This window comes from Cryptomeria japonica, chromosome 5 (genome assembly GCF_030272615.1).
Source record: "Cryptomeria japonica chromosome 5, Sugi_1.0, whole genome shotgun sequence".
Taxonomy (NCBI): Eukaryota; Viridiplantae; Streptophyta; class Pinopsida; order Cupressales; family Cupressaceae; genus Cryptomeria; species Cryptomeria japonica.
The window spans coordinates 557,550,988-557,623,076 of NC_081409.1; the positions used below are offsets into that span (position 1 = coordinate 557,550,988).

General features: G+C 35.4%; 1 protein-coding gene across 2 annotated transcripts; it reads right to left on the minus strand.

The window, feature by feature from the left end:
- Window positions 1-34,853: 34,853 nt before the first annotated feature.
- On the minus strand, window positions 34,854-38,961 carry LOC131063649 (indole-3-acetate O-methyltransferase 1). 2 transcript variants are annotated; one of them, XM_057997551.2, is made up of 5 exons: window positions 38,878-38,961; window positions 38,515-38,715; window positions 37,940-38,323; window positions 37,377-37,652; window positions 34,854-35,746 (listed from the first exon to the last, which is right to left on the minus strand). In XM_057997551.2, the coding sequence occupies exons 2-5, from the start codon at window positions 38,710-38,712 to the stop codon at window positions 35,393-35,395; spliced, it is 1,212 nt and encodes a 403-aa protein (XP_057853534.2). In that variant the 5' UTR covers window positions 38,713-38,715; window positions 38,878-38,961; the 3' UTR covers window positions 34,854-35,392. The 2 variants fall into 2 exon arrangements, with proteins under 2 accessions (XP_057853534.2, XP_057853536.2); XM_057997553.2 differs by having other exon boundaries at window positions 34,855-35,746; window positions 38,515-38,648.
- Between the last annotated feature and the right edge of the window lie 33,128 nt (window positions 38,962-72,089).

Below are 72,089 nucleotides of genomic sequence, written 5' to 3' on the forward strand. Positions count from 1 at the left end.
CCACGCAATGCAAGATTGGATTCTAAATGAGTTTCAAGGGTTAAGACATCAAGGATACCCTCTTTTGTAAAGAAATGTAGATAGAAAGATTGAACTAGGAATGCATGTGAAGTAGGAAAGATTCGCTTATAAACAGAGATAGGGATATGGGATGAAGTTGCAGACCTGGAATTAGTAGTAAAATGTCGAGACGGTGCTGTTCTGCAAATTTGAGCGAAAGTTGACTGGACGATGGCGCCCGGCGTGCACACGGTCCTCCGAAAAATCCGTGAAATGAAGGTGGATCTGTTCGTCTCTGCACAAGGATTCCAGATCTTCAATTACAGCCACGTACCTGCAACCTACACACAGAAAAGAGAGGACGATTGGGGGGTTAGGGATGAGGGGTTTGCCTTTAGGTCAAACCCCAGTTTTGGAATTAACCAAGAAATGAGAATGCTGTAAATGTAAATGTTTGTAATGTAAACAAGTACTGATACCTTGTTGTAAGAATGTTTGTATTCTTACATGCGAAGGTGTAATGTATGTAGTATGTAATGTGTTGTAAGTGATCTCCTCTTCAATGGTTGAATCCTTGTCTTGAATGCAACACTTAGCCTTGAATGGAGACTTAGAATGCTCAATTGCTTGAAGGAATGCTTGAATGCTTGAATGCTTGAATGTTTGAATATCGCTTTCGCCTTTTCCATCTTACCAAAATGGGAGAGGAAATGTAGTTTATATACTTGTCAATTAGGGCTGATAGACTGATTTTCCCGACCTTAGGCCGACCAGGAAACATTATTTTCCAATTTGCAAACTTAAAGACCCGAAGCCCCATAAGAGACCGGGCCCAAAATAGGGCTAGGGACAAGGGCGCTGGGCGCCATGGTCCCACCTCCAGGGGTAGCAGGGTGCAAGGAGGATCAGGCCAGGGTGCTGAGAAATGCAGTTTTTGATGTCATGAACAATATTCGGGGTCTCCATTCAGGTTCCGTGTTGCATCGCCATCGTGAAGACCCAAATGCAGTCGAAATTGCAAGTGTCACAATTTTAGGACGCTACATTTAGCCCCCACTTTAGCGGGAGTATAAGCGTACGCTCATACTTCCGGTAAAGTACAAGGAAACAACATTGAAAAACTTTCACCACGTCAAGGAGGCAAGATACACCAAGCCCCCAGTGGACTAAGGATCTTACAACTTCGATTGACAAGGTAAAAGGGAAGATCACGAGGGAGAACCATGACTGTCAGTAGTAAGGTTCCCTCACTATGAGTCATGCAAGAAAGATATCAAAAATTTTCAAGGCAAAGCTAAATTTGTCAAGAAATTTTCAAGTATCTTGAAAAGATATGAACGGGATGTATGCCCCCCTACGTTAAAGCGATCGCACATGCCTCACTGGGGGTGATTGCTTTAAGGTAGTGATACGTATAAGAAATGAGAAGGGAAAGGAGCACGTTATCACAAGGATTTAGCCCCCAAGTGTGAGATAAGCCCAAGGATAATAGACACAAAACACAAAGCACAAGGTGACTTCGCTTTCCTTGGGGTCAGTATGCTGTATGATAATTCATGTATATCATATGTATGTATGCATAATTGTTCTTCATTCCCCAATCAAGGAAGGTCACCTAGAAGAAGGGAACATATGTGTCTTTTGAGTCAACATGAGAGAGACCAAGAGATCTCAATGCTTTGCATCGTCCTCAAGTAGACAACACTAAGGACAACAAATAGAAGAATGAGAATAACACATAGAAGAAGTAACGAAAGAGAGGAGGGGAGAATCTGCTATGCTAATGAAACTAGTCTAGCACGTCATCTACCCCCCGATCTTGCTGATCAATATTTTGGGAAGGTAGGAAACACGCTAGAGGAGGAACATCCAACATAGCAGATGGAGCTATCACAAGATCCAAACAAGGGCTATGTTCATATCCCAAGCCGCGGTGTTCTTGTCTAGGAGCTAGGATAAGTGCTTTAGAAAATGCGTTAGATAAATGGTTATCAACATCAACATATTCATATTCACTATCAGAATGAACAGGAGTAACATTTTCATCATGAATAACATTTTCATCTATATCATCATCAAGATTTATAAAAATAGGATCTTTAACTCACACAGGATCAAGACCATCATGCATCTTATGTTTAGGAGATTTCGGCTCAATTTTCGGCTGAGGAGAAAATGGAATAATACTGGCTGAAGGTGTTTTTGGGGATTGCAAAGTTTGAGAAGCAGCTGCCTGAGCTCTAAGACAACACTTTCGTCGGCATTCACGTGCAGAACGATTTTGTCTAGTCTTAGTAGGAAGTTGAGAAGAGTGAGGAGGAGGAATGTTCTCATCCTTATCACTTGGGTGTTTAGGTTGTGGTCTCTTAAGTTAAATAATAGGAGAAGAGGAAGGTCTCTTCTCTCCATAAGAGGAAGGAGGAGGAACTGCTCCATATAAGGGAGGAATATTTGGTTTAGGAAGGAGACCAAGCCCATGATGACGAGGAGGTATAGGTCTACCTTTAGAAAGTTTATTAGACATAGGCATAGTTACATCCATAGAGATGGGTTGGGAATCTTCTTGAGGAAAGACATTGGTTTTATCTTTCAAAGGAAGAACTTCCTTCTCAAGAATGATAGGAATATCAAGTTTGGGTGTTCTAGGTTCACTTAGAGATAGGATCATATCTTTTTTCCACTTTTGATAAGATTTGAAAAGATGATCACTTCGCGGAGGAAGAGATTGGAATTGTTTAGGCCAAAAGTAATCAATAGGAACGCTAGAAATTCTTTCAGCTGGTTTAAAGAGACTATGATTGACAATAACAACTTCACCATTATGGGGAAATTTCAAACACTTGTGAATAGGAGAAGCAATAGCTTTCATGGAAGATAGCCAAGGATAGCCTAGCTTCACACGAAATTGTTCAGATGATGGAATAATAGCAAAGTCCACATCAAGGGGTTTGTTATGGACCTCAATAGGTAATGTAATAGAACCAATTGTAGGAGAAGCAAATGCATCAAATAGTTTCACAACCACATTTGTTTCGTCATAGATCACTTGATTCAATTGCAAAGTAAAAAGAAATTCTTCAGTAATGACATTAACCATGCAAGAAGGATCAATAAGCACTCCACGGCAAGGTGTATTCTTGACTTTTACAACTATATATAAAGGACCATCAGGTGCCCTAATAGTTTCACTAGAATCAAATGTGATGGAAGGTTCTTTAGGGATTTTCTGCTGCTCTACAAAGTTAATCACATTCGGAGTCATGGACACAAGATCATCAGGTGAGACAGAGGAATCAGTAGTATCAATCGCATTAGAGGTATGAGAAGGTAATGGATCAGTAAAAATCTGAAGATTTTGGTTAGGAGGAGCTACAGATGTGTTGCCTTTATCATTCACACCAGAAACATAGATAGTATTATTATCAATCAAATCTTGAATTTTTCCCTTTAAAGCAAAACATTTTTCAGTATCATGCCTAGGATGATGATGAAATTGGCAAAAGGATTTGTTATCAAAATAGGGTGAATTAATCTTTGTAGGATCTATTTTCCTTATAGGAGGAAGAGTAAGCACATTTTGTTCCAATAACTTATTCATAATACTATGCAATGATTCATTCAAAGGAGTAAACTTTCTTTTCTTTCTTGAAAAACTTAGAAATAGGAGGCACACCCGATGCTGCATTCACATTGTTGTTGATGATGTTTTCATTGAATTTAATGGACTCTCTGTTCGGTTTAAACTTCCCAAATGGTTGTTGACTACTATCACCCTTATCACTCGGAGCCATAGGATTTGCTTGTTCCATTTGACTCACAGTCAGTTGATAATTGTGAAGAGTTGCGCACAACTGTTGGAAAGAAGTAAACTCAGAAAATAAGAGTTTTTCTCTAATATCTTTTTGTAAATTAGAAATAAAGATTCTTTGAATATCATTGTCAGGCACTGGAAAGGAAATTTGAGCATACAAATGCTTATATCTACCAATGAAATCAGTCACTTTTTCTTTAACACCTTGTTTACAATGCATTAAATCAATCAAAGTAACTTTAGGACTTATATTGTTTTGAAATTGTTGAATGAAAGCATTTGCAAGTTGTTCGAAAGAAGAAATAGAATAAGAAGGCAACGAGCAATACCATTGTAGGGCTTTATGTCTTAATGTTCTAGTAAACAGTTTTGCAAGCAATCTTTGGTCATAAGCAAAATCGGTACATATTGTTTGAAAGGTCTTAACATGTGTTAGAGGATCACCCTTACCATTATAAAGCTCCAAATGTGGAATTTCAACATGTTTAGGGGGGATAGCTCGAACAATGTCAAGAGAAAGTGGGCTCGCAACATCAAATGTGGGCACACTAAACTTAGATTGATTCATAGAGGCAATTTGTTGCTGTAAAGAAGAGACAGTTTGTGCAAGATTGTTAATGGTCGCTTCAGTCGAAGAGTTCATATTAGACGTGTTAGATTGTGATGGAGGTGTTATGTTATTGAAAGAAGGTAGAGAGTAAGGTGGCGGGACACTATGATAGTTAGTCATAGGAGATGATTGGAAAGGAGGAACACTACAAGGAGGAATGGAATGATTAAACGAATTGCCCCCTTGCGTCATGTTCATTTGTGGTGATATAATAGGAACACTTATTGAAGGAATGAATGAAGAATTTGGATTGAATGAAGGTAGAGGGTTGATTGAAGAAGAGGGATTGCCCCCATGACTGGTGATCATAGGAGGAATGTCTTGTGTTGAAGTAGTCATTATGTTTGATGTAAAAGTAGGTATACTAGCAATAGAAGTCGTCAAAGGAATAGAATGATTAACTTGAGTAGGAGGTTGTGTATAACCCAAAGTTTTAGCACAACTCTTCATAGGCATCACATTCGAATCCACAATGTGTGCAATACCACGCAAAATATCAATTCCATTCTTATCACTTTGAACCATAGTGTAACTAGGGCTTATTGTTGTAAAACTCATGCACTAAAGAGAGAGAGAAGATTTTGAATTTTAGAGGTAGCAAATTTCAATAAAATCAGCCAATCTCCTAGATTTAAGCTGTTAAATGCAATCAGGACAATCTCCCAAAATTTCAGAAAAAATGTCCGGGACCGTGGCGAACGGAGTGCACACGGTCCTCGCAAATTTTTTCAAAATTTTCAGGGATGAAAGTTATGATGATTTTAAAGCTAATCTGAGAAAATTGAGTGATTTTACGATCTGTAGATAGGCCAAATTAAAGTTGCAATCTCAAAATTGAACCCTACCAAGATTGTTGAAAAATGCAAATTTTGAATTTTGAAAAAGAGAGGGAAACTAAAATTTTGAATTTTATGATTTTAGAGGGAATACCAAAAGCAATGCAAGTTTTAAAATTTAAAAGTTGACTCGATTTCATGCAAAATTCAAATTTGAAAGTGGAAATCAAAGTTGTTGCAATTAAACACTTAATTTCAAAAGTCACAAACTGCAAAAATTTGAATAAAACATTGAAATTTTGAATGAATGCTAACACACTTTTCAGATTTAGGACTGTAAGAAACACAATTTTGATAAAAATTTCAATTTCAACAATTTTTGAATGATTAGAAGCCTCAATCCAAGCGATCACTAGACCAACTTTGACTGTAATTTTGAAAGTGTTAGAATTGATAAAATCAACCAAAATTCTGGATTTTAGCAGAAAAATACAGTAAGATCTAGCTCCCGAAATTTCAGAAAAAATGTCGGGGTCGATGGCGCTCGGGGTGCACACGGTCCTCGCAAATTTTTTCCAAATTTTCAGAGATGAAAGCTATTGTGATTTTGTTGCGGAATCCAAAGTTACAGCCGATTTGGAAGTGTTTTGATCAGTGAAATTATCAGTCAAAGGTTGAATCAAGAAGGTTTTTAAAAAAATAGGGTTTTGACATTTAACCACTTAATTTTCAGAATTAAAGCACAAATATGAATTGATAATTTGCAATAGAAGGGTAGATCTGAAACAAGCATTAACAATTAAACATTTCACAAGTTTAATTACTAAAAAGAAAATTTTAGGGTTTTTATGCAATCAACCTCTAAAATTTGCATAAGATCAAACATGGAAATGTAATTAAGGAAGCAAATTTTTCAGATCTAACCATGAATAATCAGAATGAGGATGTTCACGTCAGGTTCACCAAAATGTAAAGCGGAAAAATCGAACCCTAGTTGTTCTCCACTCCCCAACTCCGAGGAGAGAGAAGGGAGGGTCACTAGGGTTGATGGTTTTCACTTGGGAAAGACTTTACATTCAAAAGAGGGGTTGAAACCCACAAGATCCAATCCCACGCAATGCAAGATTGGATTCTAAATGAGTTTCAAGGGTTAAGACATCAAGGATACCCTCTTTTGTAAAGAAATGTAGATAGAAAGATTGAACTAGGAATGCATGTGAAGTAGGAAAGATTCGCTTATAAACAGAGATAGGGATATGGGATGAAGCTGCGGACCTGGAATTAGCAGTAAAATGTTGAGATGGTACTATTCTACAAATTTGAGCGAAAGTTGACGGGACGATGGCGCCCGGCGTGCACACGGTCCTCCGAACAATCTGCGAAACGAAGGTGGATCTGTTCGTCTCTGCACAAGGATTCCAGATCTTCAATTACAGCCGCATACCTGCAACCTACACACAGAAAAGAGAGGATGATTGGGGGGTTAGGGATGAGGGGTTTGCCTTTAGGTCAAACCCCGGTTTTGGAATTAACCAAGAAATGAGAATGTTGTAAATGTAAATGTTTGTAATGTAAACAAGTACTGATACCTTGTTGTAAGAATGTTTGTATTCTTACATGCGAAGGTGTAATGTGTTGTAAGTGATCTCCTCTTCAATGGTTGAGTCCTTGTCTTGAATGCAACACTTAGCCTTGAATGGAGACTTAGAATGCTCAATTGCTTGAAGGAATGCTTGAATGCTTGAATGCTTGAATGTTTGAATATCGCTTTCGCCTTTTCCATCTTACCAAAATGGGAGAGGAAATGTAGTTTATATACTTGTCAATTAGGGCTGATAGACTGATTTTCCCGACCTTAGGCTGACCAGGAAACATTATTTTCCAATTTGCAAACTTAAAGACCCAAAGCCCCATAAGAGACCGGGCCCAAAATAGGGCCAGGGACCAGGGCGCTGGGTGCCCTATTCTTGAAGGACCAGGGCGCTGGGCGCCATGGTCCCACCTCCAGGGGCAGCAGGGTGCAAGGAGGATCAGGCCAGGGTGCTGAGAAATGCAGTTTTTGATGTCATGAACAAGTTTCAGGGTCTCCATTCAGGTTCCGTGTTGCATCACCATCGTGAAGACCCAAATGCAGTCAAAATTGGAAGTGTCACAATTTTAGGATGCTACAGATACAAAAGAAAAAAAATTCAACCTCTAATAGGTTAAAAAACCCTAAAAGGGAAAACCCTAGGCTTGCACATAATAATTAATAAAAGAATTAATTATTATGCACCTAATGTTAGCGTAAGTGTAAAAGAGATAAAGGAGAGCTTAATTAATTAAACAAATGTCATTTAATTAATCAAGTAAAGACTCGATTACTCTAACACCTGCAACTTGCCTCAATCGGTGATCGGTTCAAGTCTGCACCCACTAATTGCCTCAAACTCAAGTTCTAGGTTCAACGGTCTACCTGCAAACCTTGCTCTGCCTCACGTTCAATGATCTGAACAAGTCTACAAGTTGCCTCAACTTCTTTTCCAACTAACTGGTATATAACCAACACTCTCTCCAACAACAGGTTCACCAACCAGCTCTGATACACTTTGATGCAGTCAAGGTAGGGAGATCCAATCAAGGACATCCTCGCCTTGCATCCTAGACAAAAACACCATGCAAGATATACTGGTAACCGGTAACCCAACTTAGATAAAGCAGAAAGAACAACCGATAACATCACAAAATACATAATCGGTAAATAGTAGCAACAATTCTTATAACAATTTGATGAATTGCATATGCCACATGATAGACTGCAGTCCATGATACAAACAATGCTAACAACACAAATATAAGATCCGCAGATCATCTACACATCAAATCGGCCTCCGGTAACAGTCTGTCGGTTCAAACCTAATCTGGAACTCAGCCCTTTCGGCTTCACTTCTATCGGACCAGTATCTTGCCGGTTCTACATCTTTGCTTTGATCTAGAACTTTTGTGTTCTATATTCTATCTCCTGTCCTCTCAAATGATTTGCAAAGATTCTATTTATATTGTCCACAAATAATAACAACTTGATCAAGTCATCCCAAAGACCAACCAGTTCATAATGAAACATGCCAATGGCAACATGCCGACTCAAATCACTAAAACATCATAAAAAGCATAAAATGATGCGCGGACCTCCGGAAATACCGACCAAGACCCAAAGAAACATCGATCAATGATCCATAAGTCATGCAAATTAACCACAACCCGAAATTATCTTTGCTCAACACTCTACAAGACTAACTGGTAAGAACACATCAACCGGGCCAATATCGGAATCCATATCTCACCAGAATTAAATTTAAATGCCTTGAATCCCAGACATGATAAAGACAATGAACTCAAGGTGATAAATCCAAATCCACAACATGAAACTCTCAAACATGAAGAAATGCCACGATCTCCAAGCAATTTCACAGCTAACTGCTCCAACCGGTTTGAACTACTCTAGTGCTCCTATATCAAACTCTCGGGGTTAATTGAAAAGTGAGTCCCATCACTTGATCTAGTTCGACATTCGGTCAGTACATACTTGCAACTACCATAGGGAATCGGCAATCTGACTAAAACTTTTGGTTTCTTCTCCATGAGGATCTATCAGTCCAACCTACAACCTACCTCAATTGGTGATCAGTTCAAGTCTCCACCCACTAACTTCCTTAAACTCAAATTCTAGGTTCAGCGGTCTACCTGCAAACCTTGCTCTACCTCATGTTTGGTGATCTAAACAAGTCTACAAGTTGCCTCAACTTATTTTCCAACCAACCGGTATATAACCAACACTCTCTCCAACAACAGGTTCACTAACCAGCTCTGATACACTTTGATATAGTCAAGGTAGGGAGATCCAATGAAGGACATCCCCGCCTTGTAGCCTAAACACAAACACCATGCAAGATATACTGGTAGCTGGTAACACAACATAGAGAAAGAGAAAGAAGAACCGATAACACCACAAAATACATAACCGGTAAACAAATATCAACAAATCTTATAATAGTTTGATGAGTTACATATGCCACATGTTGGACCATAGTCCATGATACAAACAATGCTTACAACACAAATATAAGATTCATAGATCATCTACACATCAAATCGGCCTCCGGTAACAGTTTGTCAGTTCAACCCTAATCCGGACCTCAGGCCTTCCGACTTCAGTCCTACCGAACCAGAATCTTGTCTGTTCTACATCTTTGCTTGATCTCAAACATTTGTCTTCTATCTTCTATCTCCTATCCTCTCAAATGATTCTCAAAACTTCTATTTATACTGTCCATAAATAATAACTACTTGATCAAGTCAGCCCAAAGACCAACTGGTTCATAATGAAATGTGCTAAAGGTAACATGTCAACTCAAATCACTAAAACATTACAAAAGGCATAAAACGATGCACGAACCTCCGAAAATACCGGCCAAGACCCAAAGAAACATCAATCAATAATCTGCAAGTCACGAAAAATCAACCGCAACCCAAAATTATCTTTGCTCAACACTCTACAAGACTAACCGGTAAGAACACATCAACCGGGCCAATACCGTAATCCATATCTCACCAGAATTAAATCCAAATGCCATGAATCTCGAACATGATAAAGACAATGAACTAAAGGTGATAAATCCAAATCCACAACGTGAAACTCTCAAACATGAAGAAATTCCACGATTTCCAAGCAATTTCACAGCTAACTACTCCAACTTGTTTGAACTGCTTCGGTGCTCCTGCATCAAACTCTCAAGGTTAATTGAAAAGTGAGTCCCATCACTTGATCTGGTTTTCACAATCGGTCTGTAGGTACTTGCAACTACCTTAGGGATTTAGCAATCTGACTACAACTTGTAGTTGCCTCTACACGACGATCTACCGATCCAACCTGCCTCAATCAACGATCAGTTCAAGTCTCCACCCACTAACTGCCTCAAACTCAAGTTCTAGGTTTGCTGGTCTACCTGCAAACCTTTCTCTACCTCACGTTCGGTGATCTAAACAAGTCTACAAGTTTCCTCAACTTCTTTTCCAACCAACCGGTATATAACCAACACACTCTCCAACAACAGGTTCGCCAACTATCTCTGATACACTTTGATGCAATCAAGATAGGGAGACCCAATGAAGAACATCCCCGCCTTGCAGCCTAAACACAAACACCATCTAAGATATACCAGTAACCGGTAACACAACTTAAATAAAGAAGAAAGAACAACCGGTAACACCACAAAATGAATAACCGGTAAACAGTATCAACAATTCTTATAACAGTTTGATGAATTACATATGCCACATGTCGGACCACAGTCCATGATACAAACAATGCTTACAATAGAAATATAAGATCCGCATATCATCTACACATCAAATCGGCCTCCGGTAATAGTCTGTCGATTCAACTCTAATCCGGACCTCAACCCTTCCTGCTTCAGTCCTACCGGACCAGAATCTTTCCAGTTCTACATCTTTTCTCAATCTTGAACTTCTGTACTACAACCCGAAATCATCTTCGCTCAACAATCTGCAAGACTAACAGGTAAGAACACATCAACTAGGCCAATACCAGAATCCATATCTCACCAGAATTAAATCCATATGTCATGAATCTCAAACATCATAAAAAAAATGAACTCAAGATGATAAATCCAAATCCACAACACGAAACTCTCAAACATGAAGAAATGCCACGATATCCAAGCAATTTCACAGCTAACTACTCCAACCAGTTTGAATTGCTCCGGTGCACCTGCATCAGACTCTCACGGTTAATTGAAAAGTGAGTTCCATCACTTGATCTAGTTCGACGATCGGTCAGTAGGTACTTGCAACTACCTCAAGGATTCAATGATTTGACTATAACTTTTGGTTGCCTCTCCATGATGACCTGTCGGTCCAACCTACAACCTGCCTCAATTGGTGATCGGCTCAAGTCTCCACCCACTAACTACCTCAAACTAAAGTTCTAGGTTCTGCGGTCTTCCTGCAAACCTTGCTTTACCTCACGTTCGATGATCTGAACAAGTCTACAAGTTGCCTCAACTTCTTTTCCAACCAACTGGTATATAACCAACACTCTCTCCAACAACATGTTCACCAACCAACTCTGATACACTTTGATGCAGTCAAGATAGGGAGATCAAATGAAGGACATCCCCCCATGCAGCCTAAAAACAAACACCATGTAAGATATACCAGTAACCCGTAACACCACAAAATACATAACCAGTAAACAATATCAACAATTCTTATAACAGTTTGATGAATTAAATATGCCACATGTTGGAGTGCAGTCCATGATACAAACAATGCTTACAACACAAATATAAGATCTACAGATCATCTAGACATCAAATCGGCCTCTCGTAACAGTCTGCCAATTCAACCCTAATCCGGACCTCAACCCTTTTGACTTCAGTCCTACCGGACCAAAATCTTGCTAGTTCTACATCTTTGCTCGATCTCAAAACTTTTGTCTTCTATCTTTTGTCTCCTATCCTCTCAAATGATTCACAAAACTTCTATTTATGCTATCCGCAAATAATAACAACTTGATCAAGTTGGCCCAAAGACCAACCGGTTCATAATGAAACGTGCTAATGGTAACATGTCGGCTCAAATCAGTAAAACATGACAAAAAGCATAAAACGATGTGAGAACCTCTAGAAATATCGGCCAACACCCAAAGCAACATTGATCAATGATCCGCAAGTCACGAAAATCAACCGCAACCCGAAATCATCTTCGCTCAACACTCTGCAAGACTAACTGGTAAGAACACATCAACCGGGCCAATACCAAAATCCATATCTCACTGGAATTAAATCTAAATGCCATGAATCTCAAACATGATAAAGACAATAAACTCAAGGTGATAAATCCAAATCCACAACGTGAAACTCACAAACATGAAGAAATGCCATGATCTCCAAGCAATTTCATAGCTAACTGCTCCAACCGGTTTGAACTCCTCCAGTGCTCCTGCATCAGACTCTCGGGGTTAATTGTAAAGTGATTCCCATCACTTGATCTGGTTCAATGATCGGTTAGTAGTTACTTGCAACTACCTCAGGAATTCAATGATCTAACTACAACTTCCAGTTGCCTCTCCACGATGATCTACCGGTCCAACCTGCAACCTACCTCAATGGGTGATCGGTTCAAGTCTCCACCCACTAACTGCCTCAAACTTAAGTTCTAGGTTCCACGGTCTACTTGAAAAACCTTGTTTTGCCTCACGTTCAATGATTTTAATAAGTATACAAGTTGCCTCAACTTCTTTTCCAACCAACCAATATATAACCAACACTCTCTCCAACAACAGGCTCGCCAACCAACTCTGATACACTTTGATGCAGTCAAGGTAGGGAGATCCAATGAAGGACATCCCCACCTTGCAGCCTAAACACAAACACCATGCAAGATATACCGATGACCGGTAACACCACAAAATACATAACCGGTAAACAGTATCAAGAATTCTTATAACAGTTTGATGAATTACATATGCCACATACTGGACCACAGTCCATGATACAAACAATGCTTACAACACAAATATAAGATCTGCATATCATCTACACATCAAATCGGCCTCCGGTAATAGTCTATCAGTTCAACCCTAATCCAGAGCTCAACCCTTTCGGCTTCAGTCCTACTGGACCAGAATCTTGCTGGTTCTACATCTTTGCTCGATTTCAAACTTCTATCTTCTATCTTCTATCTCCTGTCCTCTCAAATGATTCACAAAACTTCTATTTATAGTGTCCACAAATAATAACAACTTGATCAAGTCGGCCCAAAGACCAACCGGTTCATAATGAAACGTGCTAACGGTAGCATGTCGGTTCAAATCATTAAAACATCACAAAAATCATAAAACGATGCGCAAACCTCCGAAAATATCGGCCAAGACCCAAAGCAACATCAATCAATGATCCGCAAGTCATGGAAATCAACCGCAACCCGAAATCATCTTCGCTCAACACTCTACAAGACTAACCGGTAAGAACACATCAACTGGGCCAATACCGAAATCCATATCTCACCAGAATTAAATCCAAATGCCAGGAATCTTGAACATGATAAAGACAACAAACTCAAAGTGATAAATCCAAATCCACAATGCTAAACTCTCAAACATGAATAAATGCCACTATCTCCAAGCAATTTCACAGCTAACTGCTCCAACTGGTTTGGACTGCTCTGGTGCTCCTGCATTAGACTCTTGGGGTTAATTGAAAATTAACTCCCAACACTTGATCTTGTTCGATGTGTTGGGTGAATATTTTGTTAATAGCGTACCAATGACAAAATATATGATTCACACATAGCTATGTTGAGAAATTAATCTCTCCTCTCATCAAGGGGAGGTTCCCTTTGAAATTTCTTCTCTAATTAATAAGAAATTAAAATCTGTGGGTTAGTTTTGAGCATATAAATCTCTTTTTTCAGATTTAATGTATTCTCCCTCCAATTTGTTACAATTTCCCTATCACTTTGATACTTAAGGAAATGAACGAATTAATCCAACAAACAATACTAGGATTTTATAAGCAAGAAGCACAAAGTATTTCTTGAATATAACACCAACTTAACTAATTATCACAATGGTAAGGAATTCAACTTGCAGCTCAAAGTCTTCAAGTATAATTCCTTAATCCTTAAAACTACAAGCAATAGTAGAAATACAAAGCCTACTACTAATCATTTAACAATAGAAAATTTCCCAAATATTCAAGGAGCACAAAGTCTACTTTCACAATTCAAGAGATCTTCTACCCACTTAACAATACCTCCTATATCAAGAAATTCAAGAACATATATAAGTCATGAACATAAGAACATAAACACAACACAAAGTTTGGGATCAAATAAAATTGCTTTCTTTATTTGCTTGATCAAATCTTCACAACAAAAGCTCAAAGTCTTAGTTGAGGCAAAAATTCGGTAGAGTTTTGCTTAGCATAATCAAAGATAAAATATACAAATGAGGGTCCTCCTTATATATAAGAAGAGTGGAGAAAAATGTGGGCATAGTTGACTAATTCAACTACACAGTCCCACTTGACTACAACTACAACAAAAAGAAATTATACATCTGCAAGAAAAGTTACAGTATCTAACAATGCAACTAAATAAAAAGAAAATGTCAAAAAGGGACACTTTATTCATCTTTCTCCTCCTCATTTGATTTGTGGAATACTTCGAACTTAGTTAGAATGGCCTCCATATCTACTTGGTTTGGCATTGGGGTAGAATATGTGATTACACGAACACGAGAAATCGTATCCTCAACCTTTACATATTTCTTTTTCCCCATCCTTCAGCATGGATGTGAGGACCTCAAAACTAACTTGGATCTCTAGTAACTTATCGAATGCACCAAATGAGAAATCCTGTCCCGTGCAATGATCCATTAAGGAAAGAAATTCATGTGTGATGGCATCACTAGTAACGAGATTTTGATTGTCATCATATAGATAACAAGGAAGGTCGACAATTCTGGCAAAAATGAGATCAATCTCATCATCACCTTCCTTCCTCTCTCGATGCAGCTCTAATGTCATCAACCTTATTATCTCTTTCTTGTGAGACAATGGCGACAAGATTTGGATATATTTTTCCCTTGAAGGAACGACTTTATTTTCAACGAGGACGTCTATTCTGAAGTCCTCCATTTTGCTCCAAAGGGTTGTACTCTTCTCAATATCTTCAATCTCCCGAGATAATGAAGTTTTGACACTTTTCATCTGACTTTGGATCACTTCAAAATCGGCCAATAACCCAACTGTTGAACTTAGAAGATGAGACCCTTCTAACTTCAGCCATGCAATCCACTCATCCACCAGTCAGCCCTTCGCTCCTACATGTTCAATTTTATTAAGAGCTTCAGTGTCCATTGAGGATCCTATGGGCTCAACTTCCTAAGAGGATTGTGTAACTTTCAGAAGAACATTAGTCAATTGTTCACATTTCTATTTTAATTCATTCTTCTCATCCCTCTCTTGATCAAATCTCCATAACAAAGAGTGAAAAGGTGTCTAAGAATCCAGCTTAATACTCTCATGCGTCTCCGCCCCAAGCTCTATGGTTTGTATGGTGTAATCCTCAAGTTGTATATCATCTTTATTCTTATCCGATGATGGTACCATGACCTCAACATACTTCCTTTTAGAAGTCGGGTCTACGAACACCCGAGAGATAGTCTTCGACTTCTTTGTTCCTTTGGGTTTTGGAGGAACCAACTGCTCAAAATCAAACTCATCAAGCGAAATTACTTGTTTCTTCATCTTAGGTGCTACTACCTCCATCCAAGGTGGTAATTCTAGATTGGCAGGTGGAGTAGTAGCTTCTTGTTGAGTCTCACTTGGTATTTTAGGAGCAAACTGGCTTGAACTTAAAGCGGTTGTAGATGTTGTTATTGATATCAATGCTGAAGTATCCAGTGATATGCCTGTTGATAGAGTAATATTTGCTGATGCTGACCCTTCTTCAGTTACAACCACAGAGGAGAGAGTGGAAGGTGTAGTGGAAACAATTTGAGTACTAACCAGAGGTGGAATTTCTGTTATGGGTGTCGTAGTAGAAATAACTTCAGTGCTTACCAGAGATGGAATTTTTATTATGACCATCGTAGAAGGTAAAGTCATCATATACTATTCCACAAATGCTTGCTCCATAGATTCAGGAAACTCCAACATTGAAGATTCAATGGTGGTTGAAGGAATATCATCCAAACTGGAAAAGTTGGATAATGCAAAAAATTGTTGAGCAGTCTCTGACTGCTTCATGTCCATGCCCAGGTCCCCATCATCGAATTCCTCTTCCTCTTGATCAGAATCAGAATCAATGGAATCAATAATCACCTCTAAATGAGTTGGCACCTGTGAAGTGGCCGGGACATTAACTTCACCAAGATGTGATGTTTCTTCAACATGTGCTTCCTCTTGTTGAGGAATTTCACCTTCTTCCGTCTCCTTCTCTTTTTCAGTATCTCTAGCAATCTATTGTTCTGGTTCCTTTGTGGCTGTCTCCTGTGCTGCTGAAGATGATTCACCTTTTTTGGACCCTTTAATTGTGAACTTGATTTTGGGTCCTTTCCCCTTAGATTGTGTTGCAGGGGCCAAGGATAGTGCTTGTGGATCTGCTTTGCCCTTGGTTCTTGTTTCAGCCATAGTTGTCTTACCAATCGGGCCATCACTATTATACTCATCTCTAGAACTAGCAGGAAGCTATTTCATTCTAAGATTCTTTTTTAAAAACCATGCATTGGTGTTTGCCAAAATGGGAGAGATTCTTTCAGTGATAGACTTACTCTCATTTTTCGGCCATTGCACCGATGGAAGTGGAGAGTCGACAATCTTCTTTTCATAATAGACTAGGTCTATTATGTCATCAGTGTCTTCCATGGTCATTGGGATCTTTTCCAAATCTAAATTTCAATCTTCTCTAGGGCAAGATGACTGAAATCCATCCTTCTTATGTCTTCTTCATCTTGGCAATCTGCCCATACATCCTCAAATCTAAAAACATGGGTGTAACTTCTCTGGAGCTTGTTCTTCATGCCATGAAAATCAAAATTATTTTGTGCCTTGAATCTTCTCATAGTATTTCATTGCATTTCTTCCTCCATATTCTTGACCTTGGGATTTATCAAAACCAAGGACGTGCCAATGGATTCAGGGAACTTCAACCCGATCTTATGTTCTTGTGATTTCTTTTCGTGCACATAGATCAGTTGTTGACACAACTCCATGAGAATGATTTTGTCATAAGGATACCTTGGTAAAATGAAAGGTTCACCTGAGAAACATCATATCCAGATGTAAGTGAATGTTGGAAACTGAAGAAAAACGCATCCAAAATGAGACACCCTATTATATGCAGCCTTTGATAATCTTTTCTTTTGCAGGCTTTTATCAAACATACATTTCCACACAATGAAGAAAGCATCGTTAACTCTTCTGAAATGGCTACTTTGATTCTTGATCGTGAGTTGATCATAGTATTCCCAGACTGGTACTAATCTCTTGTCACCTTTGGTAGATAAACCCGGATATTGCCTCATAGAAGCAGCTGCATAAACCAGGTAAGAGGTCATATAAAATTTCAATGTCACTTTGACTTCTTTCAACTGCATGTAGAGTGCATCACTGATCTGCTCACCCCAATCAATCATAGCAGCCCCTTTCCTAATTATATTTATGTAATAACACATCCAGCTTTGAAAGTAATGAGAATCCTTTAAACCCTTCACTCTTGCCAACATGGTGACCATATCATTGTACTCCTCATTGAAGTCACTTCTGTGGAAATACTTAGGCCATTGTGAGGTGGTAGAATTTCTAGCAGCAGAGAGGTACACTGTATTGATCACTTTCTTGCATTTGACATCATTTTTCTCATAGTACTCCTAAGCACTATCTTGAGAAATGTTGGCTACTTCCTCAATTGAAGAACCTTTGAAAACACTGTTGAAGAAAACACTATCCAAAGTCGTGATCACATTTTGATCAACATCCCTAACCTATCTTGTATTTGGATCAAAGTGGTCTGCTACTACAAGTACAAAATTTGGATCATGAGCTGCAACTAGAAAGGAAGCATATTTATGCAACTCAAATTTGATCAAGTTTGTTAGGCGGGAAGGAGCTTTCTCAACTCGATCAATAAACTCCTGCATACTGACATGACCTATTTATGTATTTTTGATCTCCTTGATGTTTGAATCTACTAAGCTCTCTAGGTACAAATTCAAGTATTTATCATACTTGCACTTCATCTTCTTTGCTAATGATTTACTCGGTGAAGATTCCAACTGACTTGAAGTAGGCTCTGATTTGTCGTGACGGGGTCTTGACATTTGCAAATGACTGCATTCAACACTGAGGATTAGCTTCTTCGACAGTTATCATCATCAATAAAACCAAATTTCATCAATCGGATCGAAAAATCGAACTCAGAATAGGATTGGGAGCAAAACTGTCAAAAATGGTAGGTCGGGGAAGAAAGTTCGATCTGCACCTTAGGAGTCAAAATTTGCACATCAGACTTTAAATTCTGATGTGCAAGGATAAAACATCTTTACTTGCATATTGGACTTTAAAGTCGGATGTGCAAATTAGGGAAAGTCATCAGCACATCATTCTTTAAAGTCCGATGTGCAAGTTAGGAAAAATCATTAGCACATCGGACTTTAAAGTCCGATATGTGGAAAGTTATCTCTATATATTAGCGTGCATGTTAGGTTTTAAAGCCCGACGTGCAGGCGATGGGAGAGGAGGAAAGTAAAAAGGATCAAAGGGCAATTGGACAATAAAGTCCGATGTGCCCTCAACCCGAAGAGAAGGTTTAAGAGCAATCGGATTTTAATGTCTGATTGCCCTCCGACAACAGAAAAAATGAGAAAGGAAATGAAGAAGAAAAATAAGGGCAAAGTGAAAAGAAAAACTATAAAACAAACAAAAACCCTACCTAAATCCACACGACCGAAGAAAATCAAGTGACTGGCTATGAATCAAACTCAAATTCGTGAGGAGAGGAGCAGGAGGGCATGCACAGAGGAGAAAACTCAAAACAAAATGAAGAAATAACCTCAAAAGATTAATAAATAACCCCAAAAATTAGCAATAAATGCGCTCATTAATGATAATTGCGCAGTGCATGTCGGACTTTAAAGTCCGACATGCAGGACTAAAACCCTTGCAAGTCAGAATTTAAAGTCCGACAAAGTCCGACATGCAGGACTAAAACCCTTGCAAGTCAGAATTTAAAGTCCGACATGCAAGAATTTGCCAAATCAACCTGCACATCGGACTTTAAAGTTCGATGTGTAGATGCAAAGACCCTACAGGTCGAACTTTAAAGTCTGATCTGCAGGAGAAGGACTACTTGCAAGTCGGACTTTAAAGTCTGATATGCAAGGGTAGAACCAAAAATTTTCACATTGGACTTTAAAGTCCGATGTGCAAATTTCCTCAAAAAGGAAGGATCCTGCAAGGCAGACTTTAAAGTCCGACTTGCAGGTAAAACTGCAAATCTAAAAGAACCTAAAACTAATAAAAATGAAAAGTGAAAAGCTAAATGAGCTAATCGACGAAGTCGATCAAGCTCTCCTAGAGGTCATAAGGTATGAAACAGACCAGTTTCGTAGGGTTGCCTCATGATTTTGTTCATGCTGAAATTGAGGACAACACCATGATAGATCAGTAGATACTTGCAACTACCTCAGGGATTCAACAATCTGACTACAACTTCTGGTTGCCTCTCCACGACGATCTACCAATCCAGCTTGCAACTTGCCTCAATCAGCGATCGGTTCAAGTCTCCACCCACTAACTACCTCAAAATCAAGTTCTGGGTTTGGTGGTCTACCTGCAAACCTTGCTCTGCCTCACGTTTGGTGATCTAAACAAGTCTACAAGTTGCATCAACTTCTTTTTCAACCAATTGGTATATAACCAACACTCTCTCCAACAATAGGTTCACCAACCAAGTCTAATACACTTTGATGCAGTCAAGGTAGGAAGATCCAATGAAGGATTTCCCTGCATTATAGCCTAAACACAAACACCATGCAAGATATACTGGTAACCGGTAACACAACATAGATAAAGCAGAAAGAACAATAGGTAACACCACAAAATACATAACCGGTAAACAGTATCAACAATTCTTATAACAGTTTGATGAATTACATATGCCACTTGTTGGAGTGCAGTCCATGATACAAATAATGCTTACAACAAAAATATAAGATCCACAGATCATCTACACATCAAATCGGCCTCCGATAATAGTCTGTCGGTTCAACCCTAATCCGGACCTCAACCCTTCCGGCTTCAGTCCTACCAGACCAGAATCTTGTCGGTTCTACATCTTTGCTCGATCTTGAACTTCTGTCTTCTATCTTCTTTCTCTTGTCCTCTCAAATGATTCACAAAATACTGTCCGCAAATAATAACAACTTGATCAAGTTGTCCCAAAGACCAACTGGTTCATAATGAAACGTGCTAACAGTAACATGTTAGCTCAAATCACTAAAACATCTCAAAAAGCAGAAAACAATGCACGAACCTCTGGAAATACCAGCCAAGACCCAAAGCAACATCAATCAATGATCCACAAGTCACAGAAATCAACCGCAACCCAAAATCATCTTCGCTCAACACTCTACAAGACTAATTGGTAAGAACACATCAGCCAGGCCAATACCAGAATCCATATCTCACCGGAAGTAAATCCAAATGCCATGAACCTCAGACATGATAAAGAAAACAAAATCAAGGTGATAAATCCAAATCCACAATGCTAAAATCTCAAACATGAAGAAATGCCACGATCTCCAAGCAATTTCACAACTAACTGCTCCAACCGATTTGAGCTGCTCTGGTGCTCCTGCATCTATATGGTAGCTAGATATCAAGATGAATCAAAAGAGAGTAATGTCACTACTGCTAAAGAATATTCAGATATCTAAAAGGAATTGAAGATTATGGTTTATGGTATCCAAAGAATGATGATTTGATGTTATTTGCTTATACTAATGCAGATTGGGTAGGTGATGTTGATGACCGAAAGAGCACTACTGTTGGAGCATTCTTTTGATGTAAGAATTTGGTTTCATGGGCCATCAAGAAACAAGATTCAATATCTTTATCTATTGTTGAAGCTGAGTACATTGCTGCTGCTAGTAATTGCACTCAGATAGTATGGATGAAGCAAATGTTGAAAGATATCAGAGTTATTTATGATGAGCCTATTGTTATATACTGTGACAATTCCAGTGCTATAAACATGTCTAAAAATTCAGTGCAACATTCAAAGACTAAGCATATATTAATCAAATACAATTACTTGAGAGAGCAAGTCAGTGAACAGAAGGTGAAGCTAGAATATGTATCTACAAAGGAACAAATTGTTGATATTTTTACTAAGACTTTGCCTATAGATACATTTATCTATCTAAGAGACAAGTTATGGGTCTCCACCCATCCTGATGAGAACTAGATGCATTGAGGTGCATCGATTCGGTGGAATTCAGAGCCTTACTCTTTTATCCAGATTGATGAGTTGGTGTTGCTCCTCTGTTGGAGTAGTCTGTTGATTTGGTTGTGTATCCCAGTAGGAGAGAGATTCATGTTTCTGTGTTTTAGGGGGAGAGAGTTTGATTTTCCATTTTTGTGATCTTTGGCATTGTTGTCAAACGGGAGAGAGATAATGTGAAAAATTGCTTTATCTATCTTGGTTTTAGGGTGAGTTTGTTGGTGATATCTTCTTTCTTTGCATTGACTGTTTTTCACATTCATATGTTGCCACCATTGCCAAAGGGGGAGATTCTTGGATTTGGTTATTCATTTCTACTACTAGGATATGTTGTTTTCATTGATGTCAACATATTCCTGTGAGTTATTCTGGTGAGTTTCTGATCTAGTTTGTTGTTCTTTGTTTTACAGGATTATGTCGATATTCCCTCCGATATATTCTGGTGTGATCAGATCTTGTGCTGAGATTTTGGATTATTGTTTGGGATGATCTTGTGTATCTTCATTTCAGATGGTTCATGATTTGGTTCTTTGCAAATTATCTTTTGTCGTAACAGTTGCTGATTAGTTGTGTTCTTGAGCTTTGAGACGTTGACCGATGAATATTTGAAAAGAGATGTTGGTGCAATTGTTCCAGATGATTCTAACATGCTTGGTGGTGTTTCCTAATCATGTCCTATTTGTTTTGGCGATCCACATTTATCGTTGAGCGAGTTTTTGGTGATTTCTTTGAACTGGTGATATTTTGTGTTATGTAGTATTTCTAGTGGTGTAATGTATTACGGTTGATCTTGGCAGGATTTCCAGTGGATGTAATTATTTGGGAATTTGAATTAGGTCCATGCTATGTAATTTAAATCATAATATTGGTCTGGTGGTCGATCTTTGTATTGTATAATGTAATTTTTGTAATTATGAGTTAAGGGTTGAGGGTTTAGGCGACCTTATTATCAAGGTTGATGATTTGTATATATATATATAGGTGAGATGCTTATGTAATTTAGGTGTCATCATTGTGTCTGCATTATCAAAGAGAGGTAAATGTGTGAACAAGGATACACCATTCAATGAAGTGTTGTGATGAGTTTGGTGTTGCAGGGCAGACAATCGTGCTTAACCGAAACTATCATCAGACATTTGTAGATGCTATTATTGCAATTCATTCCTTTCGGATTGTAGTCCAAATCATATTGTAAGTCAATGAGACTTCCCTGAGGGTTGTAGCCTTCTGAGCATATATCTTTTGAGCAGTGAACTCTAGGCAGTGTGTCTGAATGTATGTGCATTCCCCATTGTAATAATTTCACATACTACTGCAGAGTATCATCTTATTGTGGGTAGGTTCCCACCATGGTTTTTACCTTAATCGGGTTTTCCACGTCAAAATCTTGGTGTTGTGTGTTGTGCTGATTATTTTGCTTATCTATTATTGTTGTGATTTATCAATTAATGTTTTGGAAGTTTAGTTTGTTGTGTATCCGGTGAAGATTGATTCACCCTCCCCCTCTCAGTCTTCCTTCTTGATTGCTTTTAGCAATTGGTACTAGAGCTAGATCCTTCAATAAAAAGCTTAATCGCTTGAGGAAATCTAAGATGGCAGCTCAAGGAATTCTTTTGAACAAGGACAGTTCGAGGTTTGTTGGAAGCAACTACACTGAATGGAAGAAACAAATGGAGGTGAATTTAAATTTGTTTGGAGATGATTATTGGAATATTACTAAGAATGCCTATGTTGTTCCTCAGAATGGACCATCCACTCCTGATGAGATTAAGGAAGTTGAATATAACATCAGAGTGAAGGAAGCATTACTTAGTGCCCTGATTGATTTTGAAATGACAAATTTTATGGAACTTCAGACCGCACATGAGATCTGGGTGAAGCTTGAGATCTTGTATGAAGGTGATAGTCAAGTGAAAGTTACCAAGTTGCAGAGTTTGAAGGGGAGGTATGAGACATTGAAGATGGGAGATGATGAGAACATACATTCATACATGGCTAAGGTAAATGAGATTGTCCTTGGTATCAGATTTGTCGATGGAGAGGTTGAAGAAGATGAGATTGTTGCTAAGGCTCTAAGATCTTTGCCTCCTTCTTATAAACATAAGGTTGCCGCTATTGATGAGATCCAGAGTGTAACCACAGTGACAAGAGATGTATTAGTTGGAAAACTTGTAGCATTTGAGTTGAGCAAATTTGTTGTCACATGGAAAGTCCAAGACAACATTCAAAGCATTAGGCGCATCTGTGTCCAGTAAGCAAAAATATGATCTTGATGAGTGCAGGATATATAGATATGAAAGAGAAATGAGAGAGATAGCAGAGCAAGAGAGAGAGAGAGAGCTTGACGAGATTGAAGCATTGATTGCCTGGAGATTGGCTAAAGGTGTCGGTAAGTATGATGGAAAGTTTCCCTTAACATATTTTTCTTGTAATAAGATAAGACATTTTGCTTCTAGATGTTTGGAGAGAATGGCTAAGTATGACAAACATGATAAGTTTGATAAGTTTGATAGAAATGATAGATATGAGAAGCATGAGAAGTATGATAAGCCTTATAAATCTAACCAAAAGTTTAGGAGCTAGAAGAACTATTATTATGCTACAGATGAAGGTGTTACAAATGAGGAATCAAAAGAAATGAAGTTGTGGTCATTACCATTAAAGAAGATAGTCCTGTGCCTATTTATTCAACTAGGTGTTCTGTTGAGGAGAAATCTTTGGCTGCTAAGGTAGAAGAAAAAGGTGAATGGGTGATTGATAACGTTTTTTCACACCATATGACCAGTGAAAAAAGCAAATTTGTAAGCATGGAAAGGTATGATGGTGGAATAGTCAGATTTGGTGATACCAAAACCTGTGTAATCCATGGGAGAGATTCTATTTCTTTTGATGGTAGGCATAACATTGATGATGTCTTTGTTGGCAATTGACACTCAATTGGTTGGTTTCAATATGTTGTCATTGATGGCAACATGGCAACATGTTCCAACTTCATTTCTTGGGTTAGTTATGTACTGACAGGCACTTCACAAACACTTCACCGATACCGGCAGGTTGGAAGGAATTCTCATCTTATCGGCAATGTTGGCTGACATGGTTTAGAATCAAGTTATTGGTATTGGAGGCCAACATCTTTTGGATCTGGTATGGACAATTGTTTTTGATATTCATGTATTTATGTTATCTAGCCAACATGTATATTCATATTGCAAATTATTGTTGTAACCTGACATAAGGCATGATGAATTGCAAAGGGGTATATAGGTTAGTTGGTTAGATCATTTTGATATATAAAATGTATGAAATAATAAATGAGAGTATGTAAGGTTATGGAATATAAAGGAGACACGAAACATATGAGAGAGATCATGTATGTGAGGATATTTATGTAAGGGTTATTTCGATAAGGGTTTAGGGTTTTAGACCGGAACAGACAGAGCTTAACCCGAACTGTATTCAGGCATAGAATATGCTATCTTTGTAGTTCAATCATTTCTTCAGATTGTAGTATGGATTTGTATGTAGTCAGTGAGGCTCCTTTTGTGATTGAGCAGTGTGCTCTAGGCTGTAAGCCTTCCTGCAAGTGTAGGCCCCTATATTTTGTAATATCTCTTCATATGGCCAGTGGATTGATATTGTGGGTCATAAATCCCATCGTGGTTTTTCCTCTTTGAGGTTTTTCACGTATAATTATGTGTGTTATGGTATTCATTTATGTGATTGGATTATTGGTTACTTTACTTCTTTCAATTCTATAGGTACCGGTATACCGGTTGGTGTATGCATGTTTTAATAAGGTTAAAATTGATTATTCCGCTAGAACATTGATTCACCCCCCCTCTCAGTGTTCTTGGATTCCAATAGTCTTGTATATTGAAGGTTTAAAGCATAATATTTTGAGTGTTGGACAAATGGTTGATAAGGGTTATGATCTACAACTCAAAGATGGTAAATGCAAAATCTTGAATGCATCTAGTATAGAAATTGCATCTGGAACTAAGACTGAAGGTAACATTTTTCATTTGAATGCTAGTGAGAAAAATTGTTTGATTGCTAAGATAGATGAGTTAGTTGTGGCATAGAAGGATGTGTCATGTAAACTTTGATCCATTGATCAAGATCAGTTCTACTCAAGTTGTTAGGGATTTTCTTAAGATTGTTACACCTGTTAATCTGGTATGTAAGAAATGTTAGTTGGGGAAGCAAACAAGAATTTCTTTCAAAAGTAAACGATACACATTAGATGGATTGTTAGATCTTGTGCATACTGACATTTGTGGACCTACAAATGTTAGAAGTGTGTAGGGTGATAGATAATTTATGTTACTAATTGATGATTATTCCACAATGATGTGGGTTGTCTTTTTGAAGGAAAAATTAGAAGCATTTGAGAAATTCAAGATATTCCAAGCTAAAGTTGAAACTGAGTCCAGATTGAAGTTGAAGTGTCTGAGATCTGATAAAGGTGGAGAATTTTGTTCCGGTGAGTTCAATTCTTTCTGTGAAATGCATGGAATCATAAGACAGTTATCTGCTCGTACGAGCCCACAACAGAATGGGATTGTTGAAAGGAAGAACTGTACTGTTTTAGATGTTGCAAGAACCATGTTAATTGAAGGAAATGTTCCGAAGGTTCATTGGAGAGAAGCTATTAGCACTGCAGTCTATACATTCAATAGAGTTCATATCAAAGGTGATACCAGTAAGAATCTTTATGAGTTTTGGTTTGGTCATGTTCTAACTGTGAAATATTTCAAAGTTTTTGGTAGCAAATGTTATATCAAGAGAGATGAGGATATTGGAAAGTTTGATGGTAGAAGTGATGAAGGTATCTTTTTGGGATATTCTACAAATAGCAAAGCCTACTGGTCCTATAACAAGAGACTGAGAAAGATAGTTGAGAGTGCAAGTGTGAAGGTAGATGGAAACCTTGGGAAGGAGATAAGAGCCTATGATGAAGGTCAACATGTTGTTTTAGCTCTTATTCAGCCTGAAGAGCCTAAGAAGAATGATGTGTTAGAGATAGAGATTGTTGCTAATATTGGGGAGGATGTTCAAAATCCCAAGTCTGAGAATTAGAACAATCAGAAGACTCTGAGGTATGTAAGCTTGAATCATTTTGAGAATCAGATTATCGGTGATAAGAATAAAGGTGTGATGAGTAGAAGAAGGTTAGCCACAGAAGGGATATGTTTGATTTCTAAAGTTGAACCTAAAGATGTTGTTGAAGCTTCTAAATATAATAAATGGATTATAGCCATGGAAGAAGAGTTAGATCATATTGAAAAGAACAATACTTGAGAACTTGTGCCTAGACCTAGGGATAAAAATGTTATTTGTACTAAATGGGTTTTTAGGAACAAATTGAATGAAGCAGGTGAAGTAGTCAGAAATAAAGCTAGACTAGTCTACAAAGGATATTCACAATAACAAGGGATTGATTATGAAGAAACTTTTTCTCTGGTTTCCAGAATTGAAGTTGTTAGATTGTTGCTTGCTTATGTTGCTTATAAAGATTTCAAAGTATATCAAATGGATGTAAAATTTGCATTGTTTAGTTGTGCTACACTCAACAAATTGTATTTCAAAGTATATCAAATGGGTGTAAAATCTGCATTTTATAACACTTCTTGACAATGCTAAATGTGATGACGTAAACTGGGTTGAAGGTTTGAAATACAATTTGTTGAGTGTAGCACAGTTAAACAATACAAAATACTGAATAGAATTATAGAACGGATGTGTCAAAGTTCATGACAAACATGGAAAGTTGGCTGCTACTAGGACACAAACAAAAGGTAATACATTTCATCTTGACTCAACTCAGAACAAATGTCTATATGCAAAAATAGAAGATACCTGGTTATGGCATAAAAGGTTTTGTCATGTAAATTTTGATAATCTGATCAAAATAAGTAAGAAGCGCCGAGTAAGAGGTCTACCGAGCTTGGAAAAACTTGAGAATGCTATGTGCCGAGGATGCCAGATGGGTAAGATGACAAGATCAAGCTTTACAAGTAAGTCCTACACTTCTAAAGGAATTTTAGATCTTGTACACACTGATCTTTGTGGTCCCATGAAAGTTCAAAGTTATTATGGTGATAAATATTTCATATTATTTGTGGATGATTACTCAAGGATGATGTCAGTTATGTTTTTAAAAGAAAAATTAGAAGCTTTTCAAATGTTTAAATGGTACAAGGCAAGAGTTGAAAATGAAACAGGGAGACAGCTGAAATGTCTTAGATCTGATAGAGGAGGAGAGTTCACTTCTAATGAATTTAACTTATTCTACAATGATCATGGTATAAAAAGGCAAGTATCTGCACCGAGAACTCCACAACAAAATGGGATAGTTGAGAGAAGAAACAGATCAATTGTAGACTGTGCCAAAACCCTGATGATAGAAAACAGGGTACCTCAAACATTTTGGAGAGAAGCAATCAGCACTGCAGTTTACACCCTGAGCCGAGTACAACTGAAGAAAGGAACTATGAAGACTCCATATGAAATCTGGTATGACAAAAAACCTAATGTAAGTTATTTTAAAATCTTTGGAAGTAGATGTTATGTTCACAAAGATGACAGGAAATGGAAAGTTTGATCAGAAAAGCGAGGAAGGAACATTTCTTGGTTATTCTTCTAGAAGTAAAGCATTTAAATGTTTGATCAAATCATCTAACAAAATAGTAGAAAGTGCGAATGTGAAAATTGATGAATTTGCAGAAATAAATGATGAAGGAAATTCCAAAGAACTAGAAAATTATGAAGAATTTGTTTATGTTCAACCAAGAAATCATATCAAGAAAGTTGTTGAAGAAAATGAAGATAATATCCAGTTACCGAGTGATGAAGAAGATCATACAGAGCCTACCAAGCCTATATTAGCCAAATATGTCAGAAGAAATCATGCATCAAGTCAGATTATAGGAGATAAGGATGATCCAGTGATGACAAGGAACAAACTGAGATAGAACACATGTCTAATATCTGAATTTGAACTTAGAATAGTAAAAGAGGCATTTAACAACGAAGATTGGGTAAATGCTATGATAGAAGAGATTGATCAAATCAAGAAGAATGAAACATGGACATTGGTCCCAAGACCGAAGGACAAAAATGTAATCGGTACAAAGTGGATTTTCAGAAACAAGCTAAATGAAAAAGGTGAGGTCATTCAGAACAAAGCAAGACTAGTTTGCAAAGGTTATGCTCAAGAAGAAGGAATAGATTATGGTGAGACTTTTGCACCTGTGGCTAGACTTGAGGGAGTAAGAACATTGTTGGCATATGCTGCTTTCAAAAATTTCAAGGTATATCAAATGGATGTTAAATCTGCATTTTTGAATGGTATACTAGAAGAAGAAGTTTATTTTGAACATCCTAAAGGATTTGTTGAAGACAAGAATAAAGATCAAGTATGTAAATTGAACAAAGCTTTATATGGTCTGAAATAAGCACCTAGAGCATGGTATGAAAGACTGCACTCTTATTTGATCAAGATTGGATTTATAAGGACAAGTGAAAACAACAATATGTACATGAAGAATGATGAGGACAATGGAATACTGATCTCGGCCATATTTGTTGATGATATTATTTTTTGTGGAAATGATTCTCTATGCAAGAACTTTGGAAATGAAATGTGCAAAGAATTTGAGATGTCATTAATCGGTGAAATAAAGTATTTTATAGGTTTACAAATACTCCAAATGAAAGATGAGATTTTCATTACTCAATCCAAGTACATAAAGGAAATCTTGAAGAAATTTGGAATGGAGGATTCTAAACCTGTAAGTACTCCTATGACTACTAACTATAAACTATCAAAGAATGATGAATCTGCATCTGTTGATGAGACACTTTACCGATCTATGATTGGAAAGTTGCAATATGTTGTTCACATCAGGCTGGATATAGCTCATGCAATAGGAATAGTTGCAAGATTTTCTACAGATCCCAAAGAAACCCATATGACAGCAATCAAGAGAATTTTCAGATACCTGAGAGGCACTGAAGACTATGGCTTAGTATATGAAAAGAGGAATGAATTTGGTTTAAAAGTTTATACTGATGCTGATTGGGCAGGAAACATTGATGACAAGAAAAGCACAAGCGGTGGAGCTTTCTTTCTGGGTGATAGACTAGTAAGTTGGCATAGCAAGAAACAATGATGCATTTCACAGTCAACAACTAAAGCTGAATATGTCGTTGCAGCATTGAATTGTACCAATATAGCATGGATCAAGCAACTGTTGGAAGGTATAAATGAGAAATTTATCGAACCAGTAACTATATTCTGTGATAATACTAGTGCCATTAACATTTCAAAGAATCTGGTAATGCACTCTAAGACAAAGCATATCTCTATAAAGTATCATTATCTTAGAGAAGAAGTTCAAGAGAAGAAAGTTGTGTTGGAATATATCAGTTCAAAGGAGCAAATAGCAGACATCTTCACAAAGCCACTACCAAGGAACACTTTTGAGTATCTCAGAAGCAAGTTAGGGGTCCTACCCCTATCTTCTACTCACTGACAAATTTCAGTGAAAGCATCAATTCGATGACTCCATAGAATATTATTTGTGGATTGATGTTGATTTACGCACTTTAGGAGGTTTTCTAAAGGTGTGCAGGTAATAGTGATTGGAGACAAGATGCTCTGACCGTGAATGAAACTACAAGGAAATTACCCTACAATGGCAGAAATCATGAATTAGTTTTTCCTTTTGGCATTGTTGTCAAAGGGGGAGAAGACTAAATGGAGAAGATTGACTAAATGGAGAAAATAACAAGAAGACTAATGATAGGGGGAGAAGACTTCAGGAGAAGGTTTAAACAACTCAAGGATAATAGGAGAAGTCTAACAGCAATCTGAATCCAAATCAGTTGGAACAAATCAAGTTGGTATTACCATTTAAAGATGGTTTTTCCATCAATGCCAAAGGGGGAAATTGTTGGCATTACAATAGAAAGGAGATTGTTGGTATTTCAATAAGGATATTGAGAAGGTTGTTGGAAGATTATCGATATAACTGAAGAAGGATGATTACTATCTTAATAATATTATTTTGTCATTGATGTCAAGAAATTGATTTTCTGATTCAGTATGTTTTGATGAGTATTAAGAGGTCGGTAAGTGACACAGAAAGAATGTGATAATGAAGGGGAATAATAAGTTATTCAATGGGAAACTATTACCGAGTTAGAAAATGATGAGATCATGTTGTTTTGATTGTTTTGATATCCTACATATGTTGTTGATTATAAGTTTAATACTGTACTATGTCATCGAGCAAAGAACCTAGTTGGTAAACCCTAAGGTTATCGATATCGGTTAAAGAAGGCAGAATGTCTACCGAGTGAAGTTTAGTATTAACTGAGTAACAACCGAGTTATAATAGATCGCATTGGATGGATAAAAGCATTATTTAATGAAGGATGCTGATGAGCTAGAGATGAATAAATGATTGGTGCGTCGCGCAAGAAGTTTGTTAAGGATCTACGACAATGGAAAATCAAGAGGAAGATCTACAACATAGATCGAACCGCAATAACCTAGCACAAGTTCCAAGGAAGGAATACAAATTCCAAGGCGAGGTAAAATGTTTTTCTGATCGAAGGATACATTGAACCTAGTCAAGTTTGATGATCTGATGGCTAAGATTGATCATGGGAAATGTGATCAAGGAGATTAAGCGATTAGAAATTGTTTATAAATAAGGAATTGTTGATGAACAATGTATGCGGGCAAATGCATGCACAATGATGCTACAGGAATGTTTACCGAGCTCAGAAGCTTGAAGATCTGATTGGAGAACAAATTGAGAAGCCCTGCAAGCCCAACAAGGGACAAGATAAGTCTTATGACAAGATTGTTTTGAGCAAATAGAATCTGCTTTAGTATTTCAGATTTGAAGTTGTAGATATATTTTACTACTGTTATTTATTTTGTAAGTGACAGAAAATATCTTAACCGAGTGGACCTAATAGTCTTTTTTGTAAACCCTCTAGCAAGGTAACATTCTAAATGAGTGTTTGAAATCCTTTGACAAGGTCACTTCTAACAAAGTGCAAGACTCTAACAAGTCTGAGGGAAATCCCTTAACCGGGTCACATCTAGCAATGTGTTTGTAATCTTTAACAGGATTAACTTTTAACTGAGCATACTCTAGAAGGGTATATTTCTTAGTGGGTCTGAAATCCCACAGTGGTTTTTCCCTATTTGGGTTTCCACATTAAATCTGGTGTTATATGTGTTGTGATGTTATTTGTTCATGAGTTTGCATGTTTTACAGTTTTGGTTATATATTCTGAAGTATAAGCTACCAAGATTGAATCTATTGAATATATTGAACAAGTTAAGTTTGTATGATTCAACCCCCCCCCCCCTCATCTTATTAACTATTGGCATCAGAGCTTTACAAGAATATGTATCTACAAAGGAACAAATTGCTGATATTTTTACTACGAGTTTGCCTACAGATACATTTATCTATCTAAGAGACAAGTTATGGGTCTCCACTAATCCTGATGAGAACTAGATGCATTGAGTTGCATCGATTTGGTAAAATTCAGAGCCTTACTCTTTTATCTAGATTGATGAGTTGGTGTTGCTCCTCTATTGGAGTAGTCTATTGATTTGGTTGTGTATCCCAGTAGGAGAGAGATTCATGTTTCTGTGTTTTAGGGGGAGAGAGTTTGATTTTCCATTTTGGTGATCTTTGGCATTGTTGCCAAAGGGGGAGAGAGATAATGTGAAAAACTGCTTTATCTATCTTGGTTTTAAGGGGAGTTTGTTGGTGATATCTTCTTTCTTTGCATTGATTGTTTTTCACATTCGTATGTTGCCATCAATGCCAAAGGGGGAGATTGTTGGATTTGGTTGTTCATTTCTACTACTAGGATATGATGTTTTCATTGATGTCAACATATTCCTATGAGTTATTCTTGTGAGTTTCTGATTTGGTTTGTTGTTCTTTGTTTTATAAGATTATGTCGGTATTCCCTCCGGTATATTTCGGTGTGATCAGATCTTGTGCTGAGATTTTGGATTATTGTTTGGGATGATCTTATGTATCTTCATTTCAGATGGTTCATGATTTGGTGCTTTGCAAATTATTTTTTGTCATGATAGTTGCTGATTAGTTGTGTTCTTGAGCTTTGAGACGTTGATCGATGAAGATTTGAAAAGAGATGTTGGTGCAATTGTTCCAGACGATTCTAACATGCTTGATGGTGTTTCCTAATCATGTCCTATTTGTTTTGGCAATCTGCATTTATCATTGAGCGAGTTTTTGGTGATTTCTTTGAACTAGTGATATTTTGTGTTATGTAGTATTTCTAGTGGTGTAACATATTACGGTTGATCTTGGCGGGATTTCCGGTGGATGTAATTGTTTGGGAATTTGAATTAGGTCCATGCTATGTAATTTAAATCATAATATTGGTCTGGTGGTCGATCTTTGTATTGTATACTGTAATTTTTGTAATTATGAGTTAAGGGTTGAGGGTTTAGCCGACCTTATTATCAAGGTTGATGATTTGTATATATATATAGGTGAGATGCTTATGTAATTTAGGTGTTAGTATTGTGTCTACATTATCAAAGAGAAGTAAATGTGAAGACAAGGATATACCATTCAATGAAGTGTTGTGATGAGTTTGGTGTTGCAGGGCAGACAACTGTGCTTAACCGAAACTGTCATCGGGCATTTGTAGATGCTATATTGCAATTCATTCCTTCCAGATTGTAGTCCAAATCATATTGTAAGTCAATGAGACTTCCCTGAGGTTTGTAGCCTTCTGAGCATATATCTTTTGAGCAGTGAGCTCTAGGCAGTGTGTCTGAATTCATGTGCATTCCCCATTGTAATATTTTCACATACTACTGTAGAGTATCATCTTATTGTGGGTAGGTTCCCACCGTGGCTTTTCCCTTAACCGAGTTTTCCACGTCAAAATCTTGGTGTTGTGTGTTGTGCTGATTATTTTTCTTATATGTTATTGCTATGATTTATCAGTTACTATTTTGGAAGTTTAGTTTATTGTGTATCCAGTGAAGACTGATTCACTCCCCCCCCCCCCCCCCCCTTCTCCTCTCAGTCTTCCTTGTTGATTGTTGCTAACAATTGTGATGGTTAAGTTGTGGTGGTATTGTTCTTGTCATCAAGATTCAAGATTGGTTGAGGTCTTATTGTTGAAAGTTTAAATGGGGATGAGGTCTCCCACTTTCCATTCATGACCTTACCTATCCTCATTTAAAAAAAAAAAAACTTAGCGTAAGTGTAGCTATAAAATGTAGTGCAGGTGCAACTATAGAGATGTACTAATAACTTAGTGTAGATGCAACTACAAAAATGCACCTATTATAACATAGTGTAGGTGTAGCTATCTAGATGCACTAATAACATAGTGTAGGTGTAGCTATCTAGATGCACTAATAACTTAGTGTAGGTGCAACAATAAAAATGTATTGTACCTTCTATTTTGTTTGTATTTATTATTGCTTCCTTTTTTCTTGACATACTTTGTTCATCCAATAATTGTGTCTTTTGAAAAAAAATGTACAAGCACCTTTAATTGTTTTGACCATGAAAGGATTGAAATACCACCATTGAATTTTTTTTTTCAAATAAGACATTAAAATTTAAAAAATCAAGCATTCAAATTAATTAAATGATAAGAATTAAAGTAAGATTATTACAATTTAAAACATTAAATATAAAAAAGATTATTAAAAAGAAACAATTCATATATTAAATAATTTTAAGAATAGTTGGCTTCTTTATTAGTTGTAGTTCAAACTCTACAAGACACGATTAGACAAAAGTGGTGATCTGTAATAAAAAAAACTTTTGATTTAGATGTATACCTACTTTTTCATAAAAATGAAGATTTCACCATCTAGATATAATCCAATTAGATGTGAGTAGATAAGTTATATTTAAATTGCTATGAAATCGTAAATAAGTATTTATTATATTTTTTTTACAATACTTCTTCTAAAATAATTATTTATAACTCTAAACACAACTTCAACTACACTTTAATCCATAAACCTATCAAACTTAAAATCAATTAATAAATCAAATAGATAAAATCTTGGCAATTTTCAATATCAATTAAAAATTAATATTCAATTACATTTGTACAACTTTCACTATAAAATTTAAAATAACAATGCCATCCCAACTCAGGAACACAATAAATTAATTACCTATCTATAAATGCAAATACTCGCTACCTCACACTTGTTAGTTGTAGTTCAAATTCTACAAGACACAATTAGACACCTATGATAACAACTTTTGATTTAGATGTATATTTACTTTTTCATAAAAAGGAAAAATGTGATTATCTAGATGTAATCCAATTAGACATGGGTATACTCATTCATAAAAAAGACAAAGATGCAAATCTATAATAACAACTTTTGATTTAGATGTATACTTACTTTTTCGAAGAAAAAATGTCAATATCTAGATATGATCCAATTAGACTAAGTATAGTGATTAAAAGAAAAAAAAAAAAGAATTGACAATGAAGAAGAGGTTCATTCAAACAGTTTCTACCATAACAATCCATCTACACAAAAATTAACTACCTATATAATCCATCTCTGTCCATAAAAGAAAAGGGATGGTAGTTTTCATTTCTGTAACAGTGAAGAAGTCTCCTTGAAACAGGTTTGTACAAAACTTTGAATAGGTAGAGGAAGAGGTACAGTTTATGAAAGTTAACAATGTCCGTTATTTGTGGCTTTTTGGAGTGTGTCCTTGACCATAAGGCTGTTCCTGTCACAGAGCAGGCAAGTGGCAGTCCTGTTTGTTGGTCGACAAGCTGAAATCATGAGTCTGACAAATTTTGGGCCATCTCACAATAATCTAAAAGCATAGATTATGAATCATGGTGCTCCCTAGGTGCCCGCATCATCATGAAACCCAAGACAAGGAAAAAGATACGCACTGTATCCCTATATTATTGGATCAAAATAAAAACACTACACAGAAAACCGTTATCATGGTACAGAATCCAGATCTTGTTCGCTAATGGGTAGTAGTTAAAACCCTCTTATTTTAAGGCCAAATCAAACATGGGTTTACAGTTTATAATCATTTCTTTCGTTCACATTCTGGTCAGGGCAGCTACAACGTGAAAGAATTGGAGATCATGTACTAAGGCCCTGGCATGCTCTGTGGCTCTCTTCTCCATTCTGCTGAACAGCTCTGTGCTTAGATCTTTTCCAATGTGATTGTCAACCAGTACTCCACACACACTTCTGCATTGGTTTGTGAATGCTCTTGCCAACTCCTCATTGTTTTCAGCAGATTCCACCACTAATGGGCTCCCCCCTTTGAAAACATCCACTTTGTTTACTGTGAAAGATGATTCTTTCTCCACCACCTCCCTGACCTCTGCTACAGTGGGTGCAAAGAATGGAACATTGAATGAATCTCTCCTTTCTGCTTCCACCATTCCCTGCAAAAAGTTGTACAGATACAAGTTTATCAGTCTCAAGAAAAGTTGTATATTGGGTTTATCTGAGAATGCTTTTCATCATGATTGTGTAGAAGTTTTGGTATTAATATTTTGAATCACGTTTTGAAATGAATTGGTACAATATAATTTGACACAATTATTACTAAAAGCATTGTCAAATGATTTGATAATGTCTAAAAAAGTTTTGATTAGTAGTTTCTTTGGGTAAGAGAGCTTCTTGTGAGTCCTAAAGTTTTGTTCAAACATGGTTCAATGCTTACCATAAAAATAGTTAAAGAACTGTTGTTCTATGAAGGGAATGGAGGAGTTTTATTGGATTTTAAATTTCTATAAAAGTTATTCTTAGGAATCTAAAACATGTGGCAGAAAAAATCTCCTGAACTGATAGGAGAAATTTCAAACCCAGCACCAAAGTCTCCTAAACTGATGGGAGAATTTTCCAATCCAGCACCAAAGATAAACCCAAATACTAAAAAATAGGGATTCCTATTTTAATGTAAGTCTTTTTTAGTCTCATGGGACCCATACGCCATGAAAGTAGTTCTTGACCCTATAGGAATCCTTAGCAATTTAATCAAAACACAACTGACAAAATAACAGAAATTTTGATCGAGAATTGATCTCTAATCGACATTTCAAAGCAAAGCAGCTATTTTGAATGGAAATGGAAGCAAGTTTCTCTCAGAAAAAATATTTGATTTTCTATTTTCTATCGTTGCAGTGACTACAGAGATCTTTGAAATTGTATCTGCGATATCTAAAAGTTGGGATCTTTTTAGACCTTCGAATAGTTACAATTCAATGTACCATCGATTCCACTGAATAATAGTATACCCAAGTACCATTAAAAAGGTTGATTTAACAGCTATCAAATGGTGGTAAATGATAAGGTCTATTACCTTTCAAAGAAGTGAAAACTGTGTAAGAGAAATGTTTGCAAGATGGACCACAATATCACTTGCTTAAAGAAATGATTAAAGAGATAAGATGACAGCTCTAGTAAACAGCCATCATGGATTGCTTCTACGCTAAGATCTTTCTCTTTCTTGCACAATCGATAACATTAGTGATTTGGTCAAACAATACAAAACAGGATGGGCTATTTACAAAACTATATTCTGACACTACTGGTTTATTAATATCCAGGAAAGGTTGTAATTGGCATAGAGAACTCTAAATACATTGAAAATAGATCAAATATAACAATTTGTTGAGGGTGATAGTATGTTTCTTAATTAATCATTTACAGAGATTTAACTTTTCGGAAATTATAATAAAAGAAATGAGATCAAGATTACAACTTGGACGATTTTTTTTTTCAGAAAAAATAACCTTCAGTCTTTGGCTATCGACTGAAAAGATATCAGCATAGACTCTCCACCCATATCAAATAGAAAAACATAACATGAATGATATAGAATTCTTCATTAAAATGGAAGAAAATAATACAACCAACATTATAGACTCAAAATGGTCCTGTTCAAAGCTAAACAAGGTGAATTCAATAAATAAAAGATAGTAGACTGGTAAAACTGGATAATCTATAACATAAAGTATAATACTGAAACACAAACACATGGATGAAAATACAGAATGATTTGAGAGTCACCTCCTCCACCAAATCGTTCCATGCGTGTTCAAAATGGGTACCAAACAAGATGCCACCTCCACCTTGATTTGTGGGGTCCTGGAATGTCCTTCCCAGGCAAACCAAAAACATGCATCCCCCACTCTTCATCTCCTCTGATCTTGCTCGCAGAAAATCTTCAAAGTCACTCTTGAATTGAAGCCTGTAAGCATTGGCAGTTTCATTCGATCCACTGTGTATGAACACCCTGCCTTTGTTCCATGCAGAAGAGTTGGGGTCTAGCACAACATCAGGAACCTGCACTTCAAAACAACATAATAAAACAAGAATTCACTCTAGCATGAGATATCCATACACAAAAGCTTACTATACTTGGATACAAATCATCTTCAACACACCTATATACATTCTCTTACACACCCATATACAAAAAAATCTTACCACACTTTTATTACAAATCATCTTCAAGACACCTATATACATTCTCTTACTCTAGCATGAGACATCCATACAAAAATTCTTACTATACTTTGATACAAATTATCTTCAACACATGCTGTTACACACCCATATACACTCTGTACCTGTGAAAGCCAGTGGAGAGAGAATGAGGAGTGAACTACATTAAGAGTGTTTCTAGGAAAGAGTCTCTTATAGAAGGAGCCAGGGACTCCAGCAGCATAATATGTTCTTGAAGCTGGAACCTCCATAGGAACAGGAAGCAGCTGGAACAAGGTGTTGAAATCATTGGAAGGCAAATCTGAGAAGAAAACTTGAAAATCTGGCATGTTTAGAGACGCAAGCTTGTACTTGTTCATCAAACAATTGACTATAACATTGGCTATGACCAGTGTATTCTGACCAGAAGAACAGCCCAAGTCTACTATGGTTAAAGTTTCTGATGCAGGGAGATCCATGTTGTTCAAAGCCTCTTCTAGCAAAGGCCTTAGTGATTGGAGATGTTTAGCCTGCACACAAAAGACATTAAAGCATCAGTAAGGTTATTGTACAGTGTTGTAAAGGATCAACTTTACAATTTCTACTAAAATTATGCCAATCACAGAAATATTTAGAGTCACAAGCAGAAACAACTTTATAAACAAGTATCTATAGATGCTGTTAGGCCCTGCAAAAAGCCATCTTAGAAAAAAGTCCTTGCCTGTCCCTGAGAATTTTTTGCATAGCTTGTGTCTCCATTTCCTCCTTGCATGCAGAAGACCCTTTCCAGTTTGGTGGGCTGGGTCTCACATACAGAATTAAGGGCTGTTGGGCTCTCCATTGCCATTTTAAGTCCTGTATTACCATTACTATTCCTATTAGTACTACACTCTGGCTTTATAAGTTGAATCCTCCTCATTTTCTGCAATAAAACAAGGATAAATGGCAGTTCAGACTGTTTTTATAATTGATGTCCCTTCAAACTCAAAAGCAAACAGCATGTATAATATTTGTTAATACAGGAGTCAAAAAGAAGAAAACAATATAAACAAAGCTTTGAATGGTTGTCACATGCTTTACAAACTTTGAAGCTTTGTTCTTTGGTGAATTGGGAGGAGAAGAATATAAAGAATGCAGAGCTAGTCACATCAGCTTCCCAAAACTTTTGCATGCACAATCACAATCACAATCACAATCTTCTACGACTCAACCCACTATAAATATCTATCTTCCAAAACTAGGGCAGTGAGTCTATTACAACAAAAGAACATGATTGCAGAGTCTAGATCCAACCCCACATGCAACTTGGGTTAAATGGAGGACCCACATACAAATTTGTCAATCAAGGAGACATTTATTATTCTAATTGAAATTAAATATTTCCACAAAATACATTTCTGCTTCTTTCTGTGCTTGTAATGGACAAGCAATTAACAATATGTTTTAGGATGTTGAATTTAAAAGCATTTAAACTTTACTCGTTTACACAAATTGCTACCATAAATCATGCCATGTTTCAGACATGCTAAGACCTTATCATTTCATTGTTGCTCTCTGCTTTCCCTGTCACATAATTACTTACATTTTATCATGCATGCGGCCCTCACCATTTCTAGGATCTTACACAACCTTAACATACATTTTTAAATCGGTTACTTTTTCTTCAATGAACGTTACATTTTATTGGCAGAAGCATTCAATGGTCTAATTACAAGCCTTGTCTACTCTCTTGCATGTTTTTTTTGAATTTGAAAGAGAAGAAATGTATAATGTACATTGTCATTTTATGTGGCTGTTTTTAATGGATGTCTTATTCTATGAGCATATGAGCAAATCTATTTAGTTAAGATTGCTTGCAATCTTAACTAAATAGATTTGCATCATCTTAATTTTACTATATTTCATATTATCTTATTTAGACTATATTTATGTGATCTCAATTTATAATTTAAATTTTGAAATTTTGTTATTTTCAAGATTGACAATCTTAGAATTTGATCATTTTCTATTGACTTAAATGTCAGATTTTTCGAAATTATAGTTTAAGACACTTAATATAGATATTAGCATCTCACATTAACAATTTTGACCATATGCTACTCTCTATTTATAACAAACAGAACTATTTAACAAACACAATTTTGATGACATGCCACTCTCTATTTATAACCAACACAACTATTTAACAAACACAATTTTGACTATATGCCATTCTCTATTTATAACAAACACAATTTTGATCACATGCCACGCTCTATTTAAAACAAACACAACTATTTAACAAACACAATTATTCAATAGTTGTGTTTCTTTATTTTAATCTTGTTGAATTAGCAAATGGGCCTTGTCGTTATCAAGAAAGACAAACTCTCTTTCATCTATATATAGAAACTTCCAAATTATATTTTTAGTACCATATTATATTTAAGACATAAATATATACCTTTGGGCAAGAATTCTCTATAGGTATCAAAGAAGAAATTATATATTGATTAAAATTGTGTCACGCATAATATAATAATTATACTAGTTAGACAAGAGTGCAGCCATAATCTAGTCTTAGACTTTGGAAATCCTTAGTTATCTTCTTCTCATTTCGCTAATTGTAAATCTATTTCTAGATTATTTTCTTTGGGTATATACTATATTACCTGTAGTAGTCAACATCAATATCACACCAATATCTTGGTGTACACTAATACCTCTCAGTTTCATTTGTCATTTTTATTTATCTATCTTATTGCCTAAGAACTTAGCCATTTAATATAATTGCATTTAACTACATTGATTAATTATTGTAACTATTGAAAGTGCCTACTTAGCACTTTTACCTCCCATTTAACACTGGTGTTTGATAAGTGATATGATCAACTCTTTATGATTATTTTCCATGTAAATAGCCCCTAGTTTCATAACATGTTGCACTTTGAGCCATTTCAAACCCAATCCCCTCGTTCCACTTTAGTCTTTGTCATATAACCACTTTGGACACCAACACACTTATAATAGTGACGTGTAGGCATAATTACATGTGGTAGCTCATCTACAATATTTAAAAGATGATTTTTTTAATTTACTCCAATTTGCAACCATGTCATGTTTTACACCTTAACAAGCATAAACATTCATGAACTCACTATTAAATATTTTGGCTAAATTGCATAAACAAGAAATACAAAATTTGAAAGAATTATTCTGAAAAAAAGAATAGGAAAACACGTGCAATAAAAACCATTAATAGATTTTCTTACCTACACAAGTTTTTATTAACCTTCATATTTCCAATGCAATATAACTCCCAAGCTTCTATTATTCAAATATTTTCAAATATGTGTGGGACTTGATTTTCATCAAGCAAGTTTTTTATTGTTTGACTATCTCTAAACAAGCCCCTAAATGTCCCTATGGCACCACCCAATCGAAATGTGGTATTTAGATTGTTAGTAAAAAGCTACAAAGTTGTTGAGGATAACCCATGATTGTACAATATTACCCTATAGTAAAAGGATGCTACCATAATCATGTGTATGCCACACACCAAAGAAAAAAGAACCACTTGTGAATGTATCAAAGAAAATGTTTAAAATATTAAAGAGAGTTAGTTGATTAATAAGTGAATCTTCTAATGTTAGGTAAAAAAGGTTGGAGAGATTGTAAATTGTATCTATCACCAAACTAGAAGCAATTCATTCTAGATTTGGAAAGATGCCTCTTAGAAGGATAGATAGGGGTTAAGTATACTCCATATTGTGGGTGATAAAAAATATTTAATGTAATTAAAAGTTTTGAGATCTGATTTTAAATTTTGAAGAATCAATTGGTTGGAATGTTAATCTTCAATAATATTTTGAATATGAGAAAATTGCTTTTTTTTTTATGGAGGTTGAGATCTACAGGCACAATATCCCAGTAAGGACATGAGCCCATGAGCACACCAGTCCAATGAGGTCCTTCACAAAATAGTTTTTTGCACTTGATACAGGGGCACGAGCCTTTAGGCTAAAATCTCTTCGGCTAAGAGACAAGGACTAAGGGGTATCCATTCTATCAAATTCGTTCGAGGCACAATCCCGACCTCATCCCTTTATGCTGTTAGAGCCTTGCACTTAGCAAGACTTGATCCCTAGTGGGCTCATTTGAAGCCATTCAACTTCACTAGTAGACCAAGGGTCCATTGACAATATGAGGAGATTATTTATCAATTGAAATTTATAAATACAAAACTAAAAGTTCATGGCACTATTTCATGAAAATAAATACAAGGGGTAAGTCTAAAATTAATAATTGAGCTAGGATAACATGTAGGTTAAAATTTAAATTTGTTCTTTCAAGTTATTTGTTTGATTTATTGAAAAAATTCAAGAATCTAAGATAGAAAGATCTAAGTGTGAAATATTATTGAGGAATTTCATCAGTTAAAAATTAGATTAGATCATCATGAGCATAATAAAGAGAAGGTGGATAGACACATCAAAGGCTGAAGGGGATCAATCCAATAAGAACTAAGTATGTTAACCTTTTAGCTTGTTGATGATGCATATCATTTTTTCTCAAAAGCTAAAGATAAGGTGAACTACAAAGTTCACAATACATATAACATGAGGGGAAGAAGAAGTAAATTTTTAACAAGAAAAAAACAAGAAGGTGGTAGAGGATCTTACAATGAAGAAAATTAATGCTACCACAAAGTTAGAATTTATCATTATTAAATAGGTAGTACCAAACATGGAATAATCTAGTGGAAGATCATTTAGAGGAACATATTTTAAATCTGGAGGTGAATTAAAAATAATTTGAATGTACTTGGTCATAAGTACGATAAGATAGAATACCCATTTCAAGGATTGCAAAGATAACAATTGTTGATGAAGAAGTTTCTTCCAATAATGAATGTTAGGAAAAAAAATGATTCATTGTTGTTAAAGATAAATCTGTTAAAGCATACCAAAGATTTGAATGAACTGATACAAAGGAAATATTCATATAAAATCATATCTAAATTTAGAGGTAAATGTTTCATGGTGATTATTGATAGGTAACACTCATAAACGAGTTTCAAGTGAAATGGTAGAAATGTTGAATTTGAAAAGATTTGAGCATGTTAATCATCTACATATCCTAGTTGTAAAAGGATATGAAAATCTTGGTTCGTAAATAATGTCATATTGTTCATTCAAGGAAAATTTTACAAAGATGAAGTTTCATGTGGCATGCCTATCAAAATTTGTCATATTTCGAGTTGGATAGACCATAATAATTTGATAGAAAACCAACACACATTGATAGAAATGATACTTACAGATTGATAAAATGAAGTAAAAGATGTGTTATTTCCCTTAATAGAGGAAGGTGAGTGAATGAGTTGTATTGTCAAAGCAATGATAATAGATCATAAGCAAATTTTGATAAAGGTTAAGTAGAAATTAATTTTTTTATTATTCCTAAGTGCATATTGTGGAAATGACCATAAAGCTTAATACAATGATACATCCTAATATTTATGAGAAAATTGATCAGAATGCCTCCATGAAGAAACTACGGTAATATAAGAAATGTTATAACAAAAGAGGGTTTTAGAGCCCCACAAAGGCAAGTTCATGCACTGCAAGAGGAGTTGTGTAGAGGGTTTGAGCCAAGAGGAAGAGATAAAAGTGAAGATGAAGCTACATAAGGTCACTTCAATGAAGAATAAGATGCAATATGAGATCCTAAGAAAATTATGTTAAAGGCCATCTCCAAGATTGGAAAAAGACCAAAGATTGAAGTTGCTACATTTTTTTAAAATATCAACCTAGAAAAGTTGATTAATTAGATAAATGATTTGGAGGAATACTTTGAGTATGAGGAAGTGGAAGACTTTAAGAAGGTCAAATTTTCAAAGACAAAGCTGAAGGGTCATACTAGTATCTGGTGGAAGGAAGTAAGTATATAGAAAGAAATAAGAGAAGTAAAAAAATATAACAAAATGTTATCAAATGGTGGAAAAGTTGAAGAGACAGTTCATTCATGTTGATTACTAGAGTTGTTGAAGAAGATGTGAGGTTTGAATCAGGCAAGTTAGTTTGTCAAAGAATACATAGAATATTTCTATAGGGTATTGATTAGAATATGTCATTCTAAGGCCAACCAAGTAGAATGTAGTTCATTATATATATGGGTTAAAGCTAAGTATATAACAGGAGCTAAGTTTGGTAAGGATGACCACTATTGAGGATGCTTATCAATTTTACCTAAAGGTAGAAGAGAAGCTAAATAGAAGGTTTGAAAGAAAGAAGAGAGGAATAGGTCATGATGGAAAGACTAGGGGGAGATCATATGGAGGAAAAAATGAAGACATAAGGAAGAATAAGGAAGCTAGTAGTAGTTGAAACCATAAAGGAAATAATTCCTTATGGCCTTGTGAGAAAAATAGTGGTGACCAAAAGAGGAAGAGAAAAGTCTAGAAGAGGACCTAGAAGAGGAGACTTTTGTGGAACCTATTTCCAATGTGGAGAAGAAGGATAGATCAAGCATACAAGTGTCTAGAACATCGAGGAAGGACAAGTAGAATACATGAAGGAATTCCATTAGTTGCACATGTAGATGAAGATGTGAATTTGAGAATTCGAAAGATGTAGAAAGAGGAGAAGTTCTTGTCGCAAGGAGAGTCTTCCTAAATGAGGAGAAATCACCAATTTAGAGGAAGAGTTTATCATTGATAGTAGTAGCACTCATAATCTTGTTTCAAAGGAGATGGTTAACAAATTGTAGTTGGAGAGGAGGAATCCACATCCATATATATTTGCATGGTTGTGAAAGGACTATAGATATAGTTCAAGATTGGGAATTACCATGATGAGATATTATGTGATATCATGCCTATGAATGTTTTTATATGTTATTAGGGAGCTTATGAAAATTTGATCAATGTGCAATACATTGTGGACATGACAACGTGCATTATTTAACAAAGGATGGTGTTTTACACAAGTTGAAGCCCCTAAAAGAGGTGGAAGAAAGGGTATGTACTAATGCAAGAATTTGTTTAGTTTTTGGGAAAAAAATTGGATGGGTATGAATCACAAGCATATGTCACGTGCATTGATTCCCCGAGTCAATAAAGAAGAAGATGCAAATAGACCCATAGAAGTCTTAGATCTATTAGAGCAGTTTTGTGTTATTGTGTCAGACAATGTACTTGAGGGTTTACCACTAGTGAAGAAGATTAGTCACCAGATGGATTTGATCTCAGGAGCTCGTTTACAAAATAGGATGGTCCATAGAGTGACTCCTCCAAAGAATGAGGAGTTGAACAAAAAAATTCAAGCGCTATTGATGAAAGGATTGATTTGAGAGAGCTTGAGTCCATGTGCAGTACATGTTGTATTAGCACCAAAGAAACATGGAGAATGGTGTATGTGCACAAACTCTCACACCATTAACAAGATCATAATCAAATACAAATTTCCATGGCCAAGGATGGATGACCTTATGGATTGTTTGAGTGGAGCCAAGTACTTCACAAATATTGACCTGAAGAAATACACCTTAACAAGCATAAACATTCATGAACTCACTATTAAATATTTTGGCTAAATTGCATAAACAAGAAATACAAAATTTGAAAGAATTATTCTGAAAAAAAGATTAGGAAAACACGTGCAATAAAAACCATTAATAGATTTTCTTACCTACACAAGTTTTTATTAACCCTCATATTTCCAATGCAATATAACTCCCAAGCTTCTATTATTCAAATATTTCCAAATATGTGTTGGACTTGATTTTCATCAAGCAAGTTTTATTGTTTGACTATCTCTAAACAAGCCCCTAAATGTCCCTATGGCACCACCCAATCGAAATATGGTATTTAGATTGTTAGTAAAAAGCTACAAAGTTGTTGAGGATAACCCATGATTGTACAATATTACCCTATAGTAAAAGGATGCTACCATAATCATGTGTATGCCACCACACCAAAGAAAAAAGAACCACTTGTGAATGTATCAAAGAAAACGTTTAAAATATTAAAGAGAGTTAGTTGATTAATTAGTGAATCTTCTAATGTTAGGTAAAAAAGGCTGGAGAGATTGTAAATTGTATCTATCACCAAACTAGAAGCAATTCATTCTAGATTTGGAAAGATGCATCTTAGAAGGATAGATAAGGGTTAAGGTATACTCCATATTGTGGGTGATAAAAAATATTTAACGTGATTAAAAGTTTTGAGATATGATTTTAGATTTTGAAGAATCAATTGGTTGGAATGTTAATCTTGAATAATATTTTGAATATGAGGAAATTGAATTTTTATTTATTTATGGAGGTCAATATCTACAGGCACAATAGCCCAACAAGGACATGAAGCCCATGAGCACACTAGCCCAATGAGGGCCTTCACAAAATAGTTTTTTGCACTTGATATAGGGGCACAAGCCTATAGGCTAAAACCTCTTCGGCTAAGAGACAAGGACTAAGGGGTATCCATTCTATCAAATTCGTTCGAGGCACAATCCTGACCTCATCCCTTTAGGATGTTAGATCCTTGCACTTAGCAAGACTTGATCCCTAGTGGGCTCATTTGAAGCCATTCAACTTCACTAGTATACCAAGGGCCCATTGACAATATGAGGAGATTATTTATCAATTGAAATTTACAAATGCAAAACTAAAAGTTCATGCCACTATTTCATGAAAATAAATACAAGGGGTAAGTCTAAAATTAATAATTGAGCTAGGATAACATGTAGGTTAAATTTTAAATTTGGTCTTTCAAATTATTTGTTTGATTTATTGAAACATTTCAAGAATCTAAGATAGAAAGATCTGTGTGAAATATTATTGAGGAATTTCATCAGTTAAAAATTAGATTAGATCATCACAAGCATAATAAAGACATCAAAGGCTTAAGGGGATCAATCCAATAAGAACTAAGTATGTTAACCTTTTAGCTTGTTGATAAGGTGAACTACAGAGTTCACAATACATATACCATGAGGGGAAGAAGAAGTAGATTTTTAACAAGAAAAAATTAAGAAGGTGGTAGAGGATCTTGCAATGATGAACTTAAAAGAAAATGAGGAAAATTAATGTTACCACAAAGTTAGAATTTATCATTATTAAATAGGTAGTACCAAACACGAAATAATCTAGTGAAAGATCATTTAGAGGACATATTTTAAATCTGGAGGTGAATTAAAAATAATTTGAATGTACTTGGTCACAACTACAATAAGATAGAATACCCAATTTAAGGATTGCAAAGATAACAATTGTTGATGAAGACGTTTCTTCCAATAGTGAATGTTAGGAAAAAAATGATTCATTGTTGTTAAAAATAAATATGTTAAAGCATACCAAAGATTTGAATGAACCAATACAAAGGAAATATTCATATTAAATCATATCTAAATTTAGAGGTAAATGTTTCATGGTGATTATTGATAGGTAACACTCATAATCGAGTTTCAAGTGAAATGGTAGAAATGTTGAATTTGAAAAGATTTGAGCAATGTTAATCATCTACATATCCTAGTTGTAAAAGGATATGAAAATTTTGGTTAGTAAATAATGTCATATTGTTCATTCAAGGCAAATTTTACAAAGATGAAGTTTCATGTGGCATGCCTACGAGTACTTGTCATATTTCGAGTTGGATAGACCATAACAATTTGATAGAAAACCAACACATATTGATAGAAAGGATACTTATGAATTGATAAAATGAAGTAAAAGATGTGTTATTTCCCTTAATAGAGGAAGGTGAGTGAATGAGTTGTATTGTCAAAGTAATGATAATAAATCATAAGCAAATTTTGATAAAAGTTAAGTAAAAATTAATTTTTCTATTATTCCTAAGTGCATATAGCGGAAATGACTATAAAGCTTAATACAATGATACATCCTAAGATTTATGAGAAAATTGATCAGAATGCCTCCATGAAGAAACTATGGTAATAGAAGAAATGTTATAACAAAAGAGGGTTTTAGACCCCCACAAAGACAAGTTCATGCACTACAAGAGGAGTTGTGTAGATGATTTGAGCCAAGAGGAAGATATAAAAGTGAAGATGAAGCTAAATAAGGTCACTTAAATGAAGAATGAGATGCAATATGAGATCCTAATAAAATTATGTTAAAGGCCATCTCCAAGATTGGAAAAAGACCAAAGATTGAAGTTTCTACATTTTTTGAAAATATCAACCTAGAAAAGTTGATTAATTAGATAAATGATTTGGAGGAATACTTTGAGTATGAGGAAGTGGAAGACTTTAAGAAGGTCAAATTTCCAAAGACAAAGCTAAAGGTTCATACTAGTATCTGGTGGAAGGAAGGAAGTATATAGAAAGAAATAAGAGAGGTAAAAAAATATAACAAAATGGGATCAAATGGTGGAAAAGTTGAAGAGATAGTTCATTCATGTTGATTACTAGAGTTGTTGAAGAAGATGTGAGGTTTGAATTAGGCAAGTTAGTTTGTCAAAGAATACATAGAAGAGTTCTATATGGTGTTGATTAGAATATGTCATTCTAAGGCCAACAAGTAGAAGGCAGTTCATTACATATATGGGTTAAAGCTAAGTATATAAGAGGAGATAAGTTTGGTAAGGATGACCACTATTGAGGATGCTTATCAATTTTACCTAAAGGTGGAAGAGAAGCTAAATAGAAGGTTTGAAAGAAAGAAGAGAGGAATAGGTCGTGATGGAAAGACTGGTGGGAGATCATATGAAGGACAAAATGAAGACATAAGGAAGAATAAGGAAGCTAGATGTAGTTGAAACCATAAAGGAGATAATTCCTTATGGCCTTGTGAGAAAAATAGTGGTGACCAAAAGAGGAAGATGAAAGTCTAGAAGAGAACCTAGAAGAGGAGACTTTGGTGGAACCTATTTCCAATGTGGAGAAGAAGGATAGATCAAGCATACAAGTGTCCACAACATCGAGGAAGTACAAGTAGAATACATGAAGTAATTCCATTAGTTGCACATATAGATGAAGATGTGAATTTGAGAATTCTAAAGATGCAGAAAGAGGAGAAGTTCTTGTCACAAGGAGATTCTTCCTAAATGAGGAGAAATCACCAATTTACAGGAAGAGTATCATTGATAGTAGTAGCACTCATAATCTTGTTTCAAAGGAGATGGTTAACAAATTGTAGTTGGAGAGGAGGAAACCACATCCATATATATATTCGCATGGTTGCGGAAGGACTATAGATATAGTTCAAGATTAGGAATTACCATGATGAGATACTGTGTGACATCATGCCTATGAATGGTTGTCATATGTTATTAGGGAGCTTATGAAAATTTGATCAATGTGCAATACATGGTGGACATGCCAACACGTATTCCCTAACAAAGGATGGAGTTTTACACAAGTTGAAGCCCCTAAAAGAGGTGGAAGAAAAGGTATGTATTAATGCAAGAATTTGTTTAGTTTTGGGGGAAAAAATTTGGATGGGTATGAAGCACAAGCATATGTCATATGCATTGATTCCCTAAGTCAATAAAAAAGAAGATGTGGATAGACCCATAGAAGTCTTAGATATATTAGAGTAGTTTTGTGATATTGTGTCAGATAATGTACTTGAGGGTTTACCACTAGTGAAGAAGATTAGTCACCAGATGGATTTGATCTCAGGAGCTCGTTTACAAAATAAGATGGTCCATAGAGTGACTCCTCCAAAGAATGAGGAGCTGAACAAAAAAATTCAAGCGCTATTGATGAAAGGATTGATTTGAGAGAGCTTGAGTCCATGTGCAGTACATGTAGTATTAGCACCAAAGAAACATGGAGAATGGAGGATGTGCACAAACTCTCAAACCATTAACAAGATCATAATCAAATACAAATTTCCATGACCAAGGATGGACGACCTTATGGATTGTTTGAGTGGAGACAAGTACTTCACAATATATTGACCTGAAGAGTGGATATCATTATATTTGTATCAGAGAAGGGGATGAATGGAAGAAAACCTTCAATATCAAAGAGCTTGGCTTGTACAAGTGGTTAGTCCTATCATTTGGGCTAACTAATGGACAGAGCATATTTATGTGGCTTATGAATAAGGTATTGAATTTTGTTTTGAGAAAATTTGTTATTATTTATTTAGATGACATTTTGATTTTCAATAAGACATTGGAGGAGTACTTGATGCATATGCGAAGAGTTTTTGAGAAGATAAGGGAGGAGAAGTTTCTAAATAAATTAAATAATTGTAATATTGATAAGTAGCTAGTGTACTTGGGATTTGTTATCTCAATTGAGGCTCTTAAGATGGATCCAAAGAAAGCAAGGGATATCATCGAATGGCCTACACCAAGGAGTGCTATAGAGGTAAAAACCTTTCATGGTATAGTAATTCTTTAAATAAAGTTTATTAAGAATTTTATTAGTATTTATGCAACCCTAATAGAGATAATGAGAGGGGATATGAAGAATTTTAAGTGGACTATAGGAGTAACCAAGAGTTTTGAAATGTTGAAGAAGAAAGTCACAAAGAAACCTATTTTGGCACTTTTAGATTTAATAAGGCATTTTTTTAAGATTATGATGCTAGTGGTAGTGTCATAGGAGTTTCTTTGAGTAATGAAGGTAAGTTAGTTGCTTGTTTTAGCGAGAAGCTTAATGGTGCCAAGAAAAAGTATTTTCTTTATGATCATGAGTTTTATGTTATAGCTTAGGCTTTGAAAAAATGGAGACACTATTTATTGCCAAATGAGTTTTTTTATATACTAATCATTAGGCTTTGTAGTATCTTAATAGTCAAGGAAAGTTAAATCAAATGCACTTAAAATGGGTTGAATTTTTACAAAGTTATACTTTTGTTTTGAATCACAAGAATGGAAGGTTAAACGAAGTTGTTGACACCCTAAGTAGAAGGAAAAGTTTGTTGACAAATATGAAGATAGCAGTTGTTGGGTTTGATGAACTCAAAAACTATGTATCCTAAAGATCTAGAGTTTGCAAAGGATTGGAAAGCTTGTTTGGAACCTACATGACAAAATGGTTGGATTACTTAATCTAATATGGAATATTATTTAGAGGAAACCAATTATGAATTCTAAAGAGTTCTATGAGAGATAACTTGATCAAAGAGAAGCATAGTGGAGGATTGGTTGGACACTTTGACTGAGATAAGACCATTTCTCTTGTTAGTGAGAATTATTACTAGCCACAATTACAATAGGATGTGAAGAAGTTGTGCAAAGTTGCAAAAGTATGTCAAATGGCCAAAGGAGTAAGTTAGAATATTAGGTTGTATCATCCATTACCTATACCAAAGAGACCATGGGAAGATATTAGTATGGATTTTATTCTTATTTTACTAAGGACATAGAGGGGACACAAATCAGTATTTGGGGTCTTTTCTAAGATTCCACTTTTCATTCCATGTCAAAATAATAATGTTGTTCATATTGCATAGCTATTTTTCAAGGAGGTGGTAAGACTACATGGTCTACCGAAGAGTATAGTTTCATAAATAGATACTTAATTTTTTGGGTACTTCTAGAGGACCTTATGGATGAAATAAAAGACAAGTTTGAAGTTTCTAATTTTTACAAACCATTTGTAGACTAATGGGGAAATAGAGGTGGTGAATATGAGTTTGGGAAACCCATTGAGATTCTTAGTAGGAGACAAGCCCATGTGAGGGGATTTGACTTTACCACAGACAAAGTTTAATTACAACAATTATGTCAATATGATTACTTGTAAATCCTCATTCCAAACTACATATGGGAGTAGAATGCTTCTAAGTTGAAGAAGATAGATAATGGAGAAAAGTAGTGCAGATGATAAGAACTTTGCAAAACACATGAAGAACTTACACAAAGAAGTAAGAAATCACATTAGTAAGATGAATTTCAAATAATTCAATGCTAGTGATGAAGTTATGGTCCATCTAAAGAAAGAAAGGTTCCTTATGGGAACATATAATAAGTTAAAAATAAATTATTTTGGACCATCAAAGATTGTAAAGAAATATGATTCAAGAAATGTGTATGAGGTGGGGTTAACTAGTGGAATTAACATATAACCTATGTGAACAACATTATTGATTTGATAGAGTATCATGAAGAAGACATTGAAGTGGGACCAATATAAGCGCAATGGAGTATTTTGACATCTACTCCTGAGAAAGTGAAGCAGTCACTGGTGAGGAGGGACCTCAAAGAGATCAATCTGGATCGGCCAGCAAGATTAAACACAATGGAAACACAAAGATATGATGGAGGAAATGCAGAACAAGTTGTTTTATTCCATGAAAATTGATTACATCCAACTGGTAACAACCAGGTTATATCATAACCAACTCACAGGCCTAGTAGAACATACAAAATACGTCACAACTGGGACCTTGAATCTTAGGATCTATCTTCTATGCACAGTCTAACTACTTGATTATCTAATTGATCACATTCTGATGCGCAATTACAATTATATATATCGATCCAAAGGATCCAGTCGGCCCAAAAGGGATCAAAACCCAAAGAACAAGACCTAATGTGCAAAATAAACAAGGTCGGCCTCCACCAAGAGATTCCTCCATAAAATCTAAAGGATGAAACTTAGATTGCGGGAAAAGGTTGGCCACACGCCAAGGAACATTGGAATCAATGCCCAAGGCTCCACAAGCTTCAGAAGGGGGTTTTGGTAGATCACCAAAATAGGTCTAGTCAACCAGTAACAAGAATTGTCAATCGTTAATAGGAAACTGTCAAGGAAACCGATAGCGATATCTTGCTGAAAAATAATCGAAATGAGATGCGGTCTAGAAACAAGAAAGATGATCAAGTCTTCAAGTAGAATCCAACTCCATGGGATCCAGTGAGCCAAAACCGGGACAAACAGAAAAAAATTTGAAACTGCAAACAAAAAGAAAATGTTTTTGGTTGATGCAAGATTGCTATGAACCGGGGATGCTCTTGCATCAGACATCCGAGGTTATTGAAAAAGTGAGCCTCTCACTTTGTCGGAGTCAGAGGAAAACCAAGGCGGTCTACCTCTTCCTGAGAAATCCAAGATGAATCTTCAATTGGTATGTCCTTCCACTTCACAAGATACTCCTTATATTGACTGCTTCGGGTACTACGCCCAATCCTACTGTCCAAAATCTCTTCTATCTAATCTGGTTTCTTCCAGGGCAATTGTTTCTCCAATTCTGTAACACTTTCCTCACTAAATTCTGGTTCATGATACTCATGAAGATCTACAATGTTAAACACAAGCGAAATACTCAAATTATCTGGTAACTCCACTTCATATGCATTTCCAGAACTGAACTTCCTCAAAATCCTGCAAGGTCCAAACTTCTTCATCTGTAACTTGTTATAAGTTTCAACTAGGAATCTCTCTTTTCTTAGATATACCATCACTTCATCGCTAACTTCAAATTCCTTATGTCTCCTCTTCTCATCTGCCTTCTCCTTATACTTGTTGTTCATGTCTTCCAAATGTTGCTTAACCTGAATATGCAATGTTGCCATATGACCTACAAAGTCTTCTGCTTCTGAACTTATCTAGTCTTCACTAGTAATGTCTCTCAATTCTGATATACCTCTAGGATGCACTCCGGTAACAATCTCAAAAGGTGTTCTTCTAGTACTACTATTCACTGAATTGTTGTAGGCAAATTCTAGTTGTGCAAGGATCAAATCCCAACTTCTGGTTTTATCTCCTACTAAACATCTCAATAAATTTCCCAAACTTCGGTTAACTACTTTTGTCTATCCATCAGTCTGTGGATGAAAAGTAGAACTGAACTTCAAATCTATCTTCATCTTCTTCCAAAGTGTTCTCCAAAAATAGCCAACAAACTTAGTGTCTCTATCTGAAACTACGCTCTTAGGTAATCCATGCAATCTCACCACTTCCTTGAAAAATAGGTCTACATGTAATGCATCTGATGTCTTCTTACAAGGTATGAAATGAGCCATCTTCGAGAATCTATCCACTACCACAAATATAGAACCATTCCCTCTCAGTGTCTTAGGCAATCCAAGTATAAAATCCATGCTTATATCCTCCCAAGGTCTTACTGGTACTGTCAAAGGTTTATACTCCCACATTCTGACTACTACCCTTTGCAACTTGAAAAACTCTACAACTCTGCACATATATCTTAACATCCTTATGAATCTGGGGCCAAAAGTATTGCTCACTCACCAATGTTACTATTTTGTCAATGCCAAAATGTCCAGCTAAGCCTCCATTGTGTTTCTCCTTTATCAAATTCTCCCTCATAGAACTCTTAGGTATGCACAACTGAACTCCTCTGAATAACATCCCATCCTAAATGAATTAATCCAACCACTTGCTTCTATCTACCATAACCGGTTCTCTACATGCTTTCCAAGGTTCTACAAAATATGGGTCATCATCATACAAGGTCTTCAAATCTTTAAATCCTAATACTGTCACCCTCATCTCTGTCTACAAATTCCTTCTCCTACTCAATGCATCAATAACTTTGTTAGATTTCCCACTTCTATGCTTCAACACAAAGGTGTAACTCTGCAAGAATTCTACCCATCTCATATGTCTCTGATTCAACTTACTCTAATTGTTCAAATATTGCAAAGCTTGATGATCTGTATACAACACAAACTCCTTAGGCAACAAGTAATGTCTCCACTTCTTCAAGGCTTGAACTATGGCATAAAACTCATGATCATACACTGAATATCTCCTCCGAGCATCATTCAATTTCTCATTGAAATAGGCTACTGCTCTCCCTTCCTGACTCAAGACTGCTCCTATTGTTGTTCCACTTGCATCACAATCCACTTGAAATACTTTATTGAAATCTGGTAAAGTTAGCACAATCTGCTCAGTCACTTTTTGCTTCAACAGTTCAAAAATTTTGTTTGCTCTAGTGGTCCACTTGAATTCCTTCCAATCTTCTCTCATGGTCTCAATCATAAGGTTACAAACTGAACTGAAATTTCTAATAAACTTCCGGTAAAAACTAGTCAATCCATGAAATGATCTTACCTCTCCAATGCTTTCTGGTGTAGGCCATTCAACAATTGATTTCACTTTCTCAAGATCCATCTCCAAACCATCCTCAGATATCACAAATCCTAAATAGACTAACTCATACTTCATGAAAGTACACTTCTTAATATTGATCAACAACTTCTCTTCTCTCAACCTCTGCAAAACTTGTCTTAACTGCAACAAATGCTCCTCTTTTGTCTTACTAAAAATCATAATGTCATCCAAATACACAATAACAAACTTACCCAACAATTTCTTCAATACCTCATTCATCAGCCTCATGAAAGTACTCGATGCATTAGTCAATCCAAAAGGCATCACCAACCATTCATACAGTCCTTCATTTGTCTTAAATGTTGTCTTCCACTCATCACCTTCTCCAATCCTGATCTAACGATATCCACTCTTCGAATCTATCTTTGTAAAGTATTTTGCTCCACTCAAACAATCCATTATGTCATCCATCCTAGGCAAAGGAAACTGGTATTTCACCGTGATCTTGTTTATTTCTCTGGAATTAGTACACATTCTCTAGTCTCCATTCTTCTTAGGTGCTAATACTGCTGATACTGCACAAGGGCTCAGACCTTCTCTGATCAAACCTTTCTTCAACAACTCTTGCACTTGTCTATTCAGTTCATCATTCTCTATCGGCGTCAACCGGTGTGCAACTTTGTTAGGTAAACTAGCTCTGGGAACCAAGTCCATGCAATGACTAATACTTCTCACATGTGGCAATCCATCAGGTACATTATCTGAAATGATGTCTTCATATTCTGTCAACAAATATTTTATCTCTTCCAAGTGTTCTCCTTCCAATTTCGGTTTCTGTTTCTTCTTAGGAATTAAGGAAAAACACACATTCTCATGTCTCAATCCATCCATGAATTTCCTTCCATCTAACAAACAAATTCTAGCATTCGTACAAACTTCGTTCTTTAAAGTTTCCTCCAAAGGCAACAAGGTTTGCTTCATCCCACTGGCCACAATAGTGTATGTATTCTTCCTCCCATCATGTACTGCATGTCTATCAAACAACCAAGGTCTACCCAACAAAAGATGACTATCCATAGGCATAATATCACACAAGACTTCATCATGATAATTCCCAATTTTTCAATTTCACCAAACATTGCTCACTTACTAACAACTTATGTTCATCCTGAATCCATGCTATCTGATAAGGCTTAGGGTGTTTCAATCTCTCCAATTTCAACTTATTCACCATCTCTTTTGAAACAATATTATATGAGCTACCACTATCAATAACAACTTTTAAACACTTACCAGATACCTTACATCTGGTCTTGAACAGATTATTCCTCTGCAAGGGCTCTTCATCTCCTCTGGTATGACACAAAGCTCTCCTCATCACCAATAGTTCTCCATCTTCCGGTTTATTGTTTGATTCGGTGGGGTTTTCTTCCACCACTGCTGCTCTTCTGGTATTTTATGTCTTCTTACACTCGAATGCATGATCTCCTTCTCCTCCACACTTAAAGCAGGCTCCTCTAAATGTTCTCTTGTCTACTGTCTTCCAAAATTCTCATTCTAGTAACCATCTGGTTCTCTCCTCTGGTAGAAATTTCTATCATCCTTCCGGTATGAATTACCTTCTTTGTTCACTTCCTTGTCCTTGTTCTGATCTGTATTGGTTCCTCTACCTCTTGTATATCCTCTTCCTCCTTGAAATCTTCCTCCAGTAAACCTTCCACCTCTTCCTCTCTGCCTCTGCTCATGTCTTTTGTTTAACATCTCTTCCACCTTTAGGGCATACTGGTAAGCCTCTTCAACACTCTCCAATTTGATCAAACTGAGTTCATGTTGTATAGACATCCATAATCCATTCAAATATCTTGCAACTTGTTCAACTTCATCTTCAACATGTCTAGATCTGATATTCAACTTGTAGAATGCTTTGGTGTACTCCTTCACACTAGATTCCTTCTGTCTCAAATTTTGCAACTTCCAGAACAGATTCACTTGATAATCAACTGCCATAAACTTTGACTTCAACTTAGCAATCATCCGATCCCATGTCTTAATCTTCTCTTTACCTCTTCTTTGTCTATCGACTTGCAAATGCTCTCACCAAAGAGATGCATGACCTTTCAACAAGGTACAAGCATATTTCACCTTCCTCTCTTCTGTAGTGTTTTCAAAATCAAAATACTTATCCATCTCCGAGATCCAATCCATTAATTCATCCAACTCCAACTTCCCATCATATTCCAGTGGGGTAAAATGAGGTTTAGTGTTCGCCCTACTCAAAACCCTCAAAAACCTTTCCTCATCTGGATCAAGTAGTGGTAGGTTTGCTTGTTTTGTCAGGGCTTCTTCTCCTTCATCTTCACTTACATCTTCAATATATCAACCTCTTCTCTAGGCTGTCTCCACGACTTCCAACTAGGCTTCTATACCTCGCAACATCTCCTTCACAACTGGGTCTGCATTCCCACACGCTCCACCATTCCTAGCTCCTCTTCGCGCCATTGTTCACGCTAATCCTCTGCAGCTATAGGTCGGATCCGCAATCTGCCACCCTACAACAAAAATTTCAGGGCACACAACCCCCATAACGAAACTTTGCTCTGATACCACTTGAAGCAGTCACCGATGAGGAGGGACCTCAAAGAGATCAATCCGGACTGGTCAGCAAGAGTAAACACAATGGAAACACAAAGATATGATGGAGGCAATGCAGAACAGATTGTTTTATTCCATGAAAATTGATTACATCCAATTGGTAACAACCGGGTTACAACATAACTGGCTCACAGGCCTGGTAGAACATACATAATAGGTCACAACCGAGACCTTGAATCTTAGGATCTATCTTCTATGCATAGTCTAGCTACTTGATTTTATGATTGATTACATTCTAATGCACAATTGAAATTATATATATCGATCCAAAGGATTCAATTGGCCCAAAAGGGATCAAAACCCAAAGAACAAGACCTAACATGCAAAATAAACAAGGTCAGCCTATGCCAAGAGATTCCTCCAAAAAATCCAAAGGATGAAACATAAATTGTGGGAAAAGGTCGGCCAAACGCCAAGGAACATTGGAATCAATGCCCAAGGCTTCATAAGCTTTAGAAGGGGGTTCTAGTAGATCACCAAAATAGCTCCTGGCAACCGGTAACAAGAACTGTCAACCGATAATAGGAAACTGTCAAGGAAATCGATAGCAATATCTTGCCGGAAAATGATCCAAATGCGATGCGGTCTAGAAACAAGAAAGATGATCAAGTATTCAAGTAGAATCCAACTCCATAGGATCCAGTGAGCCAAAATCGGGACACATAGAAAGAAAAGTTGAAACTGCAAATAGAAAGAAAATGTTTTTGGTTGATGCAAGATTGCTATGAATCAGGGATGCTCATGCATAAGAAAGAAGAGAGAGAAGAAATTTTAGATAGTCATGTGGTTACAAGAAATAGGTAGCGTGAAGAATATTTGGTTAAGTGGGAAAGAAGAGGTGTATGATGTAGTAACATGCAATAGTGTAAGGACAATCTTGCATCACCCAAAGGTAGGTTCCTTTAGTTGTTTTGGAATCCATGATGACAATTATGTGGTGTAGGATAGTTAGATTTTTGAAAAGGAAAAAAATAATCACCTATTTTTCTTAGTAAATCAGCATATGTGGGCACGTATGGACATGAAAATTGGCCCCAAGCAACAAAATTAAAAAATAAAGTGAATGGTAAAAAAAGCATCTCATATCCTATACCATTAGAGAGATATTAATGTTTTCATCCTGACAAATTTCTTCTATCAAGTTTCAAAATCAAATTTGAAGACCTTAGAAGCCTTGAAAAAATTCAAAAAAAAATGGATAAAATGACCTTTAGATATTTCGGCATTGTAAATCTCTTCACGAGTTTTCCAACTATATACTATAAAAGAAAATTAGATGCCCAAGTCAAAATTTATGACTCTCGAAAGTTGTGCTACGAAAATTCAACTTTCAAATGAAAATCTTTCCTAGGTGAGAAAATGAATAGTTACACTTTCCAGTACATTCTAAGGTGGTTATTGGTGTAAATAAAGAGGGGAGCAGGGGTTACAAAAGACAACTCCACCAATGAAGATTGTGGCTCTAAATTGTATGATTTTCCTAGGGAGATGAGTTAAGCCCATGTGGCTATAGCATTGTAATGTTTGAATCTGTAATTCCATTTTATTGAAGAAATAAAAAATTGATTGTATTTTCCTTCTTGCATTTTTTGTGTTAATATATGTTATTGTGCTATGTGCGAGTGCTAGGTGGAGTATCCCTTCATCAAATTCCTACATGCCTACATGCCCTAGGTTGGTATCTATTATGGAGTACCATTTTGAATGCATCTTGGATGATGGGACAAATCCATTGAATTTATACTTCATCCGTTTAACCGTTGACACTAATGTCTATCAAACTACGAGAAAACCATCCATTAGCTTCTAAATTATCCTTCATTTCTTCTTAATTAGCGATTTATTACTTATGATCTTTGTTTGAGGGAATATGCTAGAGATTCACATGTTAGAATTTCTTTTTAAATTCTTCTTATCTAGGAATACACCACATCTCATATGTTTCATTTTGGAAATATAACCAAAAGACATTTTTCTATAGACATTTGATAGGGATCCAAACTCTTGGGTTTGGATTTGGAAGTCCAATAGTCAAAGCTTATTACTTCTTTAGTTTGAACAAGAATGTGGGAACTCAACATGGAACTACAATTTTATGCATGCCATAAAGATTATGTTTGACTTCAGAGTCAAACTCTACATGATCTTAAAATTTACATAATTACAAGATTATAAAATTTGTAAAAAATGCAATATCAAGAAAAATGATATAATACACCATACATAAAATTCTCCAATTATATAAAATAATCTTTGATTCTAGATATTTCTTTCTATATATACAATAAAAATCGATACATATAATCATATAAAATAAACAACATATACCTTATATTGAAAGGATAAAGACAAATCATAACAAGACATTTATTTACTAGTTTGAAGAACTTTTACATAAGATCTTATCAAATTATAACATGTACAAAAAAGACATAAATAAAGGTAATGAAATGGTATGATGGGATAAATTAATTGCATGTGTAATTAAGTTTATTCATGGTACAAAAACTGGCTTTTTTTTAAGTTGTTCTCAACAACATCGAATTTTGCTAGTGATAAATTTGGCAAAACATCTTCTTGTGGAACAAAATTATTAGAGAGCAAAAAAGGCATGAATATTTATGAGGTGGTCACAGTGTTTCATCATATTTAACAATCTGAGTACTCCTTGCTCGTGCCAACAATGTAAGCTTTTAAATAGAATAAGATTATCATTGTGTACAAGAGAGATGAGTATAGTGCACAATCCTCACTAGATATCAATGCAAAACGTGCAGATATACACAATGGCGTGAGTTGTAATAATTTTAGAATATGCACAAGATGGATTTTTTTGAAAAGGCTTTAAAAATTGACAAGCAAATGTAATTGCTTAGTGGAAATTAAGTTTTCATATCTATATCAATCTTAGGTACCTTGACATATGCTGGTTAAGATATGGAAAGATAGAGCTAGAAAATATCTAGCTTGTTTGTGAAAGAAATTTTTTATTTTGTTTTTGCATAGAATTCCCAAATAAAATTCATTGGTTCTAAGGATTTTGAGTAGATTGGTTGCTTTTGACCCAATGGAGCATCCCCGGCTAAGCCATACTTGTAGATCTAGCCAAAAGAGAATGTGAAACTTTAGCAGAATCCATAGTTTTGAAGGAAATGATGTATGTCAAATGAGGATATATGAGATCATATTTACAAAAGGATTCTAGATTTTTATCCCTAAATGTAAAAGAAATCACTTGTTTGGGGTATAATGTATACTTTGTGTATTGTTTTCTATTGGTTTGTTCAAGAAACAATTCAATCATCTTGAAAAGCGTTATGACAATTAATATTCTTTCAACTTTTATCAAGAGAGAATTCTTATTTATTCAAGGAATATTCATAAAAAAATATGGTGATGTGAGTTGTTTAGAATGAGGAAAACAAAAATAAGGTCTTAAAAACGTCATAAAGATGATCACAAAGGCACATACAATCTTGTAAGGAAGAAATACAAAATATAGCAAAGTAATTGTTTTAGGCTGAACTTGGAATATCGTAGTGGGAGTTCAAAAAATTCCCACTTATAGAAGTTGGTCAAGAGCTCTAATGTGAGTGGCTCCTTGTATGATAAATCTAGGTAATTGTATCTCAAGAAATTCTTATGTGTGGATTTAGAGTAAAATGTAAGGAAGGCTGATTTTTTCAATGAGCGCACATCTCTTGTTTGTTCATGGTCTAATATGAATAGAAAAAATGGTGCTTGATAAATAGAAGGCCATAGACTAAAAGTTAAAGCCTTTTGAAATTACAAGGAAGCATTTATCAATCAAACCTACAATGCTCCTTCATAAGGCAATTATAAGGAGATCATCATTGTTTGCTAGTAACACACCTAAAGTGTTTGATACTCACCATCTTTCTAAATAAAAACAATATGGAGATATTGCTTCATTGATGCTATCTTCATCCCCTATATCTAAAAATTTAATGTCTTGAACAAATTACATCTACAATTGTATATAGTTAAACCCATCAAATTCTTTATTTGAAGTGTGAATAGGAACAATGGTGCTTGATAAATAGAAGGTCATAGACTAAAAGATAAAACCTTTTGGAATTATGAGGAAACATTTATCATTCATGCCTATGATGCTCCTCAATGAGGCAAATAAAATGAGAGCATCTTTGTCTACTAGGAATGCATATAAATAGTTTGATAATCATGATGTTTCAAAAGAAATCCAACACGGAGATATTGCTTTGGTAATATCTCCTATATCTAAAATCTTAATGTTTTGAAAAAACTCTACATATTCAATTGCAAATAGTTTGAACTCATCACATGCTTAATTCGAAGTATGAATAGGAACAATGGTGCTTGATAAATAGAAGGTCATAGACTAAAAGCTAAAACCTTCCAAATTATTATTTAAAACTATAATGCTCATTCATGAGGCAATAGAATAAGAGCATCATTGTTTTCTAGGAATGCACCTATATTATTTGATAGTCATCATCTTTCAAAAGAAAGCCAACATGGAGATATTTTTTTGCAATGTCATCTTCATCTCCTAGATGTAAAATTTTAATGTCTAGAACAAACTCTGCATCTATATTGTAAATAGTTTGAACTCATCATATGCTTTATTTGAAGCATTAATAGAAACAATGATGCTTCATAAATACAAAGTCATGGACTTAAAGATGGATTATTTCCTTTTGGAATCATGAGGAAGAATTCGTCATCCAAAGAAAACTAATTTATGATACTAATAGGCCTAACTTCACATGCAATTCTCGTTATTTTTTTTATAAGGCCATTGCAACAACACTTCTCATGTGGCATATAACGCACATCACACCATGACATAGATTCAAGTCACATGAGAGAATTATAATCACCAACACTATAATTTTAAAGAAATGGTGAGGATTTGGTATTTTTGACATTCTTGGATGAGGAACCTACAAGATACGATTACTTAATGTTCTCATTAATGTTGATTATGAAACTATAAGCAGGTTGAAAACTCACAAGGAACTTGTATCTTATAGGATAAAATGAATAAAAATCAAATGACCCAAGGTGGAGGAATAGATTAAAGCATTTAAGAGGTCTCGTATTCTCTAAAATATCCCTCATATATGTAAGAAAAACTATATCAAATGCATTGACAAATTTATTTCAATTTATATGAATACTTATAAATCTTTTAATCAAATTGTTATGATTATTTTTCTACCAAAGGACTCTACAAATACTAAATAAAATTCATACCATGTAAAAATAGAAAAAAAAAAAAGAAGAAGAAGATAAACTTGCACGTGATTCTCTAGAATCACCATCCAAGGATTGAAAAAATAACTTGAACATCACATATTCATGATCCACCTCATAACAAACTACCAATTTGATGAGTTCTTGAAGATGCTTGTTTCCTGATTCGTCACTTTTTTTCTATGAATTTGGTAGTTCACGAGTAATTTAGTTAGGTATAGGGTTGAGAAAATTTAAAATTTCATTAAAATTTATTGGCATATACCTTCCAAATATTTAAGGCAAGCTTACATATTGTAAACCCAACATTTTCCATCTATAAATACCATATAGAAACAATGATATTTAATTCAACAAGCATAGTCACAACCTTTATAACATGAAAAAATTGTAAAAGATAACCACGAGGTTTGACCACTATAAAAGTTTTAAATACTAGTTGTCCATGGAATGATTGAACTAAAATAATTTTCGAATAGTCCACATTTATTAACTCTTAGAATTGTTATTCCAATTTTCTAGAACCAACAAGAGGAATAATATTTTTTAAATAAAGAGGCTAACTCATTAACAATAATAGATAGTTATAGGCCAAGTGATAGGAGAGTGCACCCCTTATTATGTTATTGGTTCTACTAAACCTAGAAGAGTGTTTACCTATAGTCTCTATAAGATAATTCCATTAAAATTATTTGAAACCTAGGCCTTGATAACCATGCTATGAAGAAACCTATTATACCTAATACTAGATATATTGAGATGATTATGAGGATGGAATTAAAGATATAAATTATTTTGTATCACTATTCATGAATCCTCTTAACATTATGTGCACATGCTTGGGACCACTCTATCATGATTCAATAAATATTGAATCAGTTAGGCTCACATGATATTTGACAAAAGTAGAATCATGGAATCATGAGAGAGAAAATACCAAACTACAAAGTATAACTAAACATGGAAATTATTATTATATATTGTTGATTAATTTAAGAGTAGTGGTGGATGGAGAAACAAAAACAAGAAGCTAGTGTTCTTAGTATATAAACAATTGAGTATTGTTGGGTGAAAATTTTGTAAATTGGGGAAGTTCACAAAATTGTGGTTTCAACCACAATGTGCGAGATTAAATCTCTCCTAATTATAAGAGAAGACTCCCCATTTTGCTTACTACTCTTCTCTACTTAGAACAAAAATTTAACTATGATTCCTAATCTAAATTTGGGTAGTAGATCATCTTATTCTGTCTTTTAGAACATATCTTATTCTTTTCTCTTTCTTCAAAAAGGATTACAATTTAGAGTAGTAATGATTAATACAACTTTGAAGTCACTGTGGAATAATTCAAAGTATGCTAATGAGAAATACAAATAACGAGAAGAAAAGTTTTCGTGAAGGTGCAAAGTCCTATGTTGCTTCTCTGGGACTAGAAAATAGTGTTCAAGCACAATCTTACAGTCACTATAATCCTATCAGCCTTTTACAAATAGCTTCTATAACCCACAATATTTTACCAAGATAACAAGACAAAGAAAAAAGTCTTTGTATTGATATTTAATTATAATTTTAACAATTTTTACTTGAAATAACAAAATGAAGCTCAAAGTCTTCAAATAGCTATCTCTTGTACTAATCCTATTTCACAAATGGTGAAATGTAACACAAAGTTTACAAGACAAAATTTGTTCTACTCTTTAATACTATTTCTCCACAATGCTTTTACTTGATCAAAACAAGAGTTAATAACAAGAAGGACGTAAGAACATTCTCACCATATACCACAATGCATTCGACAAAGTCTAAATGCCAAAGATGACTAGTTTTTTTATCAAATTTGCAAAATAACAATATGAACTCAAAGTCTCACTTTGCTTTTCACTTCGACAGAGTTTTATTGCATAAAATTAAAGATCCTAATTACAATGAGTAACCTCATATATATAGGTGAGGTGCAATGAGCTAATCTAGGAAAGCTACAACAAACTATGACTAAGTAAAAAATGAGTCCCACTTGAATTAGAACTTGTGCATATTCTAGATGCAAAAAAATGAATACAAAATGATACTTGAAGTGGCAAATTTTAACTGGGAAAATGCACCTACAAATTGAGAAAAATTTAAACTAATAAGTGTGCCAGAAACTCCATTATGATCTTGCTTCATAAATTCCTCAAACTTTTGAAGAGAAATATTCATTCGTTCTTCATCAGGTCACTGAGTATGGCTCGTGATAACCTTGAACCTTGACCCGAGTGATAGAATCTTCAAGGCCAATATATCATCTTTTATGTTTCTTTAAAAGAGAAGACAAGTTATTCAAATTAACTTTAATATCTATTGGCTTACCAATGAAAAATATTGAGAAAAAATATTTGTCAACCTCCTCTCCTATGAGCAAGATGAACTCTTTGATGATAAAATCTTCATGATGAGGCTTTTGATTTCAATCAAGGACTATACAAAGAAGTGTTGATACATTTTCAATGATTTCCTTACCTTTGTCATTATGTCTTTGGGCCTTTCTCATATCTTTAATAAGCATTTCCAAGATGTTCATTTGATGTTCTAATGCTTCTCTTTGTTCAATGTACATGTCCCTTGAAGAAAGCAATGCATTATCAAGTAGAACATCTAATTGAAAATCTTCTAACTTCAACCATAAGTCAAAGTTCTTCTCGTGTTTCTAATTCCTGTGAAAATAGATAAAATATTTTATCTATCTCAGACTTGACACCCTCTCGATTGTTGATTAGAGCAACTGCAGAACATAGGAGATGTGTTCCTTAGCTCAATATCCTATCCATCCATTCACCAACTGATCTTCCTCATGAATTCACTTTCTCAGCCTGCGTGATGACCTGTTCATCAATTGATGAGGTGACTGGTTTAATTACCTCTAAAGAATTTGTTATCTTGATCAACACATTGGTGATTTGTTCCACTCGTTTCTTCAATTTTCTTTCTTGATTTTTTCCTCATTATACCTTTCCACAAGATTATCAAAAGATGATTGAGCATCTTTTATAGTTCCTTCATGAGTTTGCCTACCTATGATCTTAGCCTTCTCTGTAACCTTAGGTTTGACAAGAACTAATTGGCTAAAGTCGAAGTCATCTAGGGAGACTACCTATTTCTTTCTCTTGGGGGTATTGGAGACTAGCTAGGGTGGTAAACATGTATCATCTTCTACTCTTGTGGCTAACACTTGAGATGAAAATTCTTGATTTTGTATGTTTGTTGTCATAATAGGAGGTGTGGAAATTACAAATCTAGGTGGGTTCTCAATAACATAAACTTTGGGATGAAGCTTAGATTCTAACATGAATTTATCAAAATCTTCTAACATAGAAGAGGACACTTTAGACAAATTTGGTAGGAATACATTCTCAATGTTATCCTATGGGGTATCTTGGGGGCATTGGAGACTGGCCTAGGTGGTAAACATGTATCATCTTCTACTCTTGTGGCTAACATTTGAGATGAAAATTCATGATTCTTTATGTTTGTGGTCATAATAGGAGGTGTGGAAGTTACAATTGCAAGTGGGTTCTCAACAAATGAAACTTTGGGCGGAAGCTCATATTCTAACATGAATTTATTAAAATATTTTAACATAGAAGAGGACACTTCAGACAAATTTGGCAGGAATACATTCTCAATGTTATCATGTGGGGTATCTAGAGATGAATCATTAGTTGTTGTAGAAGGAATGGTGTGAATCACTACACCAGGAGTCTCAGTCACATAAGAAATAGTGGAACCAAAATTAATAGGATTAGAAATTGAAACTAGAGGGGTAGTTGTACTTGGATCATCATGAGATGTAGGAGGGATGATTTTTTATGTCCCTTTGGACTGGGAAGTACTATGAATTTCTGGTAGCCCCTCCTCATCATACTCCTCTTATTTCTCTTCCTCTAACTCTCTCTCATCTTCTCATTGTATCTCTTCCTTGAGAAACTCTTCTTCAACTTCTATCTTTGTTTGAGTATCTCGAGCTGAGGATTCGCCTTGATCCTTATCTCTACCTTTTCCAACATTGAATTTGAAATTAGGAGCCTTTGGGGCCAATGAGTCTTACTTGTTTTTGTTCTTGACTCTGAAGTTTTTCCTACTGGCCCAACAATATCATCTTTTGTTCCAGTTCGGAAAGGCTTCAATTGAATCCCCTTCTGTGTCAACCAGACATTGGTATTGGATAGAATATTTTGTAATTTGGCCCTTATTGAAATTTTTTCCTTCTGAGACCATTGGATGAGAGGCAAGGGTGAACCGATAACCTTATTCTTTTCATACATTGGATCTAGAATGTTTTCATCGTCTTCAAGATCCTCAAGAATCTCAGCAAGATTCAGGTTCTCAATTTGTTCCACAGTAAGGCAACAATAGTCAAACCTTCTGATATCCTCTTTTGTTCTACAATCAATCCAAATATCCTCTACACAGTGAACATGGGTATAACTCTTCTTAAGTTTGTTCTTCATACCTCTGTAGTCAAAATGTTTCCTAGCTTTGAAGAACCTCATTGTTACCCTTCTCATCTCTTCATCCATGACTCTTGCTTTGTAGATGGAATTGATTTAATATCTCCCAATAGTGAGAGAAAACTTGAAACTAGGCTTGTGTAAACCTAATTGTCATTCATGCACTACTACCATTTGATGAGCCAACTCCATGAGCATAATTTTATCTAATGGGTACCTAGGAAATATGAAGGGTTCACCATCATAGCATCGTACTTTGAGGTAAGAAAAAGTAGGGAATTGTAGGAACATACACCCATACTAGTTCACGACATTCCAAGCTTCATCTGACACTCTCTTCTTCTGACGTTCTTTATCAAATATGCACATGTAGTGATAAAATAAAGCATCATTCACTGTCTTGAAATGATGTAAATTGTTCTTTAGAGTCAATTGTGAATAATATTGAAATATAGAAATTTGACCCCTCTCTCCTATGGTAGACAATCTTAGAAAATGTCTCATTGAAGTTGTAGTGTCATAAAATTGTGACCCTTGCAATTTGCAACCACATTATGGTCTTCACATTGGCGATTTGAATTCCTAAGCCTGATTGAAGACCCGAGACTTTCTCAACCCCCGGGAATCACACTTCTTCAACCCTCTGCATTTCCTAAACCTTCTTCTTGTCGTGTGACAAGGGCAAGACAGGGGTGTGGCACCCTTGTCCTTGCCCTATTTTGGGGCCCCCTCTATCCTATCTTTGCATTGGACTTTGCATAAAGCAGCAAAAACTTTCCCTGTGTTGGCCTGTGAGGAAAATTTGTCAATTAACCCTAATTGACAAGTATATAAGTCGCATTTGTCCTTCCCATTTTCATAAGTGATAAGTTGGATAAGTTCAGATACATGAGATCACACATTCAAGCATTCGAGCATTCCTTTCCAGCATTGAGCATTCTCAAGTCTCCCTTCAAGGCTAGGTGTTGCATTCAAGTCAAGGATTCAACCATTGAAGAGGAGATATCTTTCAACATTCCATTCAATACAAGAAAATCTACCTACATTCTATCTACAACCTCTCTTGAGGTGACTTACATTTCAGTCTTTCATTTACATTTACTTGCAAGTACTTTCTTTCATCATTTGATTAATTCCAAAACTGGGGTTTGACCTAAAGGCAAACCCCCAATCCCAACCCCTTTTCCTTTCTATTTTGTGTGTAGGTTGCAAGTGCACAACTATGTTTACAGATTCAGACTCCATTTGTAGAGGCAGAAAAACCCTTTTCGTTTCGTGGATTTTTCAGAGGACCGTTGACACTTTCAGCATGGTCCTGACAACTTTTCCTCAAATTCGCAAGGTAGCTTTGTCTTGACATACTATAACCAAATCTAGGTGCACAACTTCATCTCTCACTTCTATCTCGAGTTATAATCAGTTCTTTGCTACTTTTACACTTAGTCTTACAACACATAATTCAATCATTTTCCATTCTAAAAGAGGGGTTAGCTTGTCATTTCTATCCCATTATCAATTCATTTAGTATTCAATCTCTTCCCTAAGAGATTGGATCTAGTAAATTTCCCCCTCTTTTAAATGTAATGTGAATAAGGCATTTGAAGGGAAATCCGCAGTGAAACTTCCATCTCTCCTCGGAGAGAAGAAAAGCTTTCCTCTTGATCTCTCCATCATTCACCTTTTTCACCATTACATTTTGGTGAACCCGACGTCTTACATGCTTTATTCTAAAAAATCATTGCATATTTTTCATTTACAAGTTTATTTTTTCTACAAACTTAGTGGTTAATTCATTCAAAACCCTAGTTTTTAAAATTGAAATCAAACTCGTGTTTTGCAAAAATTGCTATCTATTGTTTTAGATCTAAAAATTGCTTTGTTTGTCAAATTCAATTTCTTCATTGTCTTGTTCAATTTGCAAATCAAATTCACAAACTAAGAGGTTAATTGTCAAAATCCTAATTTTTAAAAATCATCTTGAAATTGTGCAAAATTTGAATTTCCATTTAATTTTCAGATTTGTGGTTGTTTTCAGACTTATCTTCTGTCCTAAAATTCGAATTTTCAATTTTCCTCCTTTTTCAAAATTCAAAAATTCAAAAATTAAGTGGTTAGGTCCTAAAACCCTAATTTTCAAATTTAATTGGATTTTGTGCAAATTTCAATCAATTTCAGTCAACTTTAGTTTTATAAACATTTTTTTAAGGTGTCCCTATCCATTAGGTTTGACCCTTTTCAAATTTTCAATTCAATTCCTCTTTTTTCTCAAAACCCTAATAGGGTCCTATTTTCACATTCAAACCTTCATTTCGCCTATCTAGAGATCGTAAAATCTACCAATTTTTCGGGATTAGCTTTAAAATCATCATAACTTTCATCCCTAAAAAATTTTGAAAAAAGTTGGTCGAACCGTGTGCACTTTCAACACGGTCCTTGGCTTTTTTCCCGAAATTTCAAGAGACTGTTATGACCGTATTTAATGGCTTAAATCCATAAAATTGGCTAATTTTGCCAATTTTTTATCCCTCTAAAATAAAAATAAAAAACCTTTAAATTTCAACATTTCAAATTTCAAGAATTTTTTTAAAATTAAGTGGTTAATTATAATTTGCCCTGATTTTGTCAATTTTGAAATTAAGTGTTATCCCATTGGCCCTAATTTTAAATTCCAATTTCCTTTCATTTATCATAAAATTATGTTTGGAAATTGTGTCATTTCCTTCTTTCAACAAAGTTCAAATTGTTTAATCATTATTTTCTCAAATTTTGCATTATTCATATTTTGTGCACTTTGTTCCTATTAAATTCAAAATTCAAATTCAAATTTGCCCTCTAGTGCATGAGTTTCACCACTATTAGTCCTACCTACATTATCTCCGTTAGATGAAGCATTAGAATTAAGGCTTCCCAAGGTTTAATTACCGAGGAGATGGAGCATAATTTGGGTAACTTCTTTAATGAGGATAATGCTAATTCTTCTCATCCTCATCATGTCCCTATCTATCCACTTGATGAATCCCACGATGAACACGAAGAAGATGACTAGAGTTTCCATAGATCAACTTTCAAAATTGGACAATCAATTTGATAACTTTCAACAATGGATGTCCCAAGAATACCCTAATAGTGAAGCTCTTCCATTAATTGAAGGCCTTAAACACATAATTCAAAGTGATAACAATGAAATTGATATATTGTGTGGCATTTCTCATATTGTTGATTCTAATGTCATGCCTATAAAGAGTTTTGTTGAGAACTTAGGTTATTCACAACCTTTGAATCAAATCAATCATTCTATTTCTTTGTCTACTCCAATGGTTAGTATTCATACCTTCACTTCAAACATCATGGCTACATCAACTTAAAATGTCATTCCTACAACCATTTGTCATGGGGGCAATCCCTCTTCTTCATTTAATCCTCCATCTTTACCTATGTCTTCCATAAGTATTCTTATTATCTCTCAACCAATCAATGTGACACAAGGGGGCAATTCATTCAACAATTTTATTCTTCCTTTAATTGTCCCATTTCCTACTCAATCATCACCTATGCCTACTTATCATAATGTCCTACCACCTTATTCTCAATCCATGCCTTCCTTCAATAACATTACACCACCTTCTCAATCAACCATGTCTAACATCAATTCTTCTACCGAAGCGACCATTAACAATCTTGCTCAAACTGTATCTTCCTTACAACAACAAATTGCTTCCATCAATCAATCCAATGTGCCCACATTTGATGTTGCGAGCCCCCTTTCCCTTGATATTGTTAAAGGTATCCAACCTAAGCATGTTGAGGTCCCTCAATTGGAACTCTATAATGGAAAAGGTGATCATAGCATGCATGTTAAAACATTTCAAACCTTGTGTATTGATTTTTCTTATGATCAAAGATTGCTTGCAAAACTGTTTTACAAGAACACTAAGAGATAAGGCTTTACATTGATATTGCTCTTTTCCTTCTTATTCTATCACTTCTTTTCAACAATTAGAAAATGCTTTCATTCAACAATTTCAAAACAACATTGGTCCTACAATCACTTTGACTGATTTAATGCATTGTAAACAAGGTGTTAAAGAGAAAGTGACTGATTTCATTGGTAGATATAAGAATTTGTGTGCTTAAATTTCTTTTCCTATACCTGATAATGATATTCAAAGAATTTTCATTTCTAATTTGCAAAAATATATTAGGGAAAAGCTTATTTTGTCTAAGTTTACTTCCTTTCCGCAATTGTGTGCAACACTCCACAATTATCAATTGGTTGTGAGTCAAATGGAGCAATCTACTCCTATGGCTCCGAGTGATAAGGGGGAGAGTGTTCAACAACCGTTTGTGAAGTTCAAACCAACAAAATTTTTCATCAAGTTCAATGATACAATCAACAACAACAATGTGAATGCTACAACATGCGTGCCTCCTATTTCTAAATTCTTTAAAAGATAAAGACAATTTACTCCTTTGAATGAATCTTTACATAGTATTATGTCTCAGTTTCTACAAAGAAATATTATCAAATTTCCTCCTATCAAACCAATTGACCCATCTAAGATTGCATCCCCTTATTTTGATAGCAATTCCTTTTGTCAATTTCATTGTCAGCCTGGTCATGATACTGAGAAATGTTTTGCATTGAAAAGTAAGATTCAAGATTCGATTGATAATAATACTATATCTATGGCATATGTGAATGATAAGGGAAACAAATCAGTAGCTCCTCCTAATCAAAATCTTAAGATTTTCATTGATCCTCTACCTTCTCATACCTCTAACGTGATTGAGACTAAACATACCTCTTTCTCTCCTTCTAATCTTACTACGTACTACAACTTCGAATTTGGTGAACATGGTAGAGAAACAAAAGACACCTAAGGATCCTTGTATTACATTCAACCCTAGTGAGA

What these genes read in the sequence shown, in the direction of transcription:
- LOC131063649 (XM_057997551.2), bottom strand. Translation starts at nt 38,712, where the DNA reads ATGAGGAGGATTCAACTTATAAAGCCAGAGTGTAGTACTAATAGGAAT. An exon ending in CAAAAAATTCTCAGGGACAG is followed by an intron (nt 38,324 to 38,514) that starts GCAAGGACTTTT and finishes TTTTGTGTGCAG; the next exon opens with GCTAAACATCTCCAATCACT. An exon ending in GGAACGATTTGGTGGAGGAG is followed by an intron (nt 35,747 to 37,376) that starts GTGACTCTCAAA and finishes AACTTTTTGCAG; the next exon opens with GGAATGGTGGAAGCAGAAAG.